General features: G+C 41.2%; 1 protein-coding gene across 1 annotated transcript; it reads right to left on the bottom strand.

The window, feature by feature from the left end:
* Positions 1 to 11,778: 11,778 nt before the first annotated feature.
* Positions 11,779 to 27,505, bottom strand: LOC139220062 (carbohydrate sulfotransferase 15-like). The gene is made up of 7 exons (XM_070852118.1): positions 27,019 to 27,505; positions 24,536 to 24,875; positions 19,719 to 19,862; positions 17,085 to 17,241; positions 15,665 to 15,821; positions 14,106 to 14,253; positions 11,779 to 12,314 (listed from the first exon to the last, which is right to left on the bottom strand). The coding sequence occupies exons 1-7, from the start codon at positions 27,457 to 27,459 to the stop codon at positions 12,121 to 12,123; spliced, it is 1,581 nt and encodes a 526-aa protein (XP_070708219.1). The 5' UTR covers positions 27,460 to 27,505; the 3' UTR covers positions 11,779 to 12,120.
* Positions 27,506 to 63,766: the final 36,261 nt, after the last annotated feature.

Here is a 63,766-nt window from a genome sequence, read left to right as displayed (position 1 = left end):
ATAATTAACTTGTTGCTCCCCTTCAAGCTGCCTCATTTGCTGAGGCTGTTCTTGTTTCAGCCTGGACCTGTTTGGACTCCGCAGTAACAAGCGGCAGAAATTTAACCGAACAAACTCTCTCAGGAGCGTCCAGGCACGTTCCAACGCAGCGATGGAGCGACGCCCCGTGTGTCACAGCTCATCACATCAGCGCTGTCTGTTCTTCACGAAACTCCTTCTCTCCTCTTCTCTCTCTCTCTGTCTCACACACACACACACACGCACACACACACACACACACAAATATGACTACAGCAGATGAGGGAGCCCCACTTTCACAAGAAGACAACAATAAATCCCAAAGTCAGCAGTCAAACTGACACACTCCTGATTAAAACCATATTTTCTCGGCTATAAAGATTTATCTTTAAGTTAAATGAAGCATAAAGAAAAAGATAAAGGTTTCATTGCAAGGATCCCTACGCGTTATCTTTGGTATTTAAGAAGCATTTGGAGTCATTTCTAGCACAGAAATGTCTGGCCTTGGGCTTAAAGGATTTAGTCATATGTAGAAGCGAGATTTCATGGAGCATTCGCACAACTAATAAGTACAGCTTTTGACATTTAATCAACCTGAGGCAAGACAAACTAAGGCAAAGATAATAATCCCTTAACAAGCCTGGTGCCTTGCCTGGACGCCACCCAATTTAAATGCACTGGTTCATTACACATAAGTGATGTGGATAGACATTGCATACTGAAAAGTCCAGAATGGCTGCATGGTAATCAGACTTTACATCTCAGAGTGAGAGGGCTTCTGAATGGTAAAAGGAGGCTGAAGCTTAGGCTACAGGCTAATCACAGAAGAACAGGATTTGGAGTGGGTGGACAGTTTGAAGCTGGAAGACTAGGCAGGCATTCGCTGTTCACTGTTCCAGACTACACCCATCCTAAACTGTCTGGGAGGAAGAAGGAGGAAGAGATGAGATTGGGAAGGTATCTGTGAGAGCTGTAACATTTTTATCTCAAAGGCTTTGAGATACAAATGATCCTCCTTAAAAACAACTGTTGCTCTCACAGCGTCAGGTTTCTCTGAACATGCGATGCCTCTGGAGACAGCCATTATTTTACGGTATGGTAAAAGATTTCAACAACAGCACCTGAACACGAGCTTCTTTCTGACTGTTCACCACAATTTTAAAACAGCAACTAAGTAAATGAGTGTTGTGATGAAATTCCTTGTTGGGATGTGTTTGTTGACCAGGATCTGAACACTCAGTTTCAAATCAATTATTTTGTCCAGTTATGTTTTCACCATTTACAAAATATACAGCCTTCATTTTCTTTTAAGGGCCTCAGAAAGCATTTATTAGTTCCTATTCAGACTACTGTAACTCACACACAGATTTCATGCATTCAGTGCCATATTAAAATCTTTAATATAAACGCATTTTATAGTGGCTTATAAAAACTTTGAGATTCTTGGCCAGGGCCCATTTGGCAGTTCCAACAAGTAATTTTGGTTGTTTTTCATTGCCTTTCCAAATGACCCATATGACCATTCAAATAATTATTCATAAGGGCATTTTCTAATATGCCACTCTAAAGTTAAGGTTTGATTAAATTTAGTCAGCTAAAACCCCTTTAGTCAGCCAAGTATCCCAAGAAATCAAGTTCACGTTTAACGATTTCTGTGCCCATTATGTAGCACTGTGAGGTGGGAGGCCGGAGTGAACGTAGTTCATCTGACTTTTACACATTTAATGCAGGCGTCCGGAGTTTGCATCCTGTAAAAGACTTTTTTTGATGAACCCTAATCATAGCTGTACTAAAAATTTAAAAAAAGATATATTGCAATTGAATATAATACAGGTTTCTGCAGAATCATCTAGTGCTGACGTTCTCAGCTGGTGACAGGGTTGAAATGTTATGATCATGGTTTAAGTAAAAAAAATAATTCCGTGTTGACTGTTGGTACGAGACCAAAGTCAGATGAACGACCCATCGGCCAACCACCCACCCTCAGAGGTTTAACAGCAGTGAACTGTTGCACGTCTTCCGCATTCTTCTGCTTCTGAAAGAAGACAGTCCTTATTTTCATGACCACAAAAGGCTTTGTCAGGAAAACATAAATATAGGTCTATCTAAGGGTTTGAACAAACAACCATGGCTGAGAACAAAGGGTGATCACGAGCTCAGATGGTTTGGAACGACTCTCCCATGTGTCATCCTTAAAATCACTGCTTAAATCTTTGCTTAAATTTTCTTTCATAAATCAATTTTACAGACTTGCTTTCATCTAAGAATTTTCCCTTTTTTGCTTTTATTTTGTATTCTTGTGTTAATGTTGTTGTTTCCTTTATTTGGTTTCATAAACCGTTTTGATAAGTGCTCCACAGATAAACTACTATTATTGTTGTCGTTTATATTGTGTAGTTCTCAAAATCAAAAACCTCCAAAACGGCTTATAGCAAAGAGAAACCCTATTTACAGACCTATTTATATTCATCTTCCACCGGCTGAAAGAGTGATCTATGCCACAACACACGCGGCTTTGACAGAATATATGCACAGTAGTTTAGAAGTTACTTAGATGCAGTCAACATTTATTAAAGCATGAAATGATTCCTTAACTTGCTGCCTGAAACAGCTAAAATGTCTGCATTAAAATACCTGCCATTGTCTGAAACGGGGAGATCAAACAGCAGCTTATCATGCTGTGGAGCAGAGCTGCCAGAGACAGGGATGTTGTGACAATAGCTGTCTTTCTCGGTGAAGAACACCCAAGGTGGAAGACTGATGGCTCCTGCCTCTCCCCATAATCTCTTAAGGGGGGGAAAATCCTCAGCTGAATTCTCATTAATTGGACGTCACTGCCCAGAGTGACAGGTTAGAGGCTTAGTAGCAAAAACCTGCCTGCTGCTGCTTTGGCACCTTGTAATTGATGAAAAAGGGGATTGGCTTCACATAAGGAATCTGAGGGTGCATAAAATAACGTAGGCAAAAATGATACAGTTTCCCTATCAAACATATTCAGTGACAATTCAGACTTAAAGTGAGATATTCAAAAGCAAAGGCACACACTGACCTTCATGAATTAAAGTGGGTAATGGATGAAGTGGCTCCTTTGCTTTTTGCATCAGGGTAGAGTCTTATACATTTGAGTAATCTCACACATTCTGTACACACTGAGCCAAAAATATTTGCATGGAAACATATTTTTTTGATCATCAATCAAACACAACCTTGAGCGTGTCGAAGCGGCTTGTGGCCAATATTTCTAATGAATTCTGATGGTAACAGTTCATTGAGGACAAACAAGTACGCTCCTGGCTGACAGGAACAAACCCGCCTCGTCTTATTTATTTATTTATTTACCTGCCCACCAGAATGTAATGTGACACGTTTATGGATCCAAAACGTGGCATGTACTACAACCTTGGATTTACAACTTTTAAGCGTGTGCATTCCATTATGGATGAGTCTCAACTCCTGGTAATATTGATATTCGGACAGGCAGGGAAACTAAATCTGAAAGCTGAAATCTTTGTTCACCTTAACCTTAAAGACAAACGCGTACTGAAACTCCCCACGAGGATGACATTGGCACTGTCCATGTATGAATTCAATATTGGTGCTGTGTAAATTTAAATGACATTGACAAGGAATACGTCCATTAGAGCCAATTGCACTGTTCTTCCTAGATTTTTAACTGGTAGCTTGAAAGGCATGTCACATCACATTTGCAGTGTTATGGGTTTTTAAACACTGAAAGAGAAATCTATTTCTGCAAAGCTCTGGTTGTATAGACTTTCAAACTTGGCTTTCTAATCAGTGTATAATCAGAGAGGAAGGCAAAAGGCTGGTGTTGCTTCCTAGCAATATTTCTGCTGTGTCCATGGAAACTGTGTGAAACGTGGCGATGGTCAATTTGCTAGAACGGCACACATGGAGAGCAGTATGCTTTGAGTCTTGACGTCTGTGTCAGCTTATGGTTTCCTGGTATCCTTCTTGGAACTCTTTCACTTGACTGTTTTGCCAGTCAAGTGAAAGAGTGATTTTTTAGTGGTGCGATTATTGGCAATATGTCCAATTCTTGTAACTTAATTAAAAGATAACTCTAGTACTTTTAAACATAGTCTATTTTTACATATTTTGGGTTCAAAATCACAATATATTTTGGAAGTCCTAGCCTAATCGCCAGCACCCGTGAGGCTAAGAATGAGTTACAGTGACTGTAATCTAACTGCCATAGTATCTGTCAAAATACGTCCACTTGTTTTTGCACTAGATACCACAAAGATCCTTTTTTTTTGTTTGACTAGAAACAACTTTTATATCGCTCTGTCCAAAGCCACCAGACTCCATTGACGAAAATAGCAATTTTTTGTTGGTCTACCACTGCCGTGATCGGTTAGTTTGTGTAATATGTTGTTTTAAGTTCAGTTAGTTCAGGTGCAACTAACACGTTAAAACCTTAGAGTCACAGCAAGTACACTAGCAACTCCCTGTAAGGTAAAATTACTGTTTTTGTTAATGGAGTCTGGTGTCTCTGAAGCGAGCCATATAATGGCTATTTCTGGTTAAAAAACATCTTGTCACAAGCATCTTACAGGTGTGTCTCTATAGTCTGTGCAGTGGCCCTGGAGGATTACATTACAATGTCTTTCATGGTGTTGAATACCCAACCACATTTCAGATGTTTTGCAAATAAGGGTCAAGATCAGATATTAAACTTTTTACTCTCTCATTTGATTTGAAGCAGGTTCATTTGATCCAGTTTCATTAGATGTTGTTTTTGTAGACATTCTATACCTAATCCTGATTAGTACAACACAGTGAGATGTTTTTCTTTCTTTGGGTTTTGACCACATAAGAATCAAAGCAGTTTCAAACCTGATATTATGTGAAATTACAGTGCTGGAACCATTTCTGCTAAAGAGAGAAAAAGTACAGTGATGAATGACTCTATGCTGTTGAGAGAGAATATGTTAAAGTTACATGAAGTGGAACTTGTGAATGCATGGGTATTCACAGGGCCCACCAGCCTTTGGCTACTATTTTCATGGTTTTGCTTGTGCAAAATGGACTGCAATGTTTCTCTTATTCCCAAATAATTTAAAGCCAGAGACCAAAACAGAGGAAAAAGCAGAGTAAATATTGTGAGTTACATTCTTCAGGTTGGTTTGCATCTGCTGGGTGCATAAATAAGCAATAATTTCTTGACATCTTTGCCATATTTGATAATACGTGTCACTGATATGCAGTTATTTATTTTAAGATTTAAAGACAGATCCGAAGATTAATTGAGAGAAGCTTACTCTTACTACATTTTTAAAGCAAATGTTTATAAGGATATTTGAGCAATAATTTGTCAAAGTGAACACTAATATGTTTATCTAGGCCAATTGAGACAAAAAGTACACTGGACATCTGTCTTTTACGCTGTCTACAACCTATTTCATGGTATTTTATGATCTCTGCGGAAACCATTACCATTTGTCAGTTCTACAATTGTGGACAATTTATTGTTGTTTGTGGTTTGAAGAGGTTGCTGAGAATCGCTTCCCTTTGGAGACCTCTGGATGATGAAAAAGCTCTTCATCTATTTATCACAGGCTTAGGACTCAAGCTGCACTGTAACAATGTCAGTTTTAGCGCTCGGTGGCCCGGATCCCGATGCGTTTCAGCACAGCTGGCCACAGTTTCCTCCCTGAAAACGTTCCCTTCCTGAACACCTGTGTTTCTAATTCTTTGTCCACATTCACCGCTGCTAGGACAGCTTCCAGCTGGATGAGACTGAAACAGACCAGATGTTTGCATCTAATAACAGCGACGTTTTTTTTTTTTTTATTTGAATGGCAAGAGGATTCTGATGAAAGCATGAATTTGCATATGAGCACAATCATATGTATTACACGTTGATGCAACATTTAGCTGTCGTGTGGTTGGGTTTTTTTTGCTGTATAAACTGTCACTTCTCCTTTATTGTCTCAGGGAAGTAGAAATCATTCCCTATGACTATGTTGTCAAAAATAAAAAGGTAATCTATCCCTAGAAAATGAAGGATTTCTGCGACACATCATGAAGCATTTGAATAAACAGCTGTGCTCAGGATATTAAAAGTAAATCAGTGCTGCATGTTCTACAGGCACCCTGAAGGACATCTGGCTGTTTAGCCTCTGCAAGGCGATGATCCACCCATGCAAAGATGTAACCACATTAGAATTCTGTACTATCCCTGTTGGAGGTTGCTTGGCTGGAGTCTGAGGTAAGAGCTAATGCAGAGCAATGACCCTGGGTCCACTGAGCCTTGTTGAACAATGACAATGACTGTAAGGGCGCGGGAGGCCTGGGATGACAGGAAAAAAAACAAAGAAGAAACATCTGGTTTAGCACATCCTCCACTGTTAAGAGTGCGCTCCGCTAAAAATAGGTGAATTAATAAATCCCACCACGTGGAGACTTGCCAAAGCTGAACAGACCCATTAGGGCCAGTAAGTGGGGCGCAAACATTCATGAAAAGGAGTTATTTAGTTTAAGACATTTCTAAAGACTTTGGTGGTAGAGCTTACCAAAAAAAGAGAAATGTTCCAGTTTTCAAAGAGCCTGGATGACAATCTTTACAAGAGCACGGAAAATTCTCACTGCCTGAAAACATGAAAATAACTGCAAAGCCATCACAATAGCGTCTGAGCTTAGTCGACTGTGTGAAGAAATAAGCAGGCCAATCAGTAATCACTAGCCCTGCCAGGGACCATTTCTATTTCTACAGTATGTGTCCAAAAGAGATAAAACTGCAAAGCACCGTATATCACAAACAGATGTTTGGGGCTGAACCCTTAATATCCCACAAATGCTAAGAAAGAGAACTGCACAGGACTCACAGGTTTAATATCCTCAGCTTACTTTGGGATAACTGAGTGTAATTTAAAAAAGAATAATCACTGTTATTCATTTTCCCTGACAAATCTCACCCAATCGAGACTACGGTTTTCACAAAGATCTGTTTGTTTCCTGCAGTCCCTGCTCGCTCCATCATCAGTGGGCATGACTAGTCCTCACACAGCCTCTTCAAATATAACTGGCAGGCAATCAGAGCACTCAATCAGCATGATTGATTGCAAATGTTTGTTGCATAAACTTGTTTATCCAGATCCTTCTTTCTTGTTAACTCAAGAAACCCTCCATTAATCACTGACAGAGACAATGAGACACGGGGCTGTGAATCAAAAGAGGATTTTTCATTTTCACTCACGTTTGTTTGAGGGGATCACTGGAGACTTACGAGTCAAGTGAGAAGATGTAGCGATTGTCACTTTGTTGGTGGTCTTGAACTAAAGGTCTTAAACTTGGGACATAACTTAAGAGACCTCACATTAAGAAGTCCTACACTGCAGTGGAATTTCATTAAAGTTTAATCTGACAGAGGGCTAAAGTACGATGAGGAAGAGCACAGGAGTTAAGAGAAACTTCATCGGGAATGAAAAGAAAAGTGGTGGGAAAGACGTTGGAGAGAGAGAGCCCTCTCTGCTAAAGCCCTACTTCAGAGCTTATCCAAACTGACAGAGGAGAAATGGACCTGGGGACAAAGTTTCTCCCAGCCACATCCAACATCCTGTTGTAAAATCCCATGAATGTGACCTGAAATGCTCTATGCACACGTGGCAGGTTCGGGGACCCCATCATCAATCTGCCGCCACCTAGATGTCTTCTTTTAAGCAATGAGGAGCCATACGGCAACAAATATAGCAGCATTTCTAATGTTCATATTACTGATGCCATTAAATCAATAAGTCCTGTTTAATAAGAGTTTTACCCAGCAGCACCTCATCAGTCCCCTTCTACTAAAATGAGCAAACCCTGCTTTACTGTCCCTCAAAGGATTTTGTTGGCGTTCCTTTATATGCTCCCTCTATTGGCAACGAACCCCATGAAAGGACCAAAACCAACAATGCTTTAGTCCATCAAAACTTCCCTACACCGTCTGTGGCACTAAGCCCAAGGCCCTCTAGTCTGACCGAACCTGGCACTTCATTTTCATTTTCCAAGGTACGTTACCGATGGGCGCAGTCCAAAATGCCTCTGGAAGCAGCAGCATAGACCTACAACCAATCAGAGCAACGAAATGTGTGTCGTAGAGCATAGCATTAATACAATTTTTACCAAATCCTGTCCGAAATGCAGCAAACACATCCTTCTTATCAGCTATAGCAAATAAAACTATAGCTCACAGATTCATATTGCTCCCAGGCTAACTGGTTCCTATTAAGGATATATAGAAATAATAAAATATATACAATAAAGAATATATATTCCCTTTCAGTAATCATTAGTCATACAGGTGTAAATAGTGCATTTGTTAGGCTCTATTTTCAGCCACAGATTACACATTTTATGCACTAATGAATACTTAAGACTTGAAGAATATGTGTGCTGAATTGACTGATATTAATTGTGAAGACAGAGCATGTCTCTCAGTGCTGCAGTGTGGCTCATTCACGACAACAATGGAGGTCTGTGGCACACAGGAATAAGCTAGATGTTCATTTTCATTATCAGCTTTTTTTGATAACAGGGAAAATGTAGAATATCACCCTGATAACTGTGAATAATCTACAGTGAACTATTTCCATTGCGCAGAGAAATAAGTAGGCCTGGGCTTTGTCTACACAGGCAACAGGCTACTTAGCAGGATCAATAAAGTGTTGGATTATAATAGCCAGCCTTATCCTTTAACACACAGATACTGATATAGTGCTTTTAAAGTAAACTGGTGATCAATAACTGCTTAGTGACCTAAAAATCCCCCCCAGATTGAATACAATACCATATAATCAAATCCAACCCTCTGCAGTTCATGCAGGGATCTTTCTCACTGAGTCTGACACAAGTTAATGGGTTGAAACGCAGTAGTGTAGTTTCATGACAAAGTCCACTTCATATATCCAACACACCTCTTGCAGAACAGTGAGGCAGGACTTCCTGGACTTCTTGGACTTCTTGGACAGCTCTTATGCTAACAAACAAACCAAAGCAACTCTCACCTTCTACATGCTAGCCTGTCAGTGACAGCCCACCTTGTCAGGTGTGTTCACTGACTAAGCTAGCTCCCTGCACCGGACCCCACTTCACCCTGGACCAGTTTCTGCTCTGGGACCATTACAACTCTGCTACCAAAGGATTCATTACTGCCAAAGATCCCAGACACAGCGCTGAGAGTCGTTTCCTCCCTCCAGCAGGGTAAGTTCATGCTGCTAATGCTAACACGGTTGGTTAGCCGGGGATGCTAACAACAGTTTATTCTCTCCGAGCTGCTAACTCCTGCTTTAATGTTGCTGCCATGTTTGTGTCAAGTCGTTTCTTTTGGCTCGCTGTACTTGAGGGCAGTGTTTATTAGCCATAGTCTTGTAAACATGCATGCTGTTTTTACACAATTTCTATTATTCCTGTTTTGACTGAATGGGAAACTCAAGCCTGGCTTATCATCATAGTGACATTTTCTCCACCTGCTTCTTACTCAGCTAGCAAAGTATTACAGAAATATTCAAACTAAAGCAAGGGTTAAGGTGACAGTTTGCTCTACTATATCATAATTTAATAAGCTGAGCTGCTGTTGTGTGGCTTACACTCCGCCCTGCTTCACTCAGCCTTAAGCTTGTTGCCAGTGAGGCCTGCTAGCAGCCATTTAATGTTAATAAGTTGTGCAGCAAGATGCCACAAGTCTTAGCATGTGAGATTTGTCCATGTCACTTTACTGGATGGTTCCCTCACCCCTCATGGGTGGAGGAGTTTTGTTCGGGGGGACACTGAGGCCAGTTTGCCCATTCTGCACATTCAAGGTGCTCTCCTTATATTTCTCTCACAGCATAGGGTGACCTTTGCTCCTCCTGTCTGGCTCTTTTGCAAACCCTTTGCTGCACACTACACCCACCTGCTACTATTGCCATAGCTTCTGCGGCTCACATAGCCTTTCACGGGCTCCCTCACTCCCCCGTCTTCGCCGTGCTGAGCTCGGCGTATCCTTGTGGGAAGTGATGAGGTCAAAACCAAGACGTCAGATATCACCCCTGTATTACCATTATGAATCTGTTCCACATGAGTTGCTCGGCTGAATTATTCTTTTGTCCAACAGGCAGCTAGAATAGTGCCAGCATGTGAAAGAAGCGCTGTAATTTCCCATGACAACAAGTTGTATTTTTGGGGGATATCAAAGCCACAATTCAGCACAGATGCAAAACAAAGGGATTTGAAATAGTGGATAGTGGGATCGTAGGATAAGCGTGTGCTTCAGAGAGAGTCTCTGCAGTTTTCTCAGCAGCAGCAGTTGTCCAGTTTCCAGTCAGTCCCTGTATTCTGATACAGCGCAGACTAGGATGAAAGCAGCTTTGGTTTTATTTGTGAATTCCAAGGAAATTGAAGTTAGTTGGAACGGCTTGTTGAAGCTGAACCCCTTCAGCCAGCCAGATGGACCGTCCAACTCCAAACAAAATATGCAAATGATTTGAAGTCACTTTTCCCCCCCCCCAGTCACATTGTCTTGATTTCGGCGAGAAGGAAGTAGTCAAAGCTGCTGGCATTTTGAGACTTCACAGTGAGAGAAAACAGCCACAAGGAGAACAGGATTCTGTATTGTTCAATAAATATGTATTGTTCAATAAATTGCTCTTAATTATGAGAGGAGGTTTTCCTGTGGTATTTGGAGCAGTTTGTGTTGATGTGAAGGTTTGGGGCTGCCAGAAAAGAGAGACGTGACTACTGACAGGTTGATTTAATTCATTTACTCTCTCCTTTTCTTGCTTAAAACCCTAAAGCTTTTGTGTTTAAGGCAGACCAGATCATCTGGATACTGATGATGCTGGAGCGAGGTTATCATTTTTGCTGCTGTCATAACTTATTCAAGTAATAGTGTTGCATCTGTGTATTGGTGAGTATTGTCTGCCCTCTGGTGTAGAGAAAGGGGATGTTCCAACTTCACCACGTAGAATATTTCATGTCAAAGCATCATATTTCCTTAATTAAAAATGTTCAGCGCTGCTCGACTGTTTTTAAACACATGAAACTGACGATTTGTTAAATTTTACCTCTGGGTGGCTGTTTCTCTGTGTAAGGTGGCGAAAGGTCTTTGTTTCAATTTGTAAATGAATTTTCTGTGTTTAGCAGTCACAAATCCTATCAAATATCTTAATTCAGCTTCTCACTAATTGGTAATTATTCAGTTTGCGACAGCCTTTCAACAGAAGGAGAGGATTTCATAACGAAGGCTTGATCAGAGTAGTTGCATGGCTGCCTTTCAGCTAAATCACTCACTTTGCTTCAGTCAGTCAGAAAAAATCATTCATCATTTAGATTTCTTTTAATCTCCTTTAATATCCAAATGTAGTATACATCACTGAAGTTTGCATTTGAAGGCAGCATTTGGTGTCTGTATTTTTAGTCTTTGCTCTGCTACTATGTGTTTCAATAGCAGGTGAGTTGGATGGGCCCAGTTTTAAGATTGCAATTACATGTACTTTCCAGTAGAGGGTGGTGTTGTTTCACTACACCATTGTTTCCTGATCACAGACCACTCAGCTTGGTCACTATGTGCAGTAAATATCAGGAGACATTGAGTTATGATCAAGGCACAATGTAAGGCTTTCATCTGTTTGGATGTTCTCCAGCTGTGTTGAGCAAAAAGGACGACAACTACTACAGTGGGTCTCATCTTTTCAGGTCCGCCAGACGCATCTTTTAATTAATCAGACCAAACTTAAAGAGATAACACAGGACTCCGTTTTAATATCTTTGAATTCACTATTTAATTTTGTACATCTGGCCACAAGAAAACAAACAAACAAAAAGAAATAAAAACAATCAAGACCTGCCAACATCTCTTTCTCTCTTGTACTCATTCACACACATACAGACACACACATCACATGATCACCACACTCTCTTGTGCTATTATCCGTCTTTGATTCATCTCTGCTTTTATAACTTATAGAATAATTTAAATTAAAAAAAAAAAGAAAAGAAAAACACGTTGATTTTCATGGGCACTTGAGAGAGATGAAACTCAAACGAAGGGGCTGGCTGACGCATCAGTGGTTTTTTTTTTTTTTTTTTACTGAAGTAAAGGGGAAGGTGGGTTGTTCAGAGCTAAGAGTTATTCTCCCAGAGGAAGGAGTCATTCCGCAGCACTTTGGCCAATTTCTCATTGAATGGCATGTAGAAATCCCGCAGGATCTCTTTAGTGATGGCCAGCATGGGTCCCAGGTTTTTGTCAGCCGGCCTCCTGGTGTTTGATGCAGGACTTCTTGTGATCTCTGACTCTATTTGTTTCGTCAGCGGCCCTGTAAAACACACACAAACGCTTCTTTCACATCCCTTCTTTCTGGGCCACTTCAGATTTTGCCGCAGTGCTAAACAAATGGAACAAAATAGAGCAAAGGACTTTGAAATGCCACTGTGTGTCAGCAGTGCTCTGAGCAGAAGAATTGACGCCCTGGGAGGTAATCGCACCTTGGCTGGTGTTGGCAGCTCTTTGAAGAGCTAAGTCTGAGCTCTGGGGCAATTAAACTGTGGGATCAACCAGTGAGACAGAAGTAAGAGGGCTTCCAGACTACAAGGAAAGTCTGTATTTGACTGTCGCACATATACACTGGTTTGACACTACACACTGACACTGTACACTAACAGCAAGCTGTATATTCAAAGGAAAGGTTGGCACCTTTGATACTGAAAGTATGGAAGGTGTAACAAATTTCTGAGCCGTATCTGAATGAAATTTAATTTTCTTTTCTAAGCTAGTGTCCTGGATGCGACTTAAGCACTTCAAAATCAACAAAATTTTCTAATGCAATACATGCAAAGCTCTTTGTTGACATGGTAGACGGCAGCAGAAAAACCCTCATTATCCCCTGTGTGCACTTAAAACTCTACATGCACCGCAGACTGCAAGTCAAAGCATTCAGCCGTCACTGGACCTCAGGGTGGGCCGTGTGACATTCTGCTGTTTTTTTCCTGACTCATTTTCCCTCATCTAGCGATGGAGAATGGGTTAGACTTGGGTGTCTGTCTCCTGCTTGACTGACATTGTCCATGGAATTATTTAGGAACATATATTACAAGTGCTTAAAACTAATGCTAACTGTGTCCTGGGTTATAAGCAACAGGCCTTTTTTTAATAATGATTTTTAGCATTGTTGTCCAGAGGCTGCACTGAGGACGTAATGTTAACTTTAGGTGCAGCAACCGCTGTGCTAAAGTGGTCAAACAGTGGTCTTATGTGTAAGTGTTTCAGCAGGTTGCTGGTGTAACCCCCTTTTACATATAACTAGCTTTTTACATGTGAAATCTGCATTTTTATTAGATTTAGCAAAGCGAGTCAATACTCAAATGTTTTGCCCTGTAAGCCAAGAGCACAGAATGTAAAGGTGCAGTTACAGCAACGTCAAACGTAATCGGCCGCCTGACAGCAGCAGCTTTGTCAACATTATTGACTGGTCTGGAATTTGAAAATGTCAAATGTGTTGCAATGAATGCATGTTAAATAAATACTGACAGCAGCACCATTTGTCCAAGAGCTTATCAATATTTCCTTACTGACCTGACTGATCGGGAACCAGTACCAATATAGTACTGGTTCTCAATGCCCAGCTGTGACTGGTTAGTTATATTGCTGTCATGCCACAAAAATATTTTTCATTTCCAGTTGCAAGTAGAAATACAAGTTTTGTTTTGTTTTTTACCTTTTGGGAATCAGTGACTGTTGTCGACTTTGGCCAACAATTTCTCTATTTTACTTTCTCAAATCTCACTGTGTTAAAACTGTGTGGGACTACACATCAGTTCCTAAGAACAAGTTGAGCTTTTCATACACCAGCATCCTGTATAGGCTTATGCAAATTTTAATCATGTCATTGTCCTGAATTTTTAACATGGATAATGGCTGATATGGAATATGTTTAACCAGGACCCCTTTCAGATAGTTGCATTCCTATTGCTAATAATCACAGTGACATTAATTTCAAATTTCAGCTCCCTAATTGTCTTCAGTGATCTGTTTTGTATTGTATTGATCTGAGTCCTCAGAGGAAATGATTAGTTAGAAGGTCACACGTTGGGATGTTTTGCTTACTCACCCAGGTTAAGGAAATCAAAGACTTTGTGCATCGTGTATTTCCTATTAGAGGCATGGTCTTCCAACCTCAGGACCAGAATCTGTTCCCTGCTGAAGACGGTCAGCCAGTCTATTAAGTACACAATGTACACGCCGACTTGCAATCTGACCTGAGGACACAAAACAGGAGAATCGATTTGAGATAACCGAACCCCATCCAAGAAACATGCTCCTCGGCGGAGGGGCACGGCAGTGCATGCATGGTTAAACATCTTTAAGGTAATGAATGGGGGAGGGAGGGGAGGAAATTCCACTAGCTTTCTCTTTCATCTCTCCCATGCATTCTGCTGGGTGATGCTAGGCACCGTGGGCATGTGAATATATGCTGGTCTCATGTGGAGTTGAGGTAGTTTCCTCTAGAATCAGAAACATGCATCACCACCTGCCAGTGGACCAGATACTCAATTACACTCCACTACATGATGTTGTTATTTTGTTTCACCCCATTGTTGTAGCCCATGAATCATTTGCTGGCTCTTGTTTCTTAAATGTGAGGATCTGTTGCTTTTGTCTATTTTGTGTCACTGTAAATTGAATATTTATGGAGCAATATGAAAATGTCAGTTTGGGCTCTGAGAATTTGTGAAGGGCGTTTTAACAAAAAATGTAGAGAATTCATTAAAAGCAATCCTAAATAAATGAATTAGCCAGTGATCTTTTGTGAGAATACACCAGTGCATTTGGAGGTCACCTAATTGTAGAAATGGATTTTTTGATTCCCATATGACAGTTCATTGCAGAAAGGAATTATCTCGGTGTCCTTTTGCCTCTTTAGCGAAACTGAAAGGCCATTCAGAAATGATTACAAGGCAGGCCAGCAACTCTTTCTTTGTTAAATCAATTTGGAACAACAGTGAAGGCCAATCATGTTCTCATACTGGTGTTTATTCGTCTTTTCTCCCCAGACTCTAATCTGGGCTCTAAAACTTTTATCGAGGAGCCACAGACATGAGAGACCGCTGTAAGGACAGCTGTAATGCTTTTCACATGGTCTAATAACTCTGAGGAGATATTAGTGGATGGACAATTAGGCTAGCGGCAGAGAGTGAGCATGCTCCCAGTGGGCCATAAAGCTTGTCTGTGGCAGTTGGAGAGGAGGACCACTGAATATAAGGCAGCCTGGAAGGGGAGCCAAAAGAGGGCGGGCCACTGTCCTCCTCCCCCCTCAGCCCCAGGGCACTGTGGGAAAAGCTGGCCTGGGGCCCAACACTGGGGCCCTGCACTGGCTGACACTAAGTCTGTTTTGTGAGTGAGAAGAAAGTTCACACCAGTGGTAAACTAGGTTTCCTTGTACAAAGAAAGGCTCTGGATACTCTGGTCGGTGGTTCAACAGTGTTGCCAATCCCTTTCATAAAGTCTGTCCAGCAAGCTTTAGCGTGTGCTAATGAAGTGTGGATTTCACTCCATCTGTCTTTTTCATTCCTTTTCTATTTCTTTCTTCCCACCAGCTAAAACGCTGGTCAGTGATGTCCGGTGTTCTGCAGGGCTGCGAGACAAAAGCTGGAGGGAGGGTACACTCACTGGCATGGCATTGTTGACAGTAGTGTTGTACACACAGGAGCGCATTGTGTACTCTGTAAGGCACCCCTCGAATAACTGCAGCGACTCCGACACCTTCTCGTGGAAATCCTCCGCAGATTTATTGGCAATGCCAAAGTAAAGGTAGTCAGAGTAGAGCCTGCAAGACGACAGAGATTCCCTGTGAATACTTATGAACATGAGGTAGACAATACAATTTCACTTTTGTAACGGTACATATGATTCATTGTTTTTCATTTGTTTTAAAGATTTGAACCAGTACCCTATTTTTTTCTTTTTCATTAAAAAGCTGCATTTCCGGCAGCCACACAGGCACCTATCAATGTAGTTTACTGTGAACAAGTCACTACTGCAACGTCGACAGATTAGAGAGTACTTCCAGGAGTACATAGTGAAGACAAAAGTTGGGAGGAATTTTTGTCAGTGACATGTTTTTAAAATGGGAGATGAAAATCAAAAATAACACATAAGATAACCCATTTGTTTGAGGATGAGATGGAGTCTCCCAACCTATTGTCCGAGTAGCTAAATCGGGTGGCTAACCAACAAACAGAACTGGTTGGACTACGTAAGCTTTCTCCTTGTTAAGTCACTTAACAAGGAGACAAAAAAGGAAAAAAATTGGAACGAAGTGTTGGCAATCTGGAGAAAAATTCTCGCATGGATGATTTGATAGTAGGCGTACTTGAGACCAGACATTGAACCTATGCCAGGGCTGCTGCCAGAGGACACTCCACCAAGTGAATTACTTTCTTTGGAAGAGAACCAATGTGATTTCGGCTCGCCATACACTTCCTTGGAAGGACAGTAAACCAATGAACATCTAACTAAAAAGAACGCTGACAGTGGCCAGGCAGGCACTCCTTCTTAAAAAGCAAGACAAAATACAAGCATCGTGGACGGAGAGACAGAGACCGAACAGTATCAACCACAATGGCACTAATAGGTATTCTCCCCGTGTGATCAGTTTCCATAGAACTGAATGAACAATATTCCAAAACGGTGGACATTAAAATCGCCTTATGATAGGTTTTAATAGATTGCTATATTATATTGAAGAATAATTTAATAGAAGTGTGAATATGAATGGAGTAATATCAATAATATATTTCAATAATATATTCTAACAGTAGGGCAAAAGCAATTATAGAGCGCATGTTCAAACTATCACTGAACTAAAAATCAGTTTAAACAGAATGCCTCGCAGGTTTTTAGCAGTAGGTTCTCCACCCCTCTGACACAGGCATCATAATGAAACCTGTGTGGCAGCCAGACTGAGTAAAAGGCAACACGTCTTTAGTTTGCTAGAAACGGAGAAAGTATCTGTGCAGTGTAAACACCTGAGGTGCATCATTACTAGCATTTCAGTTCAGATACGCAGCGAAACCGACAGCACTCCCACCTTTCCACCGGGTCCCTGAGCATGATGATGAAGCGGGCATCAGGCTGCAGGGCATGGACGAAGTCCTGGATGAGGAAGGGAGGCTCTCCTTCTGTGGTGTTGTCATAGAAATACACCCAGGCGTTGTTATCCCACATGGTGGACGCGCTGGCTTCTCCTGCAAAACACACACACAGTTGTTCGAATAGGATCATGCACACAGACAATTATGCAGTAATGCAGAGTGAAAACAAAACACACATGTACACATTTACATGACATTGGTTTTCTCACTCTATGGTGTTGCATTTGATGTGTGTAGTTGAATACATGCAACGTTCTGTTTTCATAGATTTACATCAAATTGACAATTTGATTGACAGAAAATCTGACAAAATTTATTGAGCAACTATTTTCGATAATTGATTAATCATCTCATATTTCAAGCTATGGCCAAGAATATTTCTTGGTTGTAGCTTCTCAAATGTGAGAATGTCCTTCTTTTCTGTTTGTATTATGTTGTCATGCATTGAATATCTTTGGGTTTTGAACTGTTGATTAGACCAAACATATTGAAGATATCATCTTGGGCTATTGTGACTGATATTTTTACTATGTTTTGATATTTTCTGGACTGCAAAATGAATTAATTAATAGATCAAGTCAGTAAAATAAATAATTGCTCATGATCAAACTGTAGCTAGCTAGTTTCCAATTGCATTTTATGGCTTCATGATCCAAAGTCCTTCAAAGTATGTAAGAAAACAACAAATGGTGAAGCTGCTCACTGTTATTTTTAAGATCCAATATCCTCGTGTTTTGTTTTATTGTTTAATCTCCTTTTCACCAGTTTTCAAAAATAATCAAAACAAACAAATACATCCCCCAACTTCTTTCCTCCAGAATAACATAATGGGCCTCAAATATGTGGAAGTTTGTTTTAACTTCATATTGCCTCTGAGTCAAGACTGGAACAGGCACAGCATGTCAGCAACACATGTGCAACAAGGCAATAAAACGAAATATTCTAAAGCAAGTGCACAAACAAAAGAAGCAAGAGTAATTGCATCTCCAGCTGTGAGAGAAATTGTGGAATGACTGCAAACCACACAGTGGCAGTACTGGTGCTCGTAACGAGTCAGAGGGCGCCGTTTCTCAAACAGTTTGAGAGCAGAAACTTTATCAGGCGGTGCCGAGAAATGATATCCAGGATTCATTAGGCTGTCTGTGCCTTCATTATCCTCTTATCTGTGAAGTGAAGCTGTGATGTATTTGGAGAGAACACAACATGAGCCTTATCTGCTTCCCTTCCTCAGAGAAAGGGATGATAGCCAGGACCTATTTTCTGTGATGACAACGGTGAGAGTGAAACAGGATCGCTGCTAATGCTGTTCTGCCTAAAATGATACACACTGTGATCAAGTCTATCCAAAGGTCTAAGTGTCCATTAAAAGGGCTTATTTTGCTCCACGGGTAGAGGCCGTAATAGGGCAAACAAATGGTGGAGCCAGACCGGCGTGCCTCTGGTGTTGGCCGGTGGTTGAAGAGAGTCAGAAGCCCAAGATCCTGGCCACAGGCCTGCACCTTGCTGGGCTCTCCCAGGGCATGGTGTGAATACTGAGTGGGCTTTGGCACACTCCCCCCCTCTTACAAGGATTATTTATTTAAAGAGGGAAACAAAACAGGGCAGCATGCTAAGCTACACTCAATGCGCCAACTCAGTCCAGTGTGAAAAGGCTATTGTTGAAAACTTAAATCAGTTTTTCTTCGCAGCTGAGCAGTTCTTTGAGATCATGTTTAGACGGGAAAAGACAGAGACAGATGGAAGCAGAGGCGCTGGGAGCAGGATATGCAGATAGAGGACGGAGGTTTGTAAAACTCCTCCACCCCACTGCGGATATTATTGCTGTCCCGACACAAAAAGAACAATGATTCCTTTCTGCGACACTTCAGTGAAGTGGCTAAGTGAAGCAGAAGGAAGTCCAGTATTATTAAGCTGTTAGAGAGGCTCGCTTTAGGGCTGAGTCACCGGCTCTCTTAAAAATCACAGTCGCCCGCTGGAGTGAGAGTGGCTGCTACAGATCAGCTGGGTGTTTCAGCCTCTCTACCTGCTGCTCTGATAGCAGCTTTGTAATATTGGAGGTGAGATTACAAGCGAAGTCCCAGGCAAGTGTCAGGTCACTCCACGGCAAACGCTATTGGCTGCAGCCTGACACGGGCACAGAGTACCATCAGTCCATGTCCCCCACACAGATCAGAGCGCTGATACATGACCTCAGCAACTTATATAATACAGCAGAGTTAAACTAGAAAACGAGAGTCAGACTAGAAGTAGGGTTCAGGGTTAGATTGTGGACAAAATACAGCAAAGCAGAGTAAAGAAAGGATCGGCATTGTCGGCATCCTGTCCTGTGGCTTTCACACTTGCACTAATATCAGTGTATTAGGACTTTAAGCTTATCCTCTGCACCAGCTTTTGGTCACCATATGGAAAGTAAACTGCATGGATTTGATACTAACATGCTTACCTGGATACAAGTGAAATAGTTAATTGGTGAGGAACAATTTAAACTGAATGCAATTATTCTTAATTGTTATTAGAGGTTATCATACAGTATTTACCATTCCTGACAACAGATTGTCGTTTTCACTTACCTATGATAATGTTCGGCTGACTGGGGCTTCCACTGGCATTTGCTGTGAGGTTGCCCTGGATTTGGTAAGCAGCCTGATCGAACAAGTCCAGGTAGTCTTCCACTGGGTATCGATCATGGAAGCCCTCACTCAGACGGATGATACCTGGTGGGGGAGGAAGACGAGGATAGTCGGTAAACTTTGTTAGCACGTGTTGTGTATTGTAGATAGTAGAGACAAGCTAATGTGTTTCTCTTTATGACGCAACAGATATTTAGATCAGACATGGTTTGGGTGGGAATCTGCATCATTGAGATGGGTGTGTGTGTATGATTTTAATTCCTTCCTGCCCTCTCCCCACCATGTGTTTCTGTGATCACATTTAATCAGGTCATTAGGGCTTCTGTGTTGTCCTGACTGAAGGGTGACCTAATAAAATCCAACTTCAGATCCAATCCAAATTCAGCAGGGAATACTGTCACCGCTCAGTTTTCAGTGTTTCCGATTGAGGCCCAAAGTCAAGTTAATGCTTTAAAAAGTAGGACTAGCATATGCGTTTTCCATTTGCGCTGCTGTGGTCTGCAGCATCATTACAATTTACTTGGTAATTGTGGAGATTCAGAGTATCCATGCAGCATAAGGCTAATAATGGAGCTCCAGGCGTCTGCTGCTTTCTGTGACGCTTTGATGATGTCGCAGTAAAACACCTTTCTCTAGTTAGCAGGAAAACGTTATTAGAAAACTCTAGTAACCTCTCCAAACACCCAGCCTGCATCATTATTAAGCCTTAATAGTGGCTCTTGTATGAGGTGTGATGGCGCTGATGTGCCTTGCTGCGGGGCTTTTTCTTTTTTTTCATCCCGTATGAATGAAGCACCACGTAATTGTGATAGCCCATGTTGCTTGATGGGGAACTGTATACAGCAGGCACATCTGATTTAAAATTCAAACTGCTCCTCTTAGAGAGTCGTGTGGCGTGGATCTCATCAAATCACCTTTTCCCTGCATGAGTTGAGGAATGAAATAAATAAATACAAAACAAGACTATTTGAATTCAGAGTGTCCTCAAAGGATGTCTTAAGAGAAAAGTGCTGATTACCGTGCACAGCTCTGAGTGCGACACTTGAAGGGATAGAGAGGGAGAGAAAGAAAGAAAGTGGCAGCAAAGATGAAAGGATGAGGAGTGGAGGGGGGCAGCAATAACTGAGGGTCCTATGTCCTTGGGATACAGCAGCATTTGCTGCTACGCAACATCACAGGCAGCAGAAAACACAAGCGCGAAGCAGACAAATTAAGGCAAACAACTCATCCACGTCCCACTGCTTTATGAGGTTCAAATAATTATCAACTCAAACTGAACACAACACAGTAAATAAGTTTTGCATGCAGGCTGATCAATCCGCCACTCACAGGTTTTGTGAGTCTCAGAGGGATTAGGGGCATAGTCAGCAATTGGATAAACTTCAAAAGGATCGCTTTGACTGCGACAGTTAAGCCTCCTTTGATATTTGTGGTGAGAAATTTTGGTGAAATTTTCGAAAAATGTTGCCAAAACTGTATATAGCTCCATCAACAAGTATGATGCCAAAACCCAGGGTGGAATTATTAAAATCATTAGGTAATTTTTAGACCGATAGCTCCAGGCAAAACAAAATGTATCAGTCATTGCTGAGCAGAAGAATAGCTGGTACAAAATCACCATTAAGAAAATTCCTCATGCTGTGCTGATGAGATAGTGCAGCTGCTGTACTTAAAGGAGAATTATGAGATTATCCACACACTGTATGTACGTCTTTCAGCTCGGTATAAAGTCATTATCTAATCTGCTTTCCATTTTGTAATCACAGCTGACTTTGAACAGATCGGTGCCCCACAGTTTAACTGCTGCTCTTCACTTTTTTTTTTTTTTTTCCAATCTACTATTTCTTCACAAAAGCAGACACACACTAGTGACACACACACACACTGACTCACACTCCTGATGCCTGCCTCTTGAGCTGCTGAAGATTCTCCATTATTCATGAGTCTTAATGGCTGTTTCAGTCCAAAAAGAAAACAAAAAGAACATGTAGGTATTGAGAATAATGATTTGCCTACTTTTGGGAGCAAAAACAAAGATAAATTTAGAATCTAAGCTTCTTTAAAACAGCAAGCCCCACACTAATATCAACTACATTTGATTTTGAAAAGAAATGTCAAAGGGGAGAACAGATGCTTTTTTTTTTTTTAAGTCATTAGGAGAAAGTCACCAAATCAAACCAATGGAGCGATGCAACAAAGCAATTGCAAGTGAAGTGAGGGTTGGATTTGTTTAACACAGAAGGTTTTCAGTTCACCCAAATACATTCTCACTCCCAGATCTCACATTGGCTTTAATCCCATCTGTGGTGGTTCTTTTATCATGGTGAAAGAAACACATCCACACATTAAGAGCCACCATACCACCAGATGTCTACTCCGAGGCGGCTCTTACCTCTTGACGCACAGTTTGAGGGTTTATCTCTTTGTTTGAGAAAATTACATATTGCCACCTGTTCAAACTCCATGACAACCAACAGTGTAAGCCAGCATTGTGGCAGCGGGTTGTGTGCGTCTAAAACGTGTGGAACTGAGAAAAGCCAGCGATTAGGTGATAATGCATAAACCTCCACCAGCTAAATGGGCAAAAAATCCCCAGAAACCCACGAAAATCCAGAAATATGCCTGCAAGAGTTGTAAAATATGCAACAGCCCCCTCATAAAATGAAACATGCTTTCTAATTAAATGAATGTGTTGCTCTGTTAGGATCACGTCCATGTAGTCCTCTCTGAGCGCCAGTGTCTTTTTTAGTTGCTTCCAATGAGGTGAGATTGTAGGTGATGGCGCCTAGAGAACAAGTGCCACACCCTTTGGTTTGTTCTGGCGGTAGCTGGCCGAGCCTGATGATTTGTGAGACAGGAAAGCCCATTTGTGGCAGCAGATCGGCCGGACACAGAGTATTGCTGGTGAGTGTTGTGCTTTTGTCACCTTACATGTTGTAAACTCATTGTTAGCAGCATAGTCAACCCTCTGTTAGTGTAGTTCTTGGTCCCCCCCCCTTTACCTTCCTACCTACACCTTCTATATGTGTGTTGGTAAGGTTTGCACTGAATTTGGCAAACAGCCCTTTATTCTCTGCCCCTGCAGTCTGGAGACACTTCAGACAGAATTGCAGTTAGATGAGCTGATTAGGGCATTTAAAAATGTAGTGAAGGGTTTAGAGGCAAATTCAATTGGGATTTGTAATTGCTTTTTTTTTTGCTAGATCCATTTCCTCCTGTCTGTCTTTTTAGCCATTTCATTCTGCGAGTTGCCACTGTATGTTTTGTTTTGTGTGTTTTTAAATGTTTGCTTATAGGTTATAAGAAACACTCTTTTGCTGCTATCTTGGCCAGGCCTTCCTCAAAAAAAGAGATCTTGTAATCTCCATTGGACTCACCTGGCTGAATAAAGGTCTAATAATGAGAAATTTGGCGAGTTAACAGAAGGTTGACTACATAGTTTGTGTGTTTTTACACCATTCACGGTGAAAAATAAATGTCACATAAATATAAATAGATAATAAAAGGCAATGAGGCAATACTAGTCTGTCATACAACAGCAGTCAGATTGGTGATATGTTGTCATAGAAACAAAGCCCACGTGCAGCATTTTTTTTTTCCTCTCACTTCACAAGTGCTTCATCCCAGCGACCTGCCAGCGCTTTTTTGCCAGCGCTATATGGACACAGGCCCTCACTCTTTTAAACGAGAGTCTAAAATTCACGGTGCAAACAGAGAGCAGCCAGAAAGCTGTAAAATAAAGTACGAACAGGGAGCTGAAGGAAGGTTAATGCTGGGGAGTGGTGTTGAAAGGAACTAGTGCAACATTAACATTTGATAAACAAGTGCAGGAAACTGTGAGCCCACACGTGTGGGTTCAAAGTGTGCAAGATGGCATCAGACGCTAAATTTTTCACAGGTTCTTTTCAAGTGGTTTCTACCACAGAGACAAATCTGTGTCACAGATGATGTTGATGTACATTTAGTCTAGATCCTTCTGCGTATAGTCCTAGTTGAACTGTTAATGAGCACTGTCACGGCACAAGCTCAACCATCAGTGTATCAAAATGGGGAAGTTGCACTGGTAAAGAGGCTGATGGTGCAAAAGCACACAAGGGGTGGAAAAAGGAAGAGATGATTTGCATTCAAAATGTTGACTGGAGAAGGCAATAAAGGACTTAAATACACCATTAGAGCTGTAAATTTGGGGCTAACAACTCTCAGGTAGAAAATAAACAGTTTAAGTTTATTCTCATGCGCAGGGTCTTGAATATTAATTTCTCTGGTTAATTGCATTGGGAGATTGAACTGTGTGTATCAGCGATACTTAACTCATGTCACATTCAGGGCTTACATCCAGCTATGTTGCACATAAGAACAATGGCAGTTACAGCTTTGGTGTATTGATGTAGATGTAGTTTGACATAATGTTGACACTCAGTATCCACAGGACACCCCCCCCCCCAATTAACTATGGACAGCTATAGAAATTATTGAATTTAGTCACCACAATCCTCACATCTTAACAATACAGTGACAGTAAGAATACTGTAGATAAATTTAATTGTGCTCATGAAACAGACAGGCCTGCCTTTGAGGCTGAGACCCCTTCAAACGTCTGTCACCGAGTGCTTTTCTGAAACCCCCTGAGGTATGGCTCTGCCAAAAGGATATACTGTAGAGAGTCACATTTCACACTTTTAATACTCTAAAGCCGTCATTATTCTGTACAAGCCTGGAGGCCTCTACCACAGCAAATTATAGTTTTCTTTACTCACCAAACCTCTTGCGTGTCCACCAATGTGGCTCTTTGAAAGTGGTGAACTTGACGTCAGGGTGCAGCCTCAGTCTGTCATACAGGTCCGTTGTGCCACACTTTGGTTGGCCAATGATATAGAAATAAGGAAGGCACCGCATGCGGTAGAGTCTCCCGTCACGGTGAAACAAGTGTTCTCGGAAAGTGTTCTGCAAATGCTGAAAAACTGTCCGGAAGCGCCTCGAGTAGCGTGCATACAAGTTTGTCCTGTACGGGTCCGAAGTGATATTGCCAGTGTATTCCTCATACCAGCAGGGGTTCTTGATACCAGGCAGGAATTTTCGGGGGATAACAGAAAACATCTGTAAAGGCAAAGAAAGCAGGCTGCATTAAGCTGCTGATTCACCTTACTTCCAAAAAATGCAAAAACATTTCGGACAAAGCATTCTGTAAACCTTTGAAATCATTGTTGCTAGGGCTGCATGATAAAGCCATTCCAGTTATTTCACAAATGCATTAAAGGAAGAAGTTTGCTGAGATCATTTAAAAACTTTGTTTGTGTGGGCTACTGTTTTGGCTGGTGTGGGAAAGCGTCATCTGTGTGGGATCCAACTGCACATTCATGACAAGTTTGTGCAGGAGACACAGTCTCTACAGAGACAGACACCTTCGCTTAAATAAAGGCAGGATTTTTAATATTTGGTATCAAATTCTTTTCACAATGAGTGAAAAGTCTAAAGGCTATATTCCTACAGACATCAGCAGGCCCAGCAGATCCCCTTGGCATCTTCACTGCTGATGCTTTGCTTGGCTGTTACTACAGCCATCTTCACTTTGTTATTGTTTTGTGGGCTTTCTGGCTGGACCACAGCAATCCGGGTCCGGCTCCATAAACAGGACAGTCTGTGACCGAATGAGCAGCTGAAAGTTACACCATTGGTGTTGGAGCTTCCCAATTGGCTGTACAGTCAAGTGAGCCACTGTTTGGATTTTGATGAACTTCTGTTGACGCAGTTATGGCGCTGGTGTTTGGAGCGGCCAAAAGACAGACGTGTATTTCAGCCATCATTTCTGACATTATATTAACCCTGTAACGCCAAGTGTATCATATTTGATACATACGTTTTTGAGACCTCTACATCATCAGTGTGATATTTTTTTTCCTGAAAAACCTGATGTATACAAACACATGCAGTGCATGGATAATCCACCAGGGTCATTCATGCACCAGAGGGCCTTTACAGAAAACTGTAGATGAACTTGTAATGTCCAGGAGTTCACATCATAGACACTATTCCCAATGACCATACACGGTTCAGCTATATACCAGGTTTCCACCTAGTCTTGTTAATCTTTTCCTCAGCACTTGAAACACCGATCAGTTGGATTGAGGTCAGGCGACTCACTTGGCCAAGGACATTCCAATGTTTGGCCAAAAAAAACTCAAACTTGGATCTCTGTCCTGATGCGCTGCCCTAAAAAGCTACATGTCCTTAACTGTTCACTCAGTATGGATGTTCACATCCTCAGCACTAAAACCTGAGGCTATATTTTCATTGTTTCATTTCATATACAATGTGCAGGATTCAAGCAAATAAAAAGCTTATCTGTCCTATTATTTTTTTGACAGCAGCGTACATGAACGTACATGTAGCGTGCCCTGGAAGAGAAAACCAGATTCGTCCTCAGTTGCACAAGTGAGGCAACACATTTCTGACTGGATTTCTCTACTCACATTTCAAAGTGATTTTTGGTGATCAAACACAACAAAGGCCCTTGTTACTATGACTCGCTCACTGCCTGGAAGACACAGCTACTTTAAGGACAATTAATGCCGGATCCATCCACAGATGTGGTATTGAATGTCCCGCGGCAACACTCTCCTATTCATTAGGTGGTTCAATAAGAAATTAGTTATGTTGCAAATAGCCCTGGCACAAGCCATTATCGTTAGGATTAACAATTAATTGAACCAGGCTTTGAGGTGAGACGGACTCTGAGAGAAAGTCACAAGGCCAATGTGTCGGAAGACTGTGGGATGACTTTGAGCTTTAAATCCCTTCTGAAAAAAAATTGGTAGAGACATATGCAATTATCTGGTGTGACATGAAGTGTTATACAAGGTTTTCCGAGAAGTTTTATCTCTTTATAAATTAAATTAGGAACTGCAGCCTAGTGGGGAATTGCAAGTGTAGCTGTATTGAACCCTGTGTAGATGGCATGTAGGCATGGTTACTGATTTGAATCACCTTTTTATCTAGCATTTAATTATGCTTCAAGACACAGCTGTGATTGTCAATTAAGAGAGAGATCAATATCACGCTGGGCCATGTATGCATTATGATTAAAACAGACAGATAACATTCACTCTTTAAAACACTGAGGTATTCATTGCAGCAATCAACTTGATATCTAAATCTAATTTTGATAAAATGTACATCCTTCAGATCTCTTTGAATATATTAAATGAGACACAAGACAGATATATGTTTTGGCTGTACTCACATGTGGCTCACTGTTAACCAGTGCCTTGAGCTCTGGGAGCTGTCGGCTGCTGCGAAACTCAACCTTGGATGTGATGGACTTGACCACCAGTTTGATATGTGCGTAGTCCTTGACGGAGGAGAGGTTAAAGGAAAAAGGTCCCGGGCTGACCAGGCTGCTGAAGTGGTAGGGAGAAGGAGTCAGGAGGAGGCCCTTCTTGTCTCCTGTCAGAATGTATGAAGCCATGATGAGGAACATGACGGCCAGGCCGAACAGGAAGCTGTAGAGCCGGATCTTGCGGAAGCAGCCCAGGGTGCTCCAGCGCCTTGGCAGCTCCCGCTTCACCTCCAGGACTGCAAACAGGTTCATGGGCGTGTCGTCCACCTGCAGGAGCAATGGCCTCTTGCGGTAGTCGTCCACCGCGGAGCCCAGCAGGCTGTATTTGTAGTCCATCTGCGTCATGCTGTCAACAGCCTGCGAATCCCTGGTGTCACAGCTCAGACGCAGGGAGGCGTTATGGAGCAGGAGCCAGCCAGACAGGAGGTTTTGGGATGGGGGAATGGCCTACAGTTGATATTCATGATGCGTTGTGGAGAACAGCCCACATCATCCACTGACATCTGCCTGGTAAGAGGAAAAAGAGGGTAAACTCAGTGAGATGACCAATTGTTGGCATTGTTTTCATGCCTGGGCTTCCAAAACCTCAAAAATATTTAAAATAATCCTGTCACCACCTACACTTTCTCCGTGTAATTAAGGCTCGCAGTGTCACATTTACAAAAGTCAGAGGCGTCAGATTCCTCACAAGTTTCACTGATGCACTACAAAGAGAAAGAATCAACTCTTAGTCACATCTGACTTGCATTTGTGAATCTGCTTCATTTGGCAACCAGGTCTCCACCAAGGCCAGATGCTGATTGAAATTTTTTCCATTTTAGTTTCAATGTACATTTTATACTTCAAGAGCATGTCATCACATCCCTTAGTCTCCTGCAATGACAAATAAATGTTGCTTTGTGAAGACAGTCAAACAATTGTATAGCCAAAGGAAGTTCCACTTGAACCTGTTTCCTGTGTACAGCTGTTGCAATATATCAGGGTGAACTAAAAAGGAACAGTAACAAAGAACAGTAACAAATCATCCTGTGAATGACAACTCACTTAATGTCACTGCTTCTTGGAAAATCTGAGTAATTTTGAGTGTGACTAATTATTGAGCAAAAATCATGTTACGTACTGAACTATTTTCACTGACTTCCTCTTACGTTTCCTGTTCTAATCAGACAGCACAGCAACACCCTACCCAACCTCACAGTCCATCCTCCCTGTGCATTGGAGTCACAATGTGGAGGGAGTGATAAGGACGAGGGATGCATTCAGCCTAGAAACTACGAGGCTGCGTGTCTGACTCTCCTGGGGAGAGACACGAATATAAGAGATACCTGGTCTGGACCGGAGAAGGGATTATATTATCAGAAAATGGTATTTCTCACTGTGAAGTCACATGGATCAACAGTCGCCCACAGATAAAAGGAGGGCCAATGTCTAAAGGGTGAAAGAATTGGGGATCTTTAATGATAATGCTCCTGCAGCAGCAACGTCTAGTTTTATCCTTGAGGCTTTCTTTGTGTCTGGAGCTGAGCCAACATGATGGCAGTGAATACAATACAGCATAATGACAAAAAGCCACAGAGCTGAGGGTCTAGGACGCTTTTCAAGGGATGAGTGGGGTATTCGGAAATATGGCTGAACCCTCTGGTAATGTTTCACACATGAAACTGCATGGATGCAGCCATGAGGTTGACGTATGTTATACCTGCAACCAGCCCCTGCTCGCATACATCATAAGATAAGAGGCAGTATGGAAGTGAGTCATCGCTCCTCACAGCTGCTGATATTGTCTGCCCCCCCCCTCCCGCCGCCGCCCATCGCCCACACCCTTCGCACAATTCTGTATTCGCAGAGCTTGCAGCAGCGCTGATAAGAGGACCGCTGGAGAGCGCCTGCCTACCAGCTCAACCAATGTCATTTACCCCCAGCTGGGCCCTCAGCATCACGCCACAGCAACAGTGTCTCCAGGAGACAGGTGGAGAAATAACGAGTCACGATCTCAAAAGACAGATTTCCAGCCTTCAAGAAGTTGACTGTCTGACTGCAACTTCAGTCGGTGAAAAGAGAGCCTTTAAAGAATAAAGCATTCACTGCAAGACGTTGAAACCACAGTCCGATAATAATATGTTTTCGCTTTTAGCCAGAAAATGAACCTGTCTTTTGGAGCAGGATTATTTTTTTATCACATTCCAAAAAAAAGAAAAAAATTGAGTGAGTAATGGATTTTTAATTATGATTGCTACTTCAATTAATGTTTGCCCACACATCGCAGATGGTGTATCAGTGCTCGTCTTGCATAACAGTTCAACAGAACAAGTAGTGTTTGTGTACTTCTTGTTGTTCAAATACTATGTAATGGTGTGGGGTCCCATTTTAGCAAATTCTCAAATTGCCCAAAGTGCTGAACGCTTCAAAAAGAGGTTTGCTTTTAACAGAAATGTAATTACTGCAGGTCAGATGTCCTCTCCATCACAGAGAAGCACCCTACACAGTGTAATGTGCCAGAAGTAGAATGGCATTTCAGGATTGTACTTGTAACAAGCTCACTGTTTGCTATTGGCAAGCATATGCGCTCATCTGTAGTCATCATGCTTTTAGCACTTATTGACTGTCTGTGTCCTTCATCAAGGCGGAAGTTAATGGGTTTTGGTTGTCAAGGTTATTTAAAATAGAGGGAAGTAAGAAGAGGGTGCACGTGTTAAAGAAGTCAGAAATCTCAAACTGATGTTCAAAAACCTGGTTAAATAAAACCATGTGCATGGCTGTATATATATATATTTTTTTTTTATTTGTGTGAACCTTTAAGTGTGCATTTTATGATGCTTATTCCCATAGAGGCTAGCAGAGATAGTTTTCCTGTTTTGATAGAAACGATCTCGATAGATGTTTCTCAAATGAGAAAGCTCACTTGAGAGTCTGTTCCTGTATCTGTGTGCTGCCACTGCTCCTTTGGAGGACTAACAGCAGGTCCTGAGTCTATTCACTTCAATGGCAGAAAGAAACATGGGCAAAGATTCTGACTGTTTCTTTCGCCCCATAGTCACCAAAGTAAATACTGGGCCCATTTTTCGCAAGCCACCTATTATAATAGATAATGAGAAAATCAACTTTGTTCAAGACCTGTCTCTGTCTCTGCAACACTCTCTGGCAAGATCTGGCAACGCAGATATGTCTTCTCTCTGTTAGTGCCCAACCTTCAGTCTGGTTTCACTGCAGCGAAGATGCTGTAACAAAAACTGAACCGAAATTTAAACTTGTGAATATCTCTGGCACAAGCGAATCTGCTTTCATCCATCTACACAACGTTCACAACACTTCATAACAGGGTGGGGGACTGGGAGAAAGGCAACCCCATGCACTTAGAAGACAGGAAATGTATTATATTTCATACCCATGGCGCAGCTTGGAGTACATCAATTTTGTTGCATGGCACTTTAACTTTAGTGTCTTCGATTGTCGTCTTATAGCTTTTCTTATAAAGGGACCCCTGCTCCGACTTGCTCACTTTCACCCCTCACCGTCGTCACCACCATTAGACAGACATGCAGACAGACAGAGAAGGACAAGAAAGGAACAAGGGACAGTGTCATTGACGAGGGAATGTCACTCTCAAGGGAACTTGCATCTAAATCAATCAGTCATCTAATTGTAACAGTGGGCGACTGGCAGCTTGACAGATCTGTTCCATCCATAAAGCAAATATGTAGCTCCTGTCCATCAAACATGATGAAATGGCTTAACTGGAATAGAAATACGGCTGGAGGACGGTGGACAAAGAGGACAATAGGTTACGTGATCTATCTTTTCAGCTGACAAACCTTCAAATAATAGTAAAAGTGTGTATTTGAACATTTTTCTCACGAAAGTTGGTTGTTTCCCACATTTATTTCTGCACCTCCAACATGTAGTGTAGTGATGTCGTGCCTCTGAGCACTGCCTGTAAGAGAAATCCGTGCCTATTCTTAAAAGGTTTATTGGTAGTTAGTAAGTTATAGCTTCATTGGTGAGTAATAAATTGTTTATAAATGTTTTATAGATCAGTGGCAAGCATTAATGTGACAGACATTTGGATTGGTAGGTTGTGAAAAACCCATTTGGCAGGTGTACATCCTTCTCTAGCATAATGACTTTTTACTTTTAAGTTTATCAATAGAAAAAAAATCTGATTAGATCGATTAGTTAACATTAATTTCATTTCATTTGTGATTGGGATTTTTAATGTACTTATTTCACATATTTGCCAGTGTGCCAGGCAGGTTGTTTGGCTTTAAGGGCCAGTGACAGGGTTGTTAAACACAATCATTTTATAAAAAGATCATTTTAGGCTGTCACGTTAGGTTATGATGAGCCAGAACCCTGAATGCCAGGATCTCACTGGCCTCACAATATGCTGATGTTTCATCAAAAACGTTTTTTTGAATAATTAATCATATAATCAATGATGAAATATTGGCTGATGGTTATTTCTTTATAACATAAACACTATCAACAAACAATCTTGGACATTTTACGATGTAAAAATCAACTTGCCAGTGCTCTCTGGTCAATATACTATGTACAGCCAACAGATACAATAGCAATATACCTGCCATAAGTTTAGATTCATGCAGCCAAGAGAGGAAATATCACTCACTTAGGGAGTCTGCAAGTCAAAAAGTTCCAACTATGTGTAACCGTCATCTGACTGAAAAGATCAAACACATTAACCACACATATAACTCAAATTCATAATGATTGTAATTAACTTCAAAGACACTGGCATCAGTGGTAATGGCCTGCATGCTGTGCTGATGGTTCCCTCCCTGTGTGGTGCAAATGGAATTGCCACGGCCTTAATAACTCATCAGAGGGAGACCTCTGTACTGTCTACCCCGTCATTCAGAGACGGATCAGTGAAACAAGCAATCAGGCAGATTTGTTTAAAGTCTGCCATCTCCTCTGCTCCTAGCTGTCCATCTCAGCTCTGTGGAAAAAAAACAGCCAGTCTCACACACTGGCAGCTAATTGTTGTTCTCTTGTTTACCTTTTCTTCTTAGCTTAATGATTCTTTTCTTTGTGTTTACCGCTCAGCACGGGATGATTGATTGTTTGTGTGAGAAGCTGCAGCATAGATGGACATAATATTTTTTTTGTACTTTTCAAAATCACTGATGGAAATCTATTGTTAACCACTATTACAGCATCTGCTCTAGCAAATCAATTTTCAAAGTGGCTATAATACAGCTTTTCTCGTGCTGTGAAAATGTGCTGTCTTTGGCATTGATTGTGCAAACATAAATTGCAACACAAAGCGGTGACACAAACATATCAGACAAGAATTTACTTGCAGGGTAAGAGTATTGGTTCCTATATTGTCCATTGTCATTCATCATATTCCATAGTGCTGAAAATGCTCTCAGACAATATGATGGATTGACAAAAACATTCCACCTCCCTTTAATCATTCATTCCTAAAAGCACAGCAGTGAATGATCATGATACCTGGCTGGAGAAGCGGTCTGTGCAGTGGAGAGCACACTGTCCTACTTCCTCTGCTCTTTGTTATTTCAAATGGAGGAAATTAATTGCAAGTCCTGCTGATGGGCCCCTGAAATGCCCTTTTTGTTTTGATTCAAAGCAAAGCTCCAGCTCTCTCTCAATCTACACAGGACTCGCTGCTCCATATCACTGGAAATTGTGAAAATATCTCAGTTACCCTCACAGACCTGTGTTGTTGTCTTCATCTTCGGCTCCTAGAGAAGATTAAAAGGGCTTTTCTTTCCTACCTTTCATAACAATAACCCATTTACAGTGGAACTCAAAAAATTCCTCAATGTCTCCTCTTTGAAAAATGGTGCAGGAAACTCTTTAAGACACTCTGTAAGACAATTTGCCTTAGTATATTTGTCTGTCCTCAGAAGACGGAGGTCTACTTATATGTAGAAAGTGTCTTTTATTATTGAGTGCTGTTACCATGGTTCAAACTTCACTTATCTGCAGGAGCAACAGGCAGATTAGAGGGTGTGTTGGAGACTGGGATGCAGTGTAATGCTATATGCAGTTTTCCACAGAGTGAGTCGATAAGCTAAAGCAAGTCTGTGCCATGTTACCTTAGAGAATGGTTAAATCCTCAAAGACAAATGAATCACTGGATACAGTCTCTAATCATGAGGTAAATCAGGGACATGGATGATGAGGGAGGAAATCAAGATGTCACTGGACAAAGACAGTAAACATTCATATAAAAGTGGTGTAACGGACCATAACTGATCGCTGGTCTTTACGGATGACCATCCCCTCTTTCACACACGTGAACCGTGGCTTAATTGCAAAGTTTAACCATTACAGAGTGAAATACAGTTTTACCTTCTAGAGGAATAATCCCCTAAATCTCGATGCAGAGTTGCAGCGAAAAGATACCGACAAAGTAGGTGCATGCTGTGCTTTGCTTTTAAGCGCAATTGGTTGATTTGATTATTCAAAAAAGGCTGTCACAGTAACGAGGCATGTTGAATCCCAACGAGTCAATACGGGATGCACATGTTGCAGAAAAGCCAAGTAGAAGTAAAAGGAAAAAAAGCGCAGACACGGTCATGGTTAGGGCATGAAAAGCCTCCTGCTCGACCGAAAAATGATCCGATCTGTGACTCAAAACCAGGATACGATCCGTGAGTTTTGTGACCCGTTGCGCCCTTATTCTTGATGCGCTGTTTGCACTGACAAACATTAAGGACAGCATGAGGTGCAGAGTAGGTTATGTAAGACTGACTGATGTAATACTGACAAACAACATGAGGTAAACAAGTGATTATCCCTGATTCATTGTGCAGGTGTGTAATTTAACACATGCACCTTGAGTGTTGCAGTAGTGCTCCCTCCCTACGCAGACACAAACATGACATTTTCCTGTTATCTGTGAGAGCAGGAAAACAACAGATTAACACAAGTGGAATGCGCACAGCATCTTCTGCTAGCTTGCCCTCACAAACACAGTGACTGAGAGAAGAGAGAAAGCAAGCGAGTTTGGTCCTTTTTGCCATTGTCAAGGTGGAGGCATAAAATGATAGAGTGGACTGGAAGCCCTGCGCTGGAGACATTTGGGAGACCTTGAGAATAGAACAGCACATTCTGTCCATAGAGTCCTTGTGTGTAGCTGCCCAGGAGTACTCTCGACCTACTCTCAAAGACTGATTTCCTCCACCCACTATTGTAATGAAGAAACGGTATGCCATTCAGGAACTAGCCTGTCCACAAAACATTATCAATCCATTTCCCTTTAGGACCACTTACAGATTCTCCAAAGCAAATAAGCCAAGAACTGAAAAATAGAGTAAACAGCTAACAACTTCAGACTGTGAGCAGGATGTCAGTGCTCCAGGAGGACTCGAGCAGTTTCCCATTATGGCTTTTTCTACACAAAGGGCTGATGAGCTGACTGTAAAAGCCAATACTAGCTGAAGGGCTGTACACACACATTTAGTATATGTTCTCCTCTGAGGAATCATCGGCTCATCCTTGCTACTGGGACCTCTTAACATTTCCTTGAGACAGGAAGTGGATTTTGGTCAAAGTCCACAAAAAACACAGGAAGTTCTAGCGAGGCAAGAACGTGACAGAAGCAGTCAGAGGGAAGATGAAGGGATGTGTCACCGCTGTGTCAGCTGAAGAAAAATGTTTTTCCACCAGACCACTCACAATAATTAAAGTTCAGCATGAGGCCACTGCAAGGGTGACACAGCCATGAGACTCGACCTGAGATGTGACACTGAAGCAACCTTGTGATTGGTTGAAGAAGGGTGGTGATAAATGGCTGACACTAACTCCCACTGTATCAAGCCTATTTTAATTTGCCAGGGCGATCATAAAGGAACAAGAGCTCTCTCCATAAACTGTGGATAGGTGTACGGTTGCAAAATTCTAGGAATGGTCAAAATGGAAACTTTCCGTGGGTATTTATGGGAATAGATAGAGATAGAAACAAACCTTTTATCACATCATAAGCAGCCATTATTATAAACCCCTCTAATAGAAATGAAAAAAAAATCAACAATTTATTAGAATTGACTCATTTAACATTCTGTCAAAATTTAACTGAACTACAGAAAATATTACCTATGACCCTCCTCCAAACAAAAAGCGAGTAAAAAGCACCAATGCAACGCCACATACAGATAAATAGCTAAGCAGTTGGATTAACCCTCTGAAGACAAAGCCCTTTGTTCACAAACAGGGATGTTCTGTGAAGACAAAAACCCGGTAATTTATCAAATACACACAATGCGAGATGTGCCAAGTAAACTAATGGAGGAGGGGGGAGGGGACTGAGCTTACCATATGGGCTGTGTGCAAAAGTAGGGTTTAAAGTGAATAACTTACAATAAAGAATGAATGGGAATAGACTAATGAACTCCTCAAGATGCACATTCAATCAAGTTACATCGCACATGGTAACAGTTAGCTCACAAAAACTAGCAGAAGGTGTTGAGTTATAAACTGCGTAAACTCTAGGGTACTATTTATTTATGCTGCTGTAACAATACAATATCTATCTGTCTATCTATCTATCCGTCTATCTTTCTGCTTAGCTGAAATATCACAAGAAATGTAAAAATATTGAAATATATTCACTCCTTTGGCCCAGACAATGCAGTAGTGTTGGCCATAGTGTGAGCTGCTCATGTGATGGGAGAACACACTGTGCATGCAGAGGGCTCTAATTTTATTGAATTCCTATTTAATGGGATGCTGCCAATTATCTGTACATGTGAGGGAAGAGTGTGCTGCTGAATGCAGTGCATGACTACAAGTCAATTAAATTGGTTTACTGCCATAGAACTGCTCTTTTATATGTATTTGCTTTCCTTTTGAAAATTTCTGGACCTTTACTGGACATTTACTGACCCTTAGCAACACAAGATAGGTGTCATATCAAGACATTATCATATTGAAATATTATAAGTAAAAAATAAAAGGTATTTATTTTACCTTTTTTTTTGAGCAGATCAGATTTGAGAGCATTATAATCTTTAAAATTTCAGTTCTAGTTGCAAGTAGTTTTGCACACACAGCAGCAGAACCCAGTTAAGTTGGTTACTTTGTTGAGGAGTTGGAGGTGTGCGCATCCCCTGCCCCGTCTCATTCCAGTAAACAGTGACGCTGTTATCACTGAGATAAAATTAAGCTGGATTATATGCATGCATCGTTTGCCTGGAGCGGCACACGCCAACACCAAATAAGTAACTACTGTATGTAATTATTAAATGTAAATACGTTAAATGACTCTTGCATAAAAATGCTGACCACACATTGTAGCAAAACAATGAATAACTAGATTTTATGCCTCCTGCACACCCATGAATTGCATTTCTGCCTTTAATAAGATATTGATCACTGCAGTTTACAGTAAATGAGGTCGTCCTCTGATGAGAACATCTCAAAAATGCTTCAAATAATACAAAGTAAAGAAAAAATAAATAAATTGCAAATGAGCAGCTGACTGTGCACTGCAGTTCCTCTAAACAAACAATAAAATGTTAAACTCTGGTGTGTTAGAGCTGTAAATGTTACTTTGTTTTCCATCCTGATAATTGCGTTATATAATGAGATAGAAAATCCCTTTTTAATCATCAAAATAAATATATGATGACCCCTAACTATGGAGAATCTATTTGAATAAATGAAATCAATAGGAAAGGGCATAATTTGTGGGAGTAAACGAAGCGAGAGCCACAGAAAGCTATTGAGGCATGAAATTAAACCTTACAGTAGCTTGGGAGTACAAGACAAACATCTGGAAATAGGATTGCATTGCGCTACATCTCTACAATGTTCAACAAAGCCCAGTGATAATGGAGCCAGCAGGAGCCCTATGACCTGTCAAATATGTCACTTCCCTTCATACCGCCCCCAGGGGCCGCAGCCCCATCTAATCATGTAAATCACAACCATGTAACACAAGCAAGAGAGAGAAGATCAGTCTTGACTATGGCTCAGAGTGGATTCATTCATCATATTACCCAGGGATAAGTCATCCGTCACATTCCCACAGTTCACACACACTGTTGACCAAAGATCAGAATCTAATCTCCAGGAAGTCGGACAGCTGGCCCCCCAGGAGACCAGAGGACCTGACCGTGACCCGATCGAGGAGCCATTGGGTCAAATTATCTACACAGCCTTCGGACACTTTCATTGCTGCGGAAGGTGGTAGAGAAACGTGGCCTCTGCCCTGGATTCATAGCCGCCGCTCAGCTGGGATCTCATGTGGAGTCCCAGTTCAGCATTTTCTTCTACTCTTATCTTTTATTCATAATTTTAATTCACTGGCAGCCTCCCACAGCCAGGGCTCATTTTGAGCTGTATAAGTGCTTATGATGGTGTGATTAAAAAATGCAGGAAAAACAATGGCTTCCCTTTGAATTATTGATTGCGGTAATAGATATGTTGCGAAGAGCACGGGGGCTCTGGCCTCTACACAGAAAACACACAATGAGGCTAAATTGGGACTAAAAATGATAATTTGCAGATAAGAGAAAAGGTTAAAGTTGATGTCTCATCTGGGATGTGGGCCTACTTTACATCAAATTATGAATAAACGATGGTATCATTATTTGAAGAGGTGCATCTTTAACACAAACAATCAAGGATTTCTTGCGTGAACGAGAAGTATCATCAAGTTTGAGGGGCATATGCAAAACAGTGCTGCGTTCGCACAGCAGATTCCAATGAATAATTCATCAGGATGAACTTAGATGTGATGTGTGTGTAACTTATTATCTAACTTTAGAAAATGTATACCCCGATGAATTGAAATAATTCTGGAGACATCTATGTGTGTATTTCCATATTTTTTCCTGTTACTGTTATATTTTTTTGCAGTGATCTTCCAGTCACTTTAATCCAGTTTCTCCATTTCATCTTTTGTCTAGTGTTCGGTGTCAGTGGTCAGATGTTTTTGTCTCTTGGTGTTGATCGCGTTCTTTGTGAAATATTAATCCGTCTTGCTGACAGATTTTGAGATGTAGGTTGAAATAAAAGACATAGGAGAAGTAGAATGAAGGAATTTTGACAGACAGGGGAAACTTGTAAGTAAGTTGTGGAGGGGAAAAAAAGCAAAGTGAATGAGAAATCGCGAAAAAAAAACCTTCAGTTCATGGACTCTGTGCTGCATAGGAGGTCTGGGTGTTTTGGGGATTTGTGAGATATGTGCCAATCAGTTTCTCATACCCTTAAGTTCCATCTCTGGAGTTTTAAATTGCCAATAATGTGGGTGGCAACTGCAGCTTGTAACATTCATATTGAGCACCATTAGCAATTCGGCATCGACTTCCCTTGTAGGTGGATTAAAAAACGAGACTTCCCACAGACAGTCCAACTAAAGAGAAAGTGTCAATCCTGGGATTACACTAATACCTGTTTACAGATTAAAAATAAGAGGGAAACACAAGCCATAATGGAAACAGCGGTGAAATAATTGCAGATGCTAGAATTTGGCCCTTTACCTAATCCAACCCCTTCCTTCAGAGGACCACCTTTTCACTTCCTCGATGCTCTACCAACGCCTGTTCCTGCTCACTCTCTTTATGAGAGCTGACAGGCAGTCTCTCTACATGTGGACCAAAGTTCAATCTACTGTTAATCTTCCTTTTTTCACAAGAAGCAGGCAGACCTGGGGAAAAGCACTTGGTAATTAATCCAATGGAATTGTTTACTGTTTCCAGTGGAATGCCTCTGAACCCACAGTGCAGCATAAATGGCTCAGATTAAAAACGGCTCAAAGAAAATTTAGGGGAAAACTGTAAAAAGAAGAAAACAAGTTGTGGCTGTGACTCTCAAGACTAAATATACATTTTTAACAATACTGCAGTTGTTGGGTATTTTGCCATCCACACATTGACAACCATTGACACCCTTAACATATGTAGGACACATCTGTAAACACTTATAGATAAATACTCTGGAATCACACTGCATTTTTTGTTGGTAAACCGCTACTCAAATGTGCCTTTCTGACTCATCTGTGCAACATATAAATACAGCATGCATTTTGGTAACAGGAATATCATGAGAGCCTATAAAGTTGAGAAATTCATTAATCTGAGTGCTCAGACTGTATGTTCCCAACAGAAGGCGTTAACCGTGATCATAGGCATTTTGGTGTCCGAGAACATGCAACAAACATGTATGACTGATCTTGTATCACTTGTATAAGGGCGTCTTATAGAAGTGACTTTTTTAAGTTCATCTAAATGGCTTTCCGAAGGTTTTGCAACAGAGAGAGGAAGATGTAATCCATCATATGAAAGAATAAAAGTTGTCAAAAGTGGAGTTGGGAGGTTTTCACCTGACAGTGCTGACATAATTCTCAATGGTGACTTATTATTCAGTGGCTCCAGCTTGGGTAATTCAATAAAATCATGACTTAATTGTTTTAAATCTATCAAACTTAAGCCTAATTAGCAAGCACTTTACAGCTTGTTAGCAGTCAACAGTGTGATTATGTAAAATTCACGAATTACATGTTGCTACTACACATAATGCTTTAGGTTAACACAGCGGCTATGTGATGAATGTGTAGAGGTGTTATTAGACTTTCATTTATCACAGCAGAATGAATGAGACACTTGGGATGCGTCCTTGTTGCTTGTAATTCATTGTTCTCAGTAGGCACATATTTTGTAGTAGTTGCTCAGCAGACAGATGATGATGATGATGATGATGATGATGATGATGATGATGATGGTACCCTGGACTCATTTAGCTGAAGTCACCGATGACTGGCTGGCCGAGTAAGGAAACTAAGAGGAGCTTGTTTGTTAAATCAAATGAGGCTTGAGAGAAACTTTCTTTCCAGTTGAGCTGTACCTCTGCTTTTCCTCAACTTCCATCAAATAAACTTCTTCATTATGAATGTACCCGGAGAGAAATTCCCCAAAACAAACCACAACCCAGCACTTATGAGGAATCTCTGTGTAAAATCACAGAAGCAGATACAACTTAGATGCTGCTGACGACAAACAAGGGCGAGTCTCCACTCAGTCACAGATGGAGAGGGCTAGTCTTTAATAACTTGGCTGACTTTTTTCAGTTGACGACAGTATGTGTGATGATGAGGAGAAGTGTGACAGGCTGGGATGTTTTCCGAGCTGCTTTCTGTTTCGCCTTTAATTCCCTGCTTTCTTAAGGTTCTCCAGGACACGTACAGTAATGCCAGTAGTGTTTCACACCTAGTTAACAGTCAAGAGTTTCATCTCTTACTGTGCTGAGCCTCCTGCCAGATAGGGATATGTGCACGGATTGAGTGTTAGCCTATGCCTGCCAAGAAAACGTGTGAATTAACAAAACGTAGGCTATTACTGAGTCTGCTGGCTTACTGCTCCTCCACTCCGGAATGGGCCTGATGCAAACAGTTTTAGGGAGGCTACTGGAGGGCATCCCAGTGGATCCATAATATTAACTTGGCCTGTGAATTTTCAACTTATAAGATGCTGTGCTTTATCTTCTTCCAGCTACATTATGCATGTGACTCCACAATAATGAGGGCTTGGACAAATTCTCAAGGTTTAACAGACAGACAGGCAGGTTAATTCTCCAAATGAAGTGCAAGGATAAAGAGGTCTCCTTTTAATATGGAGGATTAATTGCATGGTATCTTAATTTTTAAGGTTGCCAATATGTTCCACCTCTCTCTCAGAGGGATCACTTGCACTGTAATTTGAGAGTGAGGTTTAGCATAAATCAGGATAATACATCTATCCTGTTCAATATGCTCTTGAAGTAGATTGTAGCACAAAAAAAAAAAAAAAAAGCGCTTTAATCACAACTCTACCTGCTTGGCCACGTTCTGATAAATGGAGAGAGGGAGTGAAATGTTCTAAGTACAACAGCACATCCATCTTGCAAAGTGTAAAAATTTCTCTGCCTAGCCAAAGGTTCATATTGGCAGCGGCTGCCTGCACAGATATAAAACTCCAGCTCCAAATTAACTTGGCAGGGATAATCCCACAAAATGATAGCTGCAGCGATGAAAATAACAGTTGTACAAATTCCTTGTGACCCGGGCCAGGTCGGAGTGCGTCTCCTCGCTGCCAAACAGTCTGAAAAATGCAAACAACCCTGCAGGTGCGTCTGACGCTTCTGCAGGACATTTCTAGGCTGTCTGGTAAACGGAACTCGATGTTGACCTTTGAACTCAAACAGGCGTGCAGCGAGGTGGCACGTGCATGTAAGTTTTTTGTTTACCAGTCTGGGCTAGTTAAGGCACCGCCGCTGGCTTTGGTTAAATGAGCCCCGGGGCCCGCTGCTGCGTGCACTTATAATCACCACTTAAAGTGTACGTTCAGTTATAGAGCTAAGAAAATGGAGTAAACAAAAATTGGAAAAACACACACACTTCAGTGAGAAATGGCTATGGTTTCGATTTCTTTCACAGTTGCTCATTTAAAAGGAGGTAGCAGGAGGTAATTGGAAAATGAACACATTGGTGTACATTGTTGAGGTCCCCACAGGTCTGTGTTGAGGCCCATTAGAGTGACATCTGGAAGACAGATCCTGTCTCATACACACACACACACACACACACACATGCCCAGCCACTAATATTGAGTCCCTCTGCTAACCTGAGGGATTCCATGGCAACACATGAAAGCATCCATGACTCAGCTGCGTAAAAAATGGATTTTAAAAGTCGAGTAAAACGAAATCATGAATATTTTTACCTTGTTTGTGTTTACTTGGAATAATTTACAAAATGTGAAAATTGGATCAAATGTAGAGAAATTTGGAAGTACAACCTCTCTTCAGGTTAAAAATGTCAAGTTTCTTTTGAAACTTGGGAGGATTCTGATGCATAATTTGCCTTTTCTCATTTCTCTGTCTTTCTTTCTTACCTTCATTTACCCACGTCTTCATACCTGAACAATAAGTAATAAGTTGTTCATCTTTAGTGACCTGTCTTAACTTATTCATATGACTTTTTTTCTGAAATGCCATCAACAAAAACCATTAGGTTAAGGTTAGGGACAGTTCAAGGTCGTAACTGAAAGAAACCAAGCTACACTTTGTACATCCGAATGTCCACCTCAATTTCATCCTTGAATCTGAGTCTTCTGAAATGCTTTTCGGGCACGTGGGGACATCCAAATCAGTTTAAAGTAGGGTTTTCAAAGTCTAACACTGTGGACTTATGGTGGAAGTCAGAAAGAAAGATATCCTTAAATTACAAGTCACACCTGAATCACCTCACACAGCTAGAAAATTAAGTGAGAACCAAAAACAATGAGCCTTAACTCAACATTATTTTTCTACTATTTTAATGCTAATAATGAAGAGATAAGAGCAGTGATGTGTTTAGCAAACGGGGATATTTACATAATTGTAAACACATATTTTTGTCTGCATAAGTAATTTTATCCCCACACAACACAGTCCTATTAATCAAACCACTAGCTGCAAAACGGGGGCTGCTCTCATCCGCCAGACTCCGTCCACACAGCACAACTGGGTACAGATGGTGAGGGAAATAAAAGCCAGTTTAGTTTCCCATGCGTCATTAATACAAGCAATGACCCCCGATTTGGCAGCGGCACACAGCAGCTCTGGGATGCCAGATTTACCCTCTTACTCAGCACCTCAAAGCCCCAGCACGATGTCCACCTCGCACACAGTGCCCCATGTTATTGCTGAAAAGTGTCCTACAGACGTGTCAATGATAAGTCACACGCATGCAAAACGTGGCATGTTTTCTGAGAATATGTTTCATGTGTGAGCTGTTGTTTTCGTGCTGTGTCTATGTTGCAATCGATGTTTCATATTCAGTATGTTTTTTTTCATGTTTTTCACTTGGCAATACATAGAGCAGCTTTTTTAATTGTAGCATCACATGGAGCCACAAATCTTGTATCTGAAAATCATCTCACAAGCACATGTGGTTCAAATTCATGGGCAGATTTTTATGTATGACGTTTTTAAAGGGATGTATCTGACGTATAAATGTCTCAAGTGCTGCATGCGATGACGGCAAGACCAGTTAAAATGACTCTTAAAGAGTTTAGACTTTACACAGTCTGACAAGATCGACCACAACCAGAAAGTAAATGAAGTATGCAAGATGCCGCCGCGCTTCCACTTGTTTACTAGAGCAAATAACATTGGAGAAAAAAAACTTCCATGCAAGTCATTCCAGAGATAAAGCAGATTAATGTCTGTCAGCATGTTAGCTTAATCACGGGAAACCCATCAGTCACAATGACGAATTGCCTCGGGCCGCTGCTTCAGACAGACAGCATCTTCTGGAGTGTTTGCTCCTCCACAGTAACATAAATCCCAGCCAGTGATCCACTGCTCTCATCAGGAATACATAACATAACTTCATCGGAGGATCCATCCATCACTGGGCTCCTGCATGCGCCGCAACTCCTGCTCCTGCCTCCTTGAGCACAGCTGGAAAGCAGCCGGATTCTGTCTCCAGTACAGATCATTCAGTCTAAAACTGGAGCTGTCTGCTGTCACTTAGATGCAAGCTCACAAAAACAGCAGTCAGTCTATGAAACATTTATGCAACAAAGGGTCACTGGTGACAGGCATGAAGCTTAAGATGGCATCTTTAAGAGCTGACATGTTTTGATAGGCTGCTGAATAGCCTTGGATTTAACGTTTAAATAGATGCACTTGAAAAAAAAAAAACAGCATCTGACAGCCGGTTTGGTTATGTTGATGTAAAAACTCTATCTGCATACGGATGAGGTAGATGTATGTAACCGCTACAGGAGTTTCAGGATGTGCTATCATTAGCTGACTGACGTACAAATGTGACGTCCTCTTATGTGTTAATGTTGCCCACGTGCATGTGGGTCAGAAAGGTTGTGGGTCCATATGGACAGTCTGTTTGCCCAGTGCCTCAGAGGAACCATATCAAGCTGCACACAACGGCCCCTGTTGCACACTTGACACTAAGCTTCCTGCAGCAGTGACTGAAATAAAAGACCCCAAAAAAGAGAGGTCAAATGCTTCATTTGAGAAACACAGAGTGCCGCTTCAGGCTCTCAGACTGAAAAAGGAGATGAATCCCAAAGAAGGGGGGGGGGGGTGTCAGAGTTATCAGAGCAGGGCCAGAATGTGTGAGTCACTGGGAAAAAGAGGGAGTGCAGAGTGTCTAAAGGACTAGTCAGAGGTTTTTGGGATGAGACACAGAGGCTCTAGGACAGTCAGCTGTCCAGTCTGGTGCAAACTGTCCCAGACAAGCCTGTGTTCTCACAAAAGACAAAGTGGAGCAAAAGGAAGCTGGCAGCAAGTCAGGCCATGCAGCACAATGTTTATCATTGCCTTTGATTCCTGCTTAATTTGATGAATCATAGCCAGGGCATCAGCAAAATATTTATCTATTTACAAAAATATGCACATTTCTTGAGATTTATGGGTGGCAATAAAGGCGGCATTCTCCTTTTATTAATTAAACCCCTTTGAATAAACAAGAGTGCCAGTGTGTGAAATCTGTGTGACATTAAACACGGGATGGCAGAACAATTCACATGAAAGTCTTCATTTGGACCCAGTTGTACCCGCAAATAAAAGCTGCTCCACTGCACAGAATTCACTGTGCAAGTTGTGCAAATTACGCAAAGACCTGAAACAACAATCCTGGGGACAAATATGAGAAAAAGAAAAAAAAAAAGAAAGGACCGCTTTGAAGAAATACTTGTTTCATCTCCTGACTCGGACTAATCCAGTCTGTGGTTCTACATTTGTCCAAACATGAGGATATGTTTTATCACTGTCAGCTTCTAATGACCTTAAATCCATGAATCTGAAAAGGGCAACAGGTCTGTGCACGTCGGCTGCCAAATTCTCCCCGGTTTTCATGATGAATGGCCATTTAAATTTAATTCCCAGAGATTCCCTCAGCCATTTCAATTGAATTCCCTTCCTTTGAGAGATCTCCGAACATTTCAATAACAAAGGCATTCCTTCTTTGTATTCTTGTGATTAAGAGTCTAGCTGGTCTATTACCGAATGACACATTATCACTGGAATCTCTAATGAAACTGAACGATGGAAAAATCATCCTTAAAGCTGCACCTCCTGCTGTGATCACATTTACATGTGATCAAAGTGTGGCTGAAAAACTCCAACATCCTTTTCTTTAATATTTGATAGAAAAGTTATGATATAAATATTGTTCCTTCATACAGTGGGTCTGTCTCTTTCTGGATGCCCTTTGCATAAAGCGCTGCTGCACATGCAGATTTGACAACGTGCGGCAGTGTGATTCATTGTTTATTTACTTGTAACTTCTTCTAAATTAATACTTCATCAACCCTCGACAAAGAGTTAACGCCGCATCTACATCGACGACGACCAGCCAGAAAAATTATAGCTCAACTAAACTCGGACAGAGTAATTCATCAAAGCGCTTCAGTCAGTCCACACAAAAAAAAAATCAACGGTGGGAGAGATGAAATGAGCTCAAACAAAAGAGAGGGCCTGCTAGAGGCCACGCACGCTACACCCTGTCGCGGCATTTAAATGGTTCTAATCATCCATCCCACTCGCTGTATAATAATATATTACAGCGAGAGAGAATCCCCACCACATTTACGACGCCTACGTGTCAGCATCCCACACAGACACTGTGTCAACTTGTAAGCACACAGCTACACACTCTGATATAAACACAAACACACACACACACAGAATATGTGTCTGGACATGCCATGTAAACACTAAACCTGCATCATTACACAACATCTGCTTTAAAACTGTAAATGCTCTTTACGGCTGCAAGTGTTTATTATTATTTTCATTACTTTTTGATTAACTGATTATTAGTTTGGTCTATAAAGTGGAAATTGTCCACTACCAGTTCCCTCGTCTCCAAATTGCTTGTTTTGTCCAGTTAACAGTCCAATCCTGCCAAAAAAAATTCAGTTTGCATTGATACAAATTAGACAAAAGCAGCCATTTTCCCACATTTGAGACACTGGCGCCAGAGGATATTTGGCATTTTTGCTCACTAAATAACTCAAACGTTTAAATAGTTGTTTAATTTCCTGTTGCTCGACTTATCGATAAACTGCCCCAGCGCTGCCGCTCACGACAAATTCCCACCACTTCAGCATTTACATCCCATTCACCTGCTTTTCCTTCAATTACTCACACTCGCTGCCACTACCACGTGCTTCATCGAAAGCTCAAGTACAGTAATTAAAAAAACCCTCGTGTTACTCCCCACATTAACTTATTCAACTTGGAAGTAACGAGGGGGCAGAGGGCCAGAGGAACGAGGTTAAAGTGATGCGATGCACCCCGAGGACAAGTCTGAACCATTAACCAGACCTCATCAGCCCTCGTGAATCCATGTAGCATCAGCAGTCTGTTACATGTGTACGCCATGAGATGCATTTAAATGCAGCTAAGAAAAGAGATCGTCCTGATCTGCAATCTGTTAGAAGTTCTGGAGTCCATTAAGGATGCTGTGGCGTGAGCTGCTGGAGGTTTGACTGGCAGGTAGCTACTTTGGTGGCTCCTCTGACCCTGAACGCACCAGTCATAATAATGATCTGTATAGGAACTAACCTATAAGGTGTGTGTGTGTGTGTGTGTGTGTAACCAGGCAGAATTTCAACTAAAAGCTGGTGGAGGAAAAACAGTTTCCCCACATCCGCCTGGCAGCAGTCTGTGGTCTGTTTGGTGTCTCAGGTAGGACAAAGAGAAGAGAGGACCACTCCGTCCCTCCTGAGCACCCCCCCCCCTCCCTCCTGCTCTCATTGGTCAGCGGGAAATCCTTTTGTTTTGGCTCTCACGGTTGAAAAGCCTAACAGCGCATCTCATGAATGAAAGCCGAATTATTCCTGCACAATCACAAAGAAAACGTGGCAAAAATATGCGGATAGTTTGGAATAAACGCAGCCTCCTTTGCGGAACTGACGGCGACGTGATTAGATTTCCCCGATACTGATGATTGATTATGATCTCCCCCATATTCATGCACGACATGCGAGTCTGCACGCTGTTAACTCTCCGAGCAGCGGCTCGTCCTCCCCTCTTAAAAACCGGAGAAAGCCGAGCCAACTCTTGAGTTAGATTAGAATACATAGTGACCCATTCATTCTCTACGGGCAGCGGGCGCCGCTCCGCTGAATGGAGCCCGTTATATTGGCGACGTCTCCGCTTTTCTACAGGGCACACACACACACTCACACACACTCACAGTCAGATCACCCAAAAAACTTTTCCGTTTCTGCTGCCCTCACAGCCTGAAAACCCAGGGCACGAACTTCAGCGATGGAGACAATTACAAAAACTGGGGGGGGGAAAGAGGATGCACGCACTGACCGGGGTCTAAATGCATGAGGCTAAATAAGACTGTGTGTAATAAAAACCTACCATGAGTTCCTTCTGCCGTGCTCACGCTTCCAGCCGGACCAAATAACTTCTCATGGCCGGCGCGTATATTTCCATTCCGGACACCGATCACGGGATTAATGGCATTTGTAAGTCCGTGTAATTATTTTCTGACTTCCTCCTCTGCCGGTTACATGTGCACAAGTTGTGGACTGTATCGCTGTGACAGCCTCTCTTTCTCCCCTCTCTCTCTCTCTCTCTCTCCCAAGCTCCCGACATGCACGGTGGGAGTCACCCCCCCCTCTCTTTCTCTCTCCTGGTGGTATGGGTGAGGGGGTGCAAAACAGGGTGGGAGCAGGGGTCACTTAAAAAGAAGAGCAAGACTATCGTATGCATGAAAAGAGGAAAAGCACCTCCGCTAGAATTTGTGAGAATAACTATAATGAAAAGGCTCATTTAAAGGGTAAGTTCACGCAAATTTCATAAAACATATTGTCTCTGCCGCCGTGTTCATGGTTTGGGTTTTATTTTCCCAGTTTTTAAACACACAACTTGAGATTTCTGACTCCACCCCAGTAGTTATAATGCTCACCGTAGGCCTATTATTAAAAAAAAAAAAAAATGCATTCCAGCATCATTGCACTTCTGTCTTCTTCACAATCTTTGTCATTGTTTTTTTTTTAACATCTATCTATACTTATATATATGTAGTTATATATTTACACTGTGCACAGACCTTAAATGTTTGCTTTGTTGTTCTTGTCTCCCTTTTTGTCTGTTTGTCTGTGTGTAAGTACACGAGCAGTGGAAAAACCAAAGTCACATTCCTCGTATGTGTTCACATACTTGGCCAATAAAAGCCGATGCTGATTCATTCAAAGCGATATACCAGCGGCCTGGTGGTTGAGGCGCAGGCCACATAGCTGCAGTGTGGGACCTTTGTTGCATGTCCCACCCCCCTCCCTCAGATATCCGGATCTTTCCAGTAGTAGAAAGTACTTGATCAAATGTTTTATTGTTTTTACCACATCATTTAAACACGCGCACTTTACATGCGCAACAAGATGATATGGCTTCACCACCTAACAACCCACTGTGATATACCGTCACAATAAAAAAGAGATTACAGAGGAAGATAGAAATGAATAAATCCATTAAAGACAGCTGTTATCCCACTGTGGATTATTTTGAGTAATTCTTGGATGGCAAGTCTGGTGAAATATGTTACTTAGTTAATGCTATGATTTTCTTATTGTCAACAAATCCCATGAAAGGACCGAAATGAACAGTGTGTTAATCTGCCTCTCAGTGTGTTCCTACTTCCACAGTCTGTCTGCGGCTGTCAGCTCCAAGTCTGTAATTTTATTTTTTAAAAAGGTTGAATAATTTCCCAGAACAGCTGGACACTGCGCAGCGGAGATCTGTGGCACAGAGGAATAAGCGACAGGAATCAGGCGTTTGGCTGCACAGGCAGGAATTATTTTTTCGGTTAATTTGGTCTTTTGATGGGATTTGTTGACACCAGGAAAATCATAGTTGTAAGAATAGAGTGAATACCAGCTTTGTCCTTTTACTGTGATTTTCCAGCGCTCGAAGCAGCACAAACATTTGATTCATGTCCACTGTTCTGTAAAACAATCACCATATCTTGATATCACATTCTGTGATTTTGGTGAACTGACCCTTTAAGTTCACCATTAACCTATCTCATCTTCAACTACGGCACTAAACACTGCATAAATCTCTGTAGGAACGAAATAAATGCAAAAACACCTTAAACCCATTATAGCTCAAGTCTCTATTGGGCCATCATTGCATTACTGTGGTGCTCTCTCCTCAGAGAGTGTATAGAGAGAGAGGGGGGGTGACAGTGGGGGAGGGGACCGAAGCCACAGAGACAGCTGCTGCTCACTGGCTGCTTATTCAGACCATTAAGGCAAAGAAGGATTTATTGAAGGCCACATTATGCCTGTGTGTTTGGTAGCCGTCTTGCAGTGAGTTAGAGGCATCTGTAATAACTGCCTGAGCTCAATATTAGAGAATCTGGACAAAAATAAGATGTTTGCCTCCCAGACAAAAGGAAAATAACCAAATGGACCGCAATTACCAGTGAAAGCAAAGGCCGGATAATGTGACATTCATTTGAGAGTGCGTGTGTGTGTTTATCTGCCTGTGTTTCAGCAGCAGACAGAAACTCTAATTCTTGCATGATAAAGTCCAACAGGGACGGACGCATGTGGAACAGAGATGTGGGAGATGATTCATCATGACGCATCCGGAAGATTCAGCTGCTCGAATCAAGGCTTGACCACGGTGCCGCCGCATATGGTCGCAGTTCTGTCTGCGAGAGGCGGTTTCACTAAGAGCACAGTCAGCCGGGAAGTATGTTGTCTCATATCATGTTTGCCACCACGGGTCTGTTACTGCCTTCGCTGAGTCAATCGGCAGCATCAGCATCATCATCACAAGCATCGTAATGGCTTCCATCAAGCCTTCGGTTGCTATTTTCCGCATGCTGGTTTCAAAAGCCTCCAGCGTCCATTATTGCCAGCATACGTACTTTCATATATCCCAATAAACAACTAGCCCAGGGGAGGTTATAGATTTTCAAGAATTTCATCTTCTCACATATGAACTTCTGTGTCCGCCTGCTGGATACCTCACTCAAGGATCATCTCAACGTAATCGACTTGTAAGACCGTTTGCAAGTTGTTTTTTTTTTACCCTCAAAGCTTCTGATGGCAACAGCCGTGACGAGGATGATGGTGATGAAGTGATTGCATAATGGCTGGTTGTCTCTTTAGGAAGCCATCCAGAGCATATATGAGTCACCCTGCCTGCAGAGTGCCCCACGTCTGCAGTCTGCAGACATGCCTCGAAGCAACAGCCTGTCTCAGCTGTGTCTATTAAAGCCCACTGGAAATAACTAAAGAGGAAACAAATGCAAAAAAGTCGCTGGTCTCGTTTGTTTTTATCTCCACTGTGTGTGTTCTGAGCGGAGAAAATTGCATACCCGCGTTTGTTTTGAGTGCTTTATCACACACATTAGGAATGCGACAGGAAGAGATATGTGAGCTCAGGTGCTGGTCTGTGTGTGCGCTTTCCTGAGACCCTTGTGTCAGGTTTTTCACCTCAGAGCCAATTCCACAGAAATGAATTATCAGGTATTTGTGCCAGAACTTCAGGTAATTCAGTTTGGCCACAGTCTAGTATTGCCTGTATAGTATCAAAGTGTTAATATTTGGCAGTAGGCTTGAAATTTTTACTTCCGTCATGGGCGTTATGTATTACTGTAACTATGAAATCAGTGTCATCACTGCACAATATTGGTGGTTCACAGTGTGGCAGTTTTCCATTGCACTATGGGATTTGTAAGCCTCCAAATTTGATCAGAGAACCACAAAATAGTCTATGAAGTTAGGGTGTCTCACGTTTCATATATCCTTGAAATTGGAGCTACAAGAAATCAGATTGAAAAGCTTTTATTTTGTAGAGTCTGCACTGTCAGTCTGATTCCCTGTGCAGTGATGAACTCACTAGTGTTCATAAGAATAGCATCCACCCCAGGATTTGTGATATTTTTGTTTCTGTCTCACCTGGATTGAGAGAAGGAAACTTCATCCATCTCGATTTAAATCATAAGAAAGAAACTCTGCAAAGAGTCTCTGAGCTGAGCAAGTCCCCCCCAGGGTTCTTCTGCTAAGGAGTATTTTTATGAACAACACACCACTGTCAGCTTTAACACAGTTTCTTTAAGGTTTTTTTTGTGTCCTACATAATGCGAAGGGTTTAAAATCTTGCAAAGTACCCAGCAGGACAGTCAAATGAGATTAGGAATAATAGCTTTTACACATGACTGTTAGTGAGAGGGGGTGGAAAAGATGTCTGATAAAATCATACTGGGGATTTCTAAGGAAAGAGTGAAGCCGACCTCATAACTCGATGATTCGATGTTTCCATCGAATACGTTTGTGTCTAATATTTTTGGTCATGAAAAGGGGGATGATTTGTCTTTATTTTGTCCTTCGTGCAAATGTGTTTTGTTGCTAAGTCTGGTTTTAACTCCCAGGAGCTCTCGCAGCTGCTGCTGTGCGGTTCTTTCCAGTCTGAGCATTACTCATCTCTTTCATTCCATGTTGTATGTGTCAAGGTAGAGTGGTGATAACAGCCTGACCTAATGATATTCATACAAGCTATTTAGCACCAATATAAGGGGCGCAGAGATCATGGAATGCAATTTCAGAGACAGATAAAAATGGCTTTATTCATCTTTAACTGATATTTAAAGAAAACACTGTGGAAAAATGGTCACTCTGCCTAAAAATCAAAGCTGAAAAGATACAGATTACGACAAAATGTCCAGTAATATGACTGTTATTAGTTTCAAAGTTAGATGATGAGAAACAATAGCTCCAGAAATAAAAGATGGTGTCTAATTTCTTTGACTTTGTCACCAATTTTTCATACAATCTTAATGAAATGAAAACTTTACCTTAAGTGTTTGGAAGGTCAGCTTTACGGAACCTTAAAAAGTCATCTTTTATAGCTTTATAGTTTGATGTAATTAACATTTAAAGGGTAAAGCTGGTGTTATTCTACATTTTTGTTATTGTCAGAGCTAATATCAGGGCTCTAGCTTAACTTTTGTCACCACATAAACCGTCCCAAAGTAAGTGCGATATTCACAGTTTTTGCATTAATTTAAATAGCCAGGATAATTTATCTCTAATAGTTATTGACAGCAGCTTACAACACTTTTTGAGTGTGTCACAGACAGCAAATATGAACAGCGACATATTGCCTGTCAAAGCAGCCACAGCAACCACACAGGCAAGAGCACTGAAGTAATATATGGAAACTGCAAACAGAGGGAGGAAGAGACAACAACTCAACCCATGATCAGGTTCTCTATAGTGCGTGTAAACAGTATTAAATCAATACTCTGCCAAACCGCAGCGTTTCAGAGCAAATTCTACTGTAGTAACCAGATATATTTCCTAAGCTAGAGCTAAAACCAAATCTCACATCTTGCCTATTTACATATGGAGACGCATGTCACAGTACAGCAGCAGTAATTGCAATCACCTTATGTACTCCAGCTGCGACTGCTCCAAACTCCCTAAAACATCTCAGCGTGTTTTTAGACCAATGCATATTGATGATGAATTTATAAAAAACAAAGTCAAACGTCTTTCCTACCACAAGTACTAGTGCATTATGTATAAACAGTCAAATAAAAAAAGGTGCTGCCCAGGACACCCTTGAGTTAGAGCCCTGCAGTCCCAAGACTATTTATTCCCAGTGAAGATGAAAACCTTTAAAATCAGTTCACAAATATTTAGTTTCCATGTATAGTGAATTTGTTTTCCCCACAAAATCCACTCTTGTAGTACAATATCTGCTAGTAGCATCTGAAACGTTATTAACATTTCGTCTCATAACGCATGGTTGTGGTTGGTCTTGCATAATTATGTAAAAAGACAAAAGTGACATGTAGCATGACACAAGAACTGTTGCTGTATTAACATTCCACCAAAACTACACTCTGTCCCTATTATTAAAGGGCAGCTCCATCATTTTTACACATCAGAGTCTGTTTATAGATCTTGGAGTGCTGCTGAATAAATATTGTTTAAAGCTTTTTGTGGCTCCAGATGGAGCTCCCTCAAATGACATTACGTGCGGTAGATCATCAGATTTGGGCCGGAGCTGAAGACTACAAGTTTACAAATGAGAGAAATGTGGAGATGTGGAGTTAGAAAGAAGCGAGTTTACCAGACCCCTGTAGCCCGCTCCTTATCTTTGCTTGAGGCTAACAACTTGAGGATACATTTGCTGCTAATGGCATAACAGACTCAAATCTCCAACTGGACAGTTAGCTGTCAAGTTGAATTGTGGGTAGTGGAGGCCCTGGGTTTTGACAAGGAAAATGACTACACGGCATAAAAAAGATATCTCTGTGTTTGCTCCTTTAGTCCTTTTTTATCAAAGTGTCCAATGAGATGCTAAATTGAAATATTTATTAGCTTGACATGATGTGGGACTCAGTTGTGCACATTTTACACCCACCGTACACCTCCACTACTTTGTCATGACTTAAATACTTTACAGAAACATAGCAAGTGCTACTGAAATGCATTCAATGGCAACACTGAAGATACAGCAATTATATTTCCCTTCAAATGTATTTATTGTTACTATAGTAGTATTAATATCATTTCATCAAAGTGTTAGAAATAAGAAAAATATAGAATATCACCAGCCTTTTTTTTTTTTAACCTGAGAGTTTTACAGGGTTGATTTTCTCAACACTATAAAAAAAAAAAGTTAAGTTGACACAAGAATCCCTAAAGCCAGAGTTAAGATGTTTCCGGTTGACGAGAAGTGGAAGAGACATGACATTACAGAGAGCTTAAATGAACTCATAATTTTTTCAAGTCTGGTTTGATATGAACTAACATCATGTGAATAAATAATGCAAACCCCCCCCCCCCTATGGCTTGACACAGAGGAGGCTAAATTTACCACCATCAGTGCACATTTTTCTTAGGCTACAGGGGTTCCTCTAAGTTCAGATGACTAAAGCTAAATGTGGGTCCCTTGCCCAGATCAAAAGGGAAAACATTACTGCATGTGTTAATCTGCTGTAATCTTCCAAAGACATTCGATTCGACAATCAGAGGGAGCCATCAGTACCTGACTCCACAGAGAACAGTGCTGCCTCAGCACTTCTGCAAACAGGGACTTTCGATCGAAGCTGCCACACTTCATCCTCCTCGTCATACCTCTCAGTGCTTTGGAGGCTGCTTTTTTCACATCAGTGGATGATTGGAAACATTGAATATTTCGGTTAGAATACTCAATAGAATCAATAAACCGCATCACGCGTCAACTGAGCTGAGCTCAAAGCGCCATTGTAGGGGAACCAGAGGAGTTTTCTCCTTGTAATACACATTTGATTTATGAGGGCCTGCTTCTGTTTGCAGCTGCTTTTTGTGGGAAAAGTTTTATTTTTTTCTTGAAGAGGTTTCTGTCTCAGGAGAGAGCCAATGGAGCAAAGTCCCATAGCGCCGCAGGATGCCATACCTCAGCATACAAGGCAGGGTCACTACCCGTTTTCCCGTAACAGTACGCATACACACAGTTTCCAGAAATACACGGATATACAGTAGGCACTCCCTGACGGTATGCAACACAATATAATTTAACACAACATGCATTCATGCAAGCTGAAAGAAAAAACACAAGTAATAAGAATATTAGTCAATTAATGGATTCGCGGTGGAGCTGCAGTCGATTACAAATGAATCAGCAGCTATTTTGATAATCGATAAAGTTTTTCCATCATTTTTGAAGCAGAAATGCCAAGCTCTCTGGTTTCAGCTTCTCAAACGTGAGGATTTGCTGCCTTTCTTTGTCATATATAGTACATTGAACTTTTAGGTTCTGGACTGTTATTTGGACAAAGCGAGGAATTTAAAGACGTCCCTTTGGCCTCTGGGAAATTGCGATGGACATTAGTACTGTATGACAAATGATTAATCAAAACAAGCTATCAATTGCGAGATTACATGCAAAAGAAAATCATCATCAATTGCAATAACTTAAGTTTCTGAAAACCGAACATACTAGAAAACATCATCGCCCTGAATGTGTCTCTTTGCCTTGACAAGAAGTAATGAAGAGGCTTTGTGGTGTTCACGTGTAGCTGCAAACTGCAGAGCCGCTCGTTCTTTTGTCCATACTGATGGAATTAACAGACTTCAGAAGGTCAATGAATAGAAACCATCTAATTGCCTGCGTCTTAACCCCGAGATCACAGGAGTGTAATTGCAATAGAAAGGAACATTTGACTTTCCACAGTGCAGATAGTACAGACAGTCAGTAGGAGAGCTCGAGGGATGGGGGATCCTTCCTGAATGTAGAACTTAACAGAGATAACGTCTTATTTCTCTGCCATTCACCACTCTGATATTATTTGAAAGGCTCCCTCTGCATTTACAATGCTCCATGGCTGTTTCCGTGGTTACGAACACATTTATTCTGCAATCTTGCACAGTGTAATAAATATATATACACGCATATATATGTATGGATATATATATATCCTGGAGGTTATTAGGTTATAGTTATTGCTGCAATATATTAAAAAAATATGTTTTCACAGGAAATACGTGCATTACCTATATTTGCTACATAATGGGAAGTAATCACCATTTTAGTGGACAACAAATTCTTCCTCTCGCTCTCCGAGTCGTGCTGAGGAAAGTTTTGTACACGCCGAATGCCAGGAAACCAACCTCATTGGTTTGGGACTGATCGTTTTAATGAGTCGACAAAGGAATTCAAATAGCAACCGAGACACAAACACGAGCTGAGAAATGGCTGGAGGTAAACAGAAGTACATATCATTTGTCCCCCATTTGTGGGGATTTAATGAGATTTTTAAATGGCGTGGTCAAGAAAATAAACGGTAGTCTCTAAGAGGGTTAGGATGAAGTAATTATTGCAGAGTAATGGAAACCTGTCAGTCAAACTTGCATTATATTTATCCATTGGTTCAGCATATTTCTTTACTTGTTTGACAAGCAAGAGCAGCCTTGTGCTGTTGGTTCAGTCGCCACAGACGCAGCTTGAGGAGTATATTTTTGCAATGTTTATGTTTGAAGTGAGGGAGACCACATAGAGGCTTTTGAAGTGATGCCGAGCTGTGAATCCTGCACTACGCTGCTGTGTGCCAGAGCGTGGATGCACGTTATTTTTCATTCAGCTCACTTCACATCTTGTGCTCTGTGTTTCGGGGCGTGCACCACAGGGGATCACATTTCTTCTGCTTCATATTAAACACTTTGATAGGGTATCCGGTTTTGATATCCTCACCTTTGCATACTCCCATCCTGCTGGTGGAATTCACGCTTGAGGACGTGCACGCTTTGTTGTGCAGTTTTAGCTTCAAACTCACGTTTTAATCTTGTGATTTTTGTCTTCCCTGGGAGAACAGAATGAAAATGAGAAAATGAGAGTAAATGAGAAATGTTTTCAGTGGCACAGCAGTGGTGTTGCTGTGTGGCTATTTCTGCCAATCAATACCTATTTACATGCAAATAAGTGTGATTAAAGCTGATTTCACAGGCACAAGACCTCTCTGATGTTCTGGTCACAGATCAAACATATAATTGGTTTAACGCACCTTGCATTGTATAATTTACAACAGCATGATGATTGTTCGCTTCCAGATTTAACCATGGAGAAATGAACAAGGTTCTGATGGGTTAACATGCTGCGCAAAGCCTCTCTGAACCAAAACCTGCAGAGATACCCCAGCAGAGTGGCTAAAAGCAACCATTTCATTAAAACTCAAGGTCTGCGTGAGGAACCTAAATTGGATTTTTTAGCTCTGCGATCACAAGAGATTTTCAAAGAGCATAAGGTCACAAAGCCCATGAATTTCTCAAGGAAAATGTAATATGGAGATTGAGCATGAAGATAACTTCCATTACAGAGCAGTGTGTGTACTTATGAGTCTCGGCGAGCTATTATATCTCTAAATGGCGAGTAAAGTGAGAGCAGGTGCTGAGTCTATTGTGCACAGCGGCGCATAAAATTGGACGAGCTTGGGTTCTTCATAAAGGAACACTAGTACTTAACAGGGAGGGGAAAAGTTGACTTTTATTTATTGTCTTCTGTTAAACAAAACAGGTTTGACAATTTTTTGCCCCAATGCAAGTGCTGATACAAGAGCTGATTCTAATGCTTATTTTCATTAGTAATGAATAGATTTATTGAATGATTTAGATATATGGGTATACACAGGGGAAAAAGTAAGTTGGCATCATCATCAATTGCTTGTTTTGTCCACTTACAGTTCAAAACGCATTGAGAAGCAGCAAATCCTCATAGTAGGAACGTTGAATCAAACAAAAGCCGGCATTGTAACTTTTTAAAAATCTATTTTAAAAATCATTGATGGATTGTTAACAAGCTGATTCATTGTCTCGACTCCCTAAAGTTTAACCCCAAACACAAATCATCATCCAGATTCAGTATTTGAATCGCGCATGCCAAGACAAATGAAGAGTGAATTGGGTCAGAAGGCTGAGAGACAGTAATGCATTCATGGAACCACCTATTGTAACTTTAGATTATAAGCAGACAGCACATTGAATAAAAGAAAGAGTCCCGAGGTTAACGATTCAAGAAAATACAGACATTCATATTCATACAAGAGCCAAAATCAACCTCTGTACAACAGATTAGTTGATCGAATTGCAGCAGAAATACTGGGTTTAAAGTTATGAGGCCTGTCAAACGCTGATCTATTGAATTCGAGAAACGTGCGGCTTTTTGTCTAATTCAGCATTCCAACTGAATTGTCAAACCATTTGGACATGCGTCTGTGCTTCTCCTCCGTTGTACAAACGGAAAAGGGGGATATTGTCTAGCTGGGCTCCACTCCACTAGTCTGAGAGTGGGAGCACAGGTGAATAAATCTGCACCGGAGCAGTGGCTGAGTCAAAATGGCTGTGAGGCTGATGGTGGTGGAGATTAATTGAATGGCTGGTATCCAGGACGCTGTCGGCCCGACTGTGTGGCTGCTTGTCCGGGTTCCCAAGCTGCAATCTGTCAGTCACAGACAGCGAGACAGCTGCTCCGTCCAGGTGCCAACCTGTGTTCCTCTGCCAAGGGGGTGACTTCACGTCCTCCATTAACACTGAGTCCCATTCATTCACAACAGGGAGAATATATCGGGCAGGAGAGATGGGAGGCTCAGGCAAAAGTTTAAGAAAAAAAGAGGGAAAGGAAATGGAAAGTGAACACAGTTTTCATCACCACAAAAATAAATTGGCAAAAATACGTATTGTGCTCATTTGCACCTGTAAAATGGAAAAAAACAGGTTAGCCAGGTCACTACAGAATATACTGAGGAGTTAATAAGATCAAGGTTGCAACTACTGATTGATTTTGGTTTGTGTAATGACAGTTTTCCTGTTAATTGGTTAATTAGTGACATCTTCAAATATTTTTTTTTTGTTCAGCAAACACTTAAAAATCCAATGATATTCAAGTCACATTGATATGAAAAAGCAAAAAAACAGGTGAATATCTCATTTTTAGCAGATTGACTAATCAATTAATTGACTTCATCATTTCAGCATTTAAGACATTTTAGTACGACAAGTGAAAAACTAAGAAAATTCATACATCGTATACGTTTAGTTCCCTTGTTTGCGTCATAATGCAAAATCACAGCTGAAGCTAAGTCACAGATGATGACCTCTGACAGATGTGCTTCCCCTGGGGATGATAATTAAAAACAGCTCAGAGTAGAAGCCGCCACAGGGGGGTGATTGGGCTTCTCATCATCGCAAATGACTTGTCTTGTTTCATTGTCACGTTATGGATTATTTCAAGTCCGAGCGAGTAATGCAGAGATTGTATGAATCCGGTGCTCCTATAATATATCAACACACTTAAATCCCCCCCCCCTCACATACACACTCACACCTTGTCTCTCTAGAGCATTATTGCTGTTTCACACTCATTCAGGTGTTGTAGCAGCAGCACTCACAGCAGCAGCACACTGTCTGCTGACTGAAACAGACATGGGCACATGTCCAAGGTCATTATTCCCCTCCAAGCTGCTGTTTCCAAAACACAGCTTCTTGTACACTTCCTGCACTGATTAAAATTTTTGCCATTATCTCTTTATCTGTACTATTGGGTCTTAAGATTTCGGTACAACACACAATACAGTTCATGCTTTGATACTATCCTGATATTTATGATATTATGATATCATAAAAACATGTTTTCTTAATTTTCTCCCTCGGCTTTGAATTGTGCAGAACATTTTTGACAAATTTTTTCAAAGTGGCTTCTCTTATGGGTCTTTTGAATGAAATAAGAAAATACACGTGAAATTAAAGCAGCTCCTCATAAAGATAAAAGGTCCTGTGGGATTTTCCACAAACTTCAACTTTGTAGACTGATTTGTTCTTTCTGAAGAAGGACAAGGACATATTCTATGACCATAAGGCTGTCACCATTTTCAGGCAACATTTGAGACACTTGTTGGCAACACTTTTTTTTATATATGTTCAGATTAAGCATTATTAATTGCACAAACTGGACTGTCAGACTGAAAAAGGGTATTTCCCAAACTGTTGAACTATTCCTTTGATATTTTGATTCATTTTCCGCTGCACAATTCTGAACACACATTATTGCGATAAACATGTTGTGAGAATTGTGCAGCAGAATATGTTATGAAAATAGGCCCTTGTTCTTTCTCTTATATTTCCCAGCCTTGGTTTCATGTCCTTATCATTTCCCGGACTCCTGTGTGTGTGTGTAGGCAAAGCCAATCAAATTCCGCCGCTCATTTTCTTTTCATAGCTTTGAGCAGAGAGTCCTTTCAACCAATTAGCTCAAACAGCAACATGAGCTGGGAGGAGGGCATGTAAAAAAGATTTACAGCTTTGAGAGCCAAATCCACCCTCACGTCTTATCTCATCCCCCAGGGCTTTGGCCACCATACAGCGTAGCCAAAGGCTTTATTGCCGGATAATGGCCGGTCCGAGCTGCTTTCATGGGGGAACAGTGGGATGATGCCTGCTGTGTCTGACTGTGAGAAACTGGGGCATAAAGTTCAAAGTGGGCTCAGCTCTGCGTCCCACAACACAGACGCAGTGGGCTCAAATTCACCAACAACTGCCTAACATTTTCCATGCGAGAGTGACTCAGTTTGCACATATAGGCTGCACGCACATTAAGGCTGTTTGTCAGCACTTCAGTGGGTTTAAGCGGCGTCATTACTCTACAACCAATATTACTCAAATGGGATCAGATAAATTGCCCCTCAAACTGAAACCACATCTGTTACCTCTCCTTCCCATGCGCTGTTACTTTATTTGTTCTCTGCTGTTCATCACTAAACATTGGTTTAGATTTCATTTCCTCTGTGTGCTCAGTCGTTGATCTCGCTGAGATTCTTATCCTGACGTGTATAGCCGCTGCTGGGGAATAATTAATTTTTGTTTACAAGTAGACAGGAGACACTGTAAATTAACCTGCAACCAAAACTGCAGAGATACGGTCACATTTTACACAGATTAGAGGAATAATGTGCTACATTTTGTGAATTAGAAGTAGAAGATGCATCAGGGTCATAATGCATCTGGTGAATAAGCATACACTTGTATTCATTATATCAGTGGTTGTGGTGGCCAAAGAGAAGCATAGTGTGTGTTTGTGTGTGTGTGTGTGTGTGTGTGCATGTTTTTTAGGATTTAAGTTGCTGTGTATTTATTTGTTTGGAATGTAGAGTAGTAATGCCTTAAATTTCTGCCATGACTTGGCCAGAGAAATGTCAGACCGCATCTTGAACCCCGACCAATCAAAGCCTGCGTGCAGTCTGTCATGAATTGCATGACGTGCAAAGGTAGTCAGAAACTCTTGCTCTCATTGGTCAACGTCACAGAGCACGTCGTAGACATGTTTAATTCCCAACATGTCTTCATGCCTTCTTCACTGTGCAGGCTCAGCCGTTATTACAATTCAGCCTCTCTTAAACTAGACGAGGTGTGGATGGTGCAAATAGAGCAGATTTTAGAAGAAAATTTGTAGTGATTCATGTCAAAACTAAAGAATTCCCTCATAAGAGATGCATAGAATGTACTGCACCGTACAGGATGTGTGACATGCTCAAGGACAATGAGCAGATTCTCACTGATTTTCCGTATGTATGTAAGTATGTATTTGATTTAAACCAGCCACTCTCCTGCCACAGAATCATTTATACTGTTGATCTTCCATTATGGATAAAATGATAATAATAAACTATTTAAATTGCAGCTTTCACACAAGAAACGCAGCTTAAAGTCCTTCACATTCACAGAACTGGAAACCATTTCAAAGAAAGAGCAGACTTTAAATAACAGTCACATACTTAAAATACATGTAAAAAAATAAAATAAACTCATAGAAGTACAGTGCAGTGATTTAAATTCCTTTTTTAAAGACAGATCATTGAACAAGGGACTGAAACTTTTTCTCTGATTGCTTATAGAGGAAGAGTTGACAGTTCAAACAGACTGAACTATGAAGTTTGAAAAGTTTCTCTCTTGTTTATAAATGTATAAACTGTTAGCGAAGCAACTATACTGCATGTAATCACACACAGTGTGACGGTACATCCCAGTTTTCTTTCCTTTGATCGAGAACATCAGAGTGTGGGATCGATCAGCGTTTTCATCTGTGCTGCACTGGCCTGTTATGGTGTGTTAATGGAAATTTCATCTCGACCGTATGGGACGGCGCACAAACCTGCGAGGGACTCTCTTGCCTGTCAGTGCGATTTCAGCTATAAGAAGATGTGGATTTGAACATTCTCTCTGCTCATGTTTTTTTAATGTGGAAAGTATGAAGGCCACATTTCACTGGAAACTGCTTTCTGGTCAGCGTCGATGCCCTCTCAGGTCGCCAAGTTTTTTGAGCTGTCGGTACAGAATGTCTCAGAGCATCTACGCAAAGTTTCCTGCTCATTTATCCTAGAAAAGGTCAGGGTTGTAATGACAACTGCATGCTTATGCAATTGCAAAAACAAAGTTGCTGGATCTGACAAAGAGAGCAGTTTGAGGCGGAGACAAATTGTATGATCGACAGACCTGCTTGTTTATGAATCAAATTAGCGTCTTCTGCTCGACTTGCTGATGGAAAACATCTGCAGAGAGTTTGTAATATGGGCACTTTTTACCCCTCATCGTGTTCTGAGTGAAACCGTGGGGAGGCACCATGCTTCGTTACAGCTGTCACACACACAGGATGTCAGCAAGATTAGATGCAGACCGATATCGTTCTCTTCCTCCCAATATCATTTGTCATTTCACATCTACGTACGTGCTATGAAACAAGTAAATACTTCAGTGAGTCTGGTAGAGACTGCTCAGCCATTACCTGAGGCCTTAAAGCACTTAAAGTAGGTTTCAGTTTGTTTACTTTGCAAGAGTGATTTATATAAAATAATCAGCCAAAGGAATCTTTGTCAAAGTAAAGGTTTTTGGAAAGATAAATTGACTAAGGAGATACTGCAGAGGATCAAAAGAGGCTTCTAAGTCCCTATAAAGCCTCAGGTAGGTATCTGCATAGAGCTGATAAAGAAGCCAGATTCTGTTATACTTGCAACTGCCGCTCATGAATATTCATTTGGCTGCATCCCTAATTGTGGATAATCCCTTGTGTTTGCTTATTCCGTTTATAGCTAAATATCACACACGGGATTGCTGATCTCTGACCCTTAAACAGCTATCATCTATCAGCCTCACACTTCTAACCTGAAATCTTTAATCAAACCAATTTCTTTGATTAATGATGCAGCCTAAATTAACTCGTAGTGTTTTTTTTTTTTTTTTTTTTTCCCTTTAAGCAGCAGAGAGGTTCAGTCAGTAGTTCAAGCCCTTATTTCACATTCTTCAGATGTTGCTGCTCACCTTCAATAAACTCTAGAAGATGCTCCTCAACGCTAGTAAGAAACCGCAGCTGTAATTTGAGTGGATTCATCAGTGAATCTCAAATGGTAACCTGGTGAGAAATGTTTTATCACGTCTTTACTGCATTCGCTCCCAAATCACACTGAAGAGTTTTCATTTGTATTCACCCAGTATATAGCAAAGACCGAGCCAGCAGGCTTTTCTGTTCCAAACGACTGATGCAGAAGACTGAAGGTACATTTACAATAAAGGCTTATCTTATTTCCATTCACCTGTTTCAATGCACATATTGAATTTAAGCATGAAAAAAAGAATCTGAGTGGAAATTTAAAAAGTTCTTTCGCTTGGCTGTGGTGGGAAAGTGGGCATACTGAATAACAGAACATGCAATAAAGGCTTATGGGAACAGTTTTCAAGTGTACCTTGATGTTACGGTGCTTGCCTTTGCTTCTTCCTCTGCAGACAAAGCTTTCATGTCACGCTTCAACTCTGTCTCCCTAATAATTACGTTTATATATTACTAAATTCTTTTCCTAATTACGTTTTGCTGACATAATTGCTACCTGGATTATGTCACAGACTACGTTCTTTGAGTGAATGAAACACTACATTTATCTACAGCCGTGGATTTGTAGGAAGGTGGTCGGGTGGATGGCGAGCATACAAAGTAGAGGACTGTCACACCCGTCTGCGGTTAAGTTCAGGAAACAAAAGCAATTTGATCAAGGTTAGGGAAAGATTGTGATTTCAGTTATTTTGGTGGAAAACAAATGAAATGCAACACATTTATGTATCAAATGACACACAAGAAAACAAGTAAAATACGCCTTCGGGAAACATTTTACTGATCC

This window comes from Pempheris klunzingeri, chromosome 20 (genome assembly GCF_042242105.1).
Source record: "Pempheris klunzingeri isolate RE-2024b chromosome 20, fPemKlu1.hap1, whole genome shotgun sequence".
NCBI classification, from domain to species: Eukaryota; Metazoa; Chordata; class Actinopteri; order Acropomatiformes; family Pempheridae; genus Pempheris; species Pempheris klunzingeri.
Note: the sequence above shows the minus strand (reverse complement) of the source record. Positions and strands in the feature narration are given on the sequence as shown.

Bases quoted from the DNA above. Each gene is read 5' to 3' on its own strand.
- LOC139220062 (XM_070852118.1), bottom strand. From the start codon at position 27,459: ATGACGCAGATGGACTACAAATACAGCCTGCTGGGCTCCGCGGTGGAC. The intron at 24,876-27,018 runs GTGAGTACAGCC...TTGCCTTTACAG, and splicing joins TGGTTAACAGTGAGCCACAT to ATGTTTTCTGTTATCCCCCG. The intron at 12,315-14,105 runs GTGAGTAAGCAA...TGTGTTTTACAG, and splicing joins CTTTGATTTCCTTAACCTGG to GGCCGCTGACGAAACAAATA.